Consider the following 70,206-nt stretch of genomic DNA (forward strand, 5'->3'; position numbering starts at 1 on the left):
AGGGGTGGATACAGAAGGAAGGTTTTGACTGTGTTAAATTTGTGATGCCTGTTACATATTTAAGTGGAAATGCCCGCCAGGCAGGTAGACACATGACTTGAATGTGGTGGGGAGGAGATTAAAATTCTATGGACATGAGTGTGTTAGTGGAGGAGCTAACCTAGAGAATGAAGAGGCAGAGAACAGAGCTCTCGGCACCGCAAGGTTAAGACTTCCATGAAAGGAAGAGCTACTTTCAGACTCTACTCTTCTTAGCTTTGATTAGAAAAGCTAAGATAGGAGAAGGAAATGGCAACCCACTCCAATATTCTTGCCTGGAGAATCCCAGAGACAGAGGAGCCTAGTGGGCTGCCGTCTATGGGGTTACACACAGAGTCGGACACGACTGAAGCAACTTAGCAGCAGCAGCATTATTCACAATAATCAAGATATGGAAGCAACCTAAATGTCCACTGAGAGATGAATGCATAAAAAAGATGTGGTATGTCTGTGTACACACACACACGTGTACACACACACACACACGGGCAGGCACACTCACAGACAATGGAATATTACCTAGACCGAAAAAAAAAAAGAATGAAATTTTGCCATTTGTGAATGCATGGATTGACCCAGAGGGCGTTAGGCTAAACGAAATAAATCAGAGAGAAAGTCAAATGCTATACGATTTTACTTATGTGTGGAATCTAAAAAATAAATCAAAACAAAACAAGAAAAAAAAAAAAAAGAAAAGCTAAGATAGTCTTAGATGAAAACATGTTCAAGAAAGAAAGCGCCCAGGAATTCCCTGGGTGTCTAGTGGATACAACTCCGAGCTCCCAATGCAGGGTGTCCAGGTTCAGTCCCTATTTGGGAAACTAGATCCAAATGCCTCAGCTGCAACAAAGGTGGAAGATCCAGTGTGCTAAAACTAAGACCCAGCACAGGCAAAATAAGTAATAAACATTAAAAACAAAACAAAACAAGATCGCACATGCTGTGAAATGTGGCCAAAAAAAAAAAAAAAAAGGCCAAGTAACCCTTGCTTCACCATTAGGAACATAATGTGATTACTGGAAACAAAAGTCACTCTAATTCTTTTCCACCAATGTTTTCTTTCCCATACTTCCTTGTCTCCGATTTTCCAAGCTTTTCTTCTTCAGGCCTCTGATCAACTCACCAAGCCATTCACCACTACTGTCCAGAACTCCATGTATACTCAACCTCAGGCCACTTCTGCCATATATAGTGAACAACTAGGTGTGATGCTCAGGGCTCTGGCCCTCCATGTGTTTCCCTGCCTGGTGTCCTTTAGGGCCAGCTCTGAGCAAGGCTGTGATACAGCAGCAGCCCAGTGTATCATGATAACCTCAGTGTATCGTGCTGACCCATCTCTGGACCAGATTGAGTTGTTCTTAACTTTGACCGACAAAGAAGTTAGGTGGCACCGTGGATAAGAATCCGCTTGCCAATGCAAGGGACAATGGTTCATCCCCTGATCTGGGAAGATCCCACATGCAGCAGAGCAACTAAGCCCAAGAGCCTCAACTACTGAGCCCGATCACCTAGAACCTGTGCTCTGCAACGAGAGAAAGCACCTCGGTGAGAAGCCCCATCACTGCAGTGAAGCCCTGCTCACCACAGCTAGAGAAAGCCTGCACAAAGCACCAAAGACCCAGTGCAGCCAAAAAATAAAAATTAAAGAGAATTTAGAATGTACACCTAAGTAAATAGAATAATATATAAACTCTCATCTGTCCCTCACTCATGCTTAACCATGGCCACTCCCTCCTTAAGCATGGCCTGCCCCATTCTTTCCCCTCGTGATATTTTTAACAAGTTGCATATATTATGTAATTTCACTGTAAATATTTTAGTATGTATCAAGTACATTAATATCAGATATCCAGGGTGTATTCAAAATCAGACCTGAGTTTTTGTTCCTCTGTCAGTTTTTCTTGGATAGTTTCCCGTGAGGTTATAGATATGAGTTGAGGGAAAAAGCGCTGGAGCAAAGGGCGTAGACAATCTGGACCACCACTTGATGTAATTAATTACCAAGTGTCTTTCAGATCCGCTCAGGCCTAATACCAAATCTGCACTTCCCTATTGTACAGCGGATTGTTGCAGTGCCCTCCCCGTCTTACGATGAATGGATCTGATAATGCCCAGCCAAGATGAGCAGCTCTAGATGGATAGGCTCCGTGTCCCATAGTCAGTGCTGGGTCTGTGCTCAAGCCTTATAGCCCACTTGGCAAATGACAAGTCATTCTCTTCCACATTTGGCAGAATTTTGCTCCAGAACCTCAAGTCTGTGTTAACAGTTCTACTGGGGTTTTCTAGAGGCTCTCTACAATATTCTAATCAATATTATGTAAATACCTTTGGATTCATTGTGTTTGTGTGTGTGTGTGATGTGACTTTAGAGATGGGATAGCTTCAGTCATAGTCTGGATGTGCTGTACAGCTCTCTGTCTTGCTTTGAACCCCACTCAAAACTAGTAGCCCTTCAAGTCACCTCATAAATGGTGTGGGGCAAAGTTCCCATGTGTGGAATAGGTTGCCATGAAAATCTTTTACTACTCTTCTTAGTGGTTCAGTTCAGTTCAGTTCAGTCACTCAGTCATGTCCGACTCTTTGAGACCACATGAATTGCAGCACACCAGGCCTCCCTGTCCATCACCAACTCCTGGAGTTCACCCAAACTCGTGTCCATCGGGTCGGTAATGCCATCCAGCCATCTCATCCTCTCTCGTCCCCTTCTCCTCCTGCCCCCAATCTCTTCCAGCATCAGGGTCTTCTCTAATGAGTCAACTCTTTGCATGAGGTGGCCAAAGTATTGGGGTTTCAGCTTTAGCATCAGTTCTTCCAAAGAACACCCAGGGCTGATCTCCTTTAGGATGGACTGGTTGGATCTCCTTGCAGTCCAGGGGACTCTCAAGAGTCTTCTCCAACACCACAGTTCAAAAGCATCAATTCTTCGGTGCTCAGCCTTCTTCACAGTCCAACTCTCACATCCATACATGACCACTGGAAAAACCATAGCCTTGACTAGACGGACCTTTGTTGGCAAAGTAACGTCTCTGCTTTTGAATATGCTATCTAGGTTGGTCGTAGTGGTGAAAGTGAAAATGAAGTCGCTCAGTCGTGTCTGACTCTTTGCGACCCCATGGACTGTAGGCTTCTCCCTCCATGGGATTCTCCAGGCAAGAGTACTGGAGTGGGTTGCCATTTCCTTCTCCAGGGGGATCTTCCCGACCCAGGGATCAAACCCAGGTCTCCTGCATTCCAGGCAGACGCTTTAACCTCTGAGCCACCAGGGAAGCCGAGATACAAAATGCAGCTCTTTGTCCTTTATTACAGAGGAGATGTTCTGGCATGCCTCAGATTATTGGATCCCTTAAAGTTTCTTCAGTGTGTCAGTTTTGGAGGACAGAGGGAATAAAAGTGCCTACCAAACTGAGAAGGCATCTTGAGACTGAAAAATGAAGCAGGCAGCTCCATATATAATCAGCGGATCAGTGGTGATTAAATCAGTGGGAATGGGATTGGGTGGGCAATGATCCAGAAGCATTCACAGCTGTACTCCACACAGCAGAGGGGCCACTGGGGATATTATAGTTAACCTAGGGTATGGGGATAGGTGCTTGGAAACAAGACATGCATTCCTCAGTTAAGATTTGTGAATGGATAAATAGTCTTGTGGACACCAGGAATATGTCAGGGAGAGTTCTTCATCATTGTTTGGGGTCTAACAGAGCATAGAGGCAACTTTGTCCTCATGATTATTAGGCAATATCTATTAGCTACAAAGCCCTTGGTGGCAGAGAAATGGTTTGCTGCACATTACAGTCCTGGGTAGGAGCAATGAAAGGAAAGGAGAAACTCCAAGGGTCCAAGAGGGCATCAGTTTGCTAACAGCTGTACAGCCAGGAACTTGAATCTTCTGGTCTTACTAAACCACTTAGCATCTTTCATGATCAAGTCCAAGTAGTACATCATCAATCCAGTGGACTGGCACGTGTTGGGCGGTGTCAAGACAATTGAATTTCCTGCAGACTGTTGGTTAGAGAGCAGGAGAGTTAATATGATCCTGTGGCGAGATGGAGACGATGTGCTGCTGTCCTTCCCTTATAAAGGCCACTTGCCTTTGCCCATCCTTACCAAGGAGGATGGAGGACACACTTTCCAGACCAACAGTCACATATCGATGCTAGAAGCTGGCTGGTGAAGAGACCACAGTCAGTGTGGCAGCTATGACGGGGGCTACCATGTGGTTAAATTTGTGGCAACTGATTCTCATCTACTCTGCTTGGCTTCTGCAAGAGCGAGACAAATGAGTAATATGTGAACTCTTGTGTATCCATCACTTAATCTCAACAAAACTACCATCCTTTTATCCTTTAAGTATTTGATGATGCTGCTAATCTGCAAGGGAAGAGGGTTGCTTCTGCTGACCTGGAGTGTTCAGATCAACCCAGAGTTTCAGAATTCTCAGGTTCGTGCATCCCCAGATGTCTCCTTCTGGGTCTTTTAGTCTTACCCTTTTCCCTTCAGGGTCCTGACTCCGATGCAGGAGTCCTGTTGATGCTATGCACTCAGTCTCCTTGGCTGCTGTGCTACCCTCAGTTATACCCCATATCTGATTTTTTCACTGTCTGCCCTGCGGCTTAGATGAGAGTCTCCCTAGAGGCTCTCTGACTTGCATGGTATACCTTGAGTTGTTAGTTGGTTGACATGAGCCTCTAATTTTCTGTCTTTGAAGGCTTTCAAAAGAGTGAAAAGCCAGCCAATCCTCGTAATTACTGTTGCCCCCATCCCAAGGGTCATAGCTATCACAAATGCCTAACACTTCACCTTTAACCACATCCTAATCCACCACAGCTGAGGATCTTAGTCATCTTGAAGTGATCATACACCAGGAATTACCAGCAATGGAGTCCTTTTCTCCATCTGACTAAAGAGTGATACAGCTCCAAAATCCCATTCTAGTCTGGAACCAGTTGTTTTAGCCAGTTTCTTCCAAAAGCAAGAATCAAATATTTTCATGCAGGTAGTTTATTTGGGAATTTGATTCAGAGAAAAGGTATGCAGGACAAGTGGAGTGAAAGAGAGAAGAAGGGAAAGATGATATAAAGAGGTGTTATTCAGTTAGCCACCATAGCACGTGACCCTTGCTCAGTTTCACAGGACCTTTTGAGGAGCCTCATGAAATGGATTTCAGAACCACCCACTTAGAGGAAATGCAAAGGGGAAATGGATCTATTGGCTCCTGACCCCCTTTAGACACGGGTGCCCCACTATGGTTAACTCCCTATCTGAATCAGTCTGGGATGCTATAATAGAGTACTATAGTGGTGATCATTTTGTACTGTATAAAAATATTGAGGGAATTCCCTGGTGGTCCAGTGGTTAGGACTTCACGATCTCAGTGCCCTCAGTGCCGAGAGCCCAGGTTCCATCTCTGGTCGGGAGCTAAGACCCTGCAAGCTGTGCAGCATGACCAAACAAAACAAAATAAAAATCAAATCACTATGTTGTTCACCTGAAACTAATATAATATTGTAAGTCAGTTATACTTCAATAAGCAAACAAAAAACAAACCAAAAAAAAAAAGTACCGCAGACTGAATGGCTTATAAATAACCAACATTTAATTCTCATATAAAGAAAGCTAAGCACCAAAGAATTGATGCTTTTGAACTGTGGCATTGGAGAAGACTCTTGAGAGTCCCTTGGACAGCAAGGAGATCGAAGCAGTCAATCATAAAGGAAATCAGTCCTGAATATTCATTGGAAGGGTTGATGCTGAAGCTGAAACTCCAGTACTTTGGCCACCTGATTTGTAGAACTGACTCATTGGAGAAGACCCTGATGCTGGGAAAGATTGAGGGCAGGAGGAGAAGGGGATGACAGAGGATGAGATGGTTGGATGGCATCACAGACTCAATGGACATGAATTTGAGTAAGCTCCAGGAGAGTTGGTGATGGACAGGGAAGCCTGGTGTGCTGCAGTCCATGGGGTCGCAAAGAGTTGGACATGACTGAGAGACTGAACTGAACTGAATTCTCAGTTCTGGGGACTGGATGTCTAAAATCTGGGTGCTGGTGAGGGTCTTCTCCCAACTTCTTGTTTCTTCACATGGTGAAAATAGGGGGAGAGAGCTTGCTGGGGTCCCTTTAGTCAGAGCACTAATCCCATTTCCAAGGAAAGACACTGTCAGGTAGTACCTGCACTAAGCTGGCTGAAGCTTATAGGAAACCATAACCACAGCATTAGCTGAAGCAAGAGGTAAGGGCCAGAGAATTTACAGAACAAGAGCCTGTTACAACAAGTGCTAGTGCCTGTGGGGCACCCTCCTGGCAGTATCTCAGAGGGAACTGCAGGGAGGCATACAGGAGGGGAAGGTGGCTGGTGTGCCCGAGTAGCATTCTTCCTGTGCCCGTCTCCCCTTGGCTTCCCCTTGGTGGGGCTGAGGTTTCACTAACTACCGTTCCTCTTCCTTCTTTCATGACTGTTTCCTAGAGATCCTAGATTTTTGCCATTACTTCCTCTCCAGGTCTTGATTCCTTTTTGGGTTCTTGGGCCTTTCTAATTGCTCCGAGGCCAAGAGAAAGACCTGGAGAAAAATCTCTGAGAGGAGCCTGGGTCCCTCCTCTTCTACACTGGGGGGAATTGATGGATGGAAATCCTGGGACCCTCATAGCCTTCTGGTCTTATCCAGAGCCTCCAGTGCAGAGTGCGTCACTCCCTCTTTGCAAACAAGCCCTCTGCTGTAGGCTTCCTCTGACTCAGGGGTTTGGTCTCCCCATCCCTTTAAAGCTGCTACTAAATGAACCAGAGGTGCCAGGCATGGTTTTCTACTCAATCCTGGCTTTACCACCACTTCCGTCTCTGGGTGAGTGGGGCCAACTCTCGCTTGGCAGGTCCTTCCCTCTGTGTACTGATGCCTGACTCCTGAAGACAGGATGAAAACCTACCAGATGGCAGGGTCCCCTAGGTAAAGACCTCATAAAGCAGGCAGTCAGGTCTAAAGGACCCAGGCAGTAGATACTCTGAGACAGGAGGTGATGCGTGTATCTGATTCAAGGACCACTGTTTGCTGCCCAACTGAACACGTCCTGAAAAAGTCTGAAGATGGGTAAAGTTTTTGGTTTGGATTTTTCATGAAGTGTGACACTGTGAGAAAGAAGTGAAGCCATTCTGTGATCTCAGGTTTGGCTAGTTTGTCCTCTAGGTGAGTTAAACTGTTAACACACCTCCTTAGTGAAGAGGGTAAGCCGTTATGGAGCTGTGTTTCCCTGAGGTTCTGAGACTCTTAGAACTAGAAAGGCCTGAAAGTTCCCCAAAACATCAGCATGCGTCAGAATCAGCCAGAGGGCTTGTCCTGTGCATACTGCGGCCCGTCTCCAGGAGTTTCTGATTGGGCGGGTCTGGGGCAGGGCCTGAGAGCTCGCCCTTCTAACAAGCTCCCTGGTAGAGGCACTAGTGCTGCTGGTCTAGATCAGCGACCTTCGGCTTTGGCTGCCTGTTAAAATTGTCTGGAGAGCTATAAAAGAAAAATACTGGTGCTGGGACTCCACCCAAGCCTATTAAAGTCTCTGTGGGGTGGGGGCAGGCACTAGTATTTTTTCAGAGTTTCTTCCCCAACCCAGGTGATTCAGAGGGACACTGATCCAGTGTCCCTACCAGGCCAGCAGGGTTCACATGAGGAGTGGGAGCTGCCATGTCAGTCCCTCACAGTCAACTGCTGAGCCTTTTCGACTTTCCCGCAGTGGTTCTGATAAGGGTGCTTTCGGCCCCTAACTCTCTGGGCCCATGATTCTCCTGCCAGGAGTTACCCAGCTTCCAGCCCCTCTGCAGGAAGCCCAGTCTCCTCCCAGGGCAGCAGGTCTGGCTGCTAGAAGGCTCTTGTACCTAAACCTGGGTCTGACTCCTATAGCTTTCTCCAAGCCCTTAGTCAATCAATTTCACAGTGAAGACAGGAACCAGTCAACCCCCCTCCCCAGTCTAAGACCCCCATTGTCCAGATAAAGCAGCCCCAGTTCCTTCACCACCCTCCTCTGGTTTTCATCTGAACCTGCCTCTCTGGTTATTGCGCATCTCAGATGTGATGACTCTAACTGAATCCAGAGCTTCAGGTGTGTCCAGAGCTTGGAAAATGAAGTTCAGAAGGGGAGAGTCAGAATCCTGGAGGAGTTCTCTGGGTACACACTCTCCACGACACTCCACCCCACCGGCCCAATTTCTCCCTTCCTGAACTCAGTGCCTTTTCGGGGTTTTCACCTGATAGTTGCAAGCCACTTGGGAGGAATTTAGGGCTTCCCTGATACCTCAGTTGGTAAAGAATCCACCTGCAATGCAGGAGACCCCGGTTCAATTCCTGGATCAGGAAGATCTGGAGTCACAAAGAGTTGGACACACCTGAGCGACTTTCACTTCACTTCACTGGCAGGAGTTTGGTGCAGTCAAATCACCAGTTTCAAGCAGTGACACATCTTATCATTATCTTTCTGGCTGTGTGGCAAGGCTTGTGGGGTCTTAGTTTCCTGACCTGGGATTGAACCTGAGCCATGGCAGTGAAAGCGCCGAGTCCTAACCCCTGGACCACCAGGGAATTCCCAGCAGTGACACATTTTAAAACAATACAATTTAAAAGCACGTTAATGAACTTCACGGTAATGAAAACTCAGGGGTTTTTTTTGTCCTGTGCTTGATGGTTTTTCCTATTGCTGTGTAACCAATGCATAGCGTAGTGCCTGGCACACTGCTGGCTCTCTGCATATTTAAATGGCTAATAAAATGAAATACTTAGATACATATTTATTGAGTGAATAAATAGGAAAGATAATACTGTTTACAAGTTGATCTGACTGAGAACATAAGATAACCCAACCCACTCCAGCATTGCCTGGAAGAATCCCCATGGACAGAGGAACCTGGCAGGCTATAGTCCATGAGGTCGCAAAGAGTAGGACATGAAGCAACTTAGCAAGCAAGAAGACACGATGGTTGAGAGCACACGGACAGCCAGCCAGGGAGCCCAGCCCAGCCAGCGGTGCAGGGCCCCCCTCCTTCCTGTCCGCCACCAATGCCCAGCAGATGATGGTATGGGGCCTTCCCCACTCCAGGGGAGCTAACCTGCTTCTGGCTTGAGTTGGAGAGCTGGAGCTGCAACCCTAGGGTGAAGGTGATGGTGTTATGAGGGAGGCGGGAACCGGTGTGTTCACTTAGCTCCACCACCGGCTGCCCAGCTGTCTCAGGGCAGAGGGCCGGGCAGAGAAAGCAGGAGGCAGAGGAAGCAGTAGGGAAGGGCAGGCCCTCAAGGGTGGAGATCTAGAAAGAACTCCCAATCACCTGGCGGAGTCAAAGTCCTGTCTTCCTTCAGTCAAGCATTTCTGGCCCAGTCCAGAGAAGAGGTGGAGGGATAAATCCCAGTGGGGCTTCTAGCGCTCTATCTGGAGAGCACGCAGCCAGGACCCAAAGGCAGGGAGTCATACCTGAGGTGGGCCTTGAAGGTGAAGTCTTGTTTTAGTAGAAGAAGTAGTGTTCTGCTAACAGCCAGGACTCAAGTACAGAGTCTGGAAAGCAAATCTCAGCCTGGAGGGAGAGACAGGCTGCTTTGGGGAGGGGTCTTCTCAGTTCCCTACTGGAGATGGGCCTCCCACCAGTGGCTCAGATCAAACATCTGGGCACCATCCTTGACTCTGTATTTGGTCAGCTTGGGCTGCATAACAAAAGCCCATAAACTGGGTGCTTCAACAGCGGAACTGTATTTTCTCACAGATATGGAGGCGGGAAGTCTGAGATCAAGGTGCTAGCAGCGTGATCTGTTTCTGCTGAGACATATCTTCCCGGCAGCAGCCTTCTTGCTGTGTCTTCACTCGGCAGAGCGAGCAAGAGTGAAAGACGGCAGAAGGGGCAGGGGGCTGGGGAGCTCTCTGGGGTCTCTTCTCATAAGGGCACTAATCCCGTCACGAGGGGCCACTCTCGTGACCTCATCTCAACCTGACTACCTCCCAAAGGTCCCATCTCCAAATACCATCACCGTGGGGGTTAGCACTTTGACATATGACTTTTAAAAATTAATTATTATTATCATTATTTGGCTGCACTGGGTCTTAGTTGTGGCAAGCTGGCTTCTCTCGAGTTGTGGTGAATGGGCTCAGTAGTTGAGGTGTGTGGGACCTTAGTTCCAAGACCAGGGATCGAACTCACATCCTCTGCATTGCAAGGCAGATTCTTAACCACTGGACCAGCAGGGAAGTCTCAGACATGTGACTCCGAGGGCACACAATTCAGTCCATAGCAACTCCTTTCTCTCTCGTATATCTAGTCCATCATAAACCTTGTCAGTTCTACCTTCCAGATACTTCCAGAACCTGCTACTTTCCACACTGTTACTGCTCCTGTCTGCTCTTGCCTGGATTGTAATAGTAGCCTCGGGACTGGTCATCTGCGACCGCTTAACCCTACAGCCGTGCTCCTTAGGCAGCCAGAGGGATCCTTTAAAATAATACTTCAGGTCATGTTATTTCTCTGCTCTTGACCCCTCAAATTGCTCCCCACTATCTTAATAGTAGGGCCCAAACTCCTCACCAGGGCCTTGAGCCCTCCACCTGCTGGCCCTCATACCCTCCCTGCACTGGCCCCTTGCTCACTGACCTCTAGCCACACTGCCCTCCCTGCTTCTCAACCCAGGGGCAGTGTGCTCGCTCTTCCCTCTGCCTAGGAGTCTATGAGATCCCCTCTCACTTCTTCCATCCCTCTTGAGCCTCCCCCAGTGATCCAGTCTAGTAACCCCCATCACTGTATCCTCTAGCTCAGCTTTGTTTTCTTCAGCAAACCTCTCCTGACATCTAATGTATCTATTTGTGTGTGTTTATAGTGTGTCTCCTCCACTAGGACAGCAGCTCCATGGGGGCAAGGACAGTGTCTATTTGCTTCCCTGGCCTCAGGGTTGAAAGCAGGGCCTGCTTGACCTTGCAACACCTGGCTCAGTAAACAGCTATGAAATGAACGGCTGAATGGTCATGACCTTGCTTTGGTAAGAGCCTCAGATCTCATGTTCTCTCCTGTGTCTCAGGAGCTTGGTATGCTGGCGGGGCTGCAGGAGGGAGTTCGGAGCAGGGAGCCATGTTGCTAGATGTGCAGTAGAGAGGCTGAGTTCTCCTGGGCTCACAGCCCCGTCTGATCACCCCTTCTGCAGCTCCTGTCAAACCTATGGACTCATCTTACCACCTCCACTCTGGCTGCTCCCCCATGCTGTGCCTCACCAGGCCCTGGGCAGAGAAGATGTGCTTCCAACCTTCACAATGTCCTGTCCTGGGTTGTATATGAAGAATATTTCTACTCAACTGCGCCCTCTCCAGAGAAGAGAGGTATTCATCACAAAGTGTCACTCACACTTGGGGATGGGGCTGGCCTAGGAGAGGGAGCAAGGGTCCGATGTCTGGACACCTGAACAGCTCCTGGCAGAGGGAGGTGGTAGGACTTGAGCTTTCTTGGCTGTGGTTTTGGTTGATTTGGTGATGGTGGCGGAATCCTTAGGAGAAATGCGGAAGGGAAGCTGGGACGAGGATGTGGCTTCCCATCTCCCTGCTCCCTTTAACTGCAGTCACCTTCACGTGACCCATTTCTAGAAGCAAGTCCACCGCACCCTGGATTCCCTTCTGGATTTTCTCTCTTCTTTTGGCCTGTACCACACGGCTTGAGAGATCTTGGTTCCCCGACCAGGGATGGAACTCCAGCCCTTGCAGTGAAAGGGCCCAGTCCTAACCACCGGATCACCAGGGAAGCTCTCCCTGCTTTTTCTCTTAAGGGACTCCTCTCAGGCCCTCGAGAGTTAGCTGAACACAATTATATTTTTAAAACTAAGGACTGAGGGCCAGTTTTTCCCATGTCCCTAGCAGTTAGAAAAGTTCTCCTACCACTACGAAGAGGAGGAATGAAGGGAAAGAGAGAAATGCTCTACAGCTTATTGATATGTTTCCTTATGAACAACAGTCAGAACCGTGACTATACTACTGAAGGCATACTACATGTCCCATGATTTGTGGACGTTAATCCTCACAGCAACCCCTGAGTTATTAGTACTATTAATATCTCCATGGAACAAATGAAGAACCTGGGGTTCAAGGCCTGGTAAGCAACTTCTCCAAGATCTCCTTTGGGCAGAGCTGGGATTCAGTCCTCTGTCCCTCTCAATGTGAAGATGCACTCTCACCTTCTGATCTTTGCTGTCTTTCAAAACTTCCTGGTCAGGAACTGACCACAGAACCCCCCGGTAGGATCACAAGAATTGCACCACTGAGGCAGAGCTGCTGTCAGGGCTGGGGAATTGAGACTACATCTCATCTGCCTTGGCATCCTGAGGACAGAGCATGATTCCCCTCCATTTGGTGGTGACAGAACACGGAGGACAATCCTCTAGAATCTAGCACGTAGCAGGAATGCAAACAAAATGTGTTACATGAATGAAAAGCTTTGAAATGAGATCACTTTGAGATCACTGCCTTTTGACCAACTTCTTTCCCAAGGTATTGTCGTTTTCATTTTACAGATGAAGAAACCTTAACAAACACAAGAAATCTAATTTTGGCAGTCTTTTATGCAGAAGCTATTTTGGTGAGCCTCTGGGGACAAAAGGCCATATTTGATTTTTACAAATGGCTTTATGTAAACACAGTAATATTTTTATGGTGCCACGTGGCTGTGGTTTTTGGGAAAAACTGAGCTCTGGGGTTTGTCTACCCCCAGAAAATGGGTGCGAAGGAGTTCCCCAGTATAGCTTCTTTTTCTAGTTCCACACCAGACTGTTAGACAAAAAGGAATCCTCCTGCTCCACCTTAGCTGTGAAATTAGGCCAGATCTCAATGTAAGAATCACTTCTTCTGGGAAGCCTTCCCTGATCACCCCCAGCAAGGCCTGGGTCTTGGTATGACTTGTGTCCCCCACTATCACCCTTGGCAATACTACTGCCTGCTGATTCATCTGCACCTCCCCCCGCCCCACACAGATAGACCTCCCACCCCCACCCAGGGATATATCTCATTTCATTGGATTGCCAACAATTAGCACCATGTCTGGCACATAGCAGGTGCTTAATATATTTGTTGAATGAAGGAAGGCTCCCAAAATCTCCTCTATTCAAGAGTTGCTATGTCACGGGGCCTGCTGGTCCAAAGGCCCTTCCTGAATGTGCTTTTCCTAGCCCCCAGACCTGCTGGTCACTCACTCCAGCCAACAACAGGAGAACGCATCAGAGTGGCTGTCCCCTCCATCCTTTCCTGTCACCAGAGGCACATGTGCCCATGGTATGTTGGAGTCAGCAACCCATTTACCCTCTCTGCTCAGCCAATCGGAACAATAATAACAGTATCTGTTGACTGCCTATGAAAACGCCAGCACTCCTCAGCAATTATTTGTAATTCTCATAACATTTCCACAAAGGGAATATCATTCCTCCTGTAGATAAGGAAACTGGAACTCAAAGAAGGCTCCACAATTGCCAAGGTGATACAGCAAAGATGTGTTGAGAGAATGAAAGAATGAACAGATGAGAGTCTTACTGATTCTGGTGCTTTACTACTTTTCTCTTTTGTTCCCCATAAACACTGGGAAAGGTCGATGGAGAAAAGAAGCCCCCTGGTTTTGAGGATTCCTGAGCCAAGAGAGCAGGGAGTAGGCAGAAGGTGACCCCAGTAGAGAACAGCTCCAAGCAACCCGGAGTTACTCAGTAACCCAAGCCCTGGTCCCCACGAACAGCCTGACCGGGCTGGGCCAGGGCAAGCGGCAGACACCAGTTCCCCTTGGCCACCCTCAAGTGCCCAGCTGATCATAGCTGGAAACTGGAGATGGAAGGTCAAAGCTTGGGCAAACCACCAGGCCAGGCAGGATGGGCGCTAGTGATGGAGCTGGGGCCCCTCAGAGGCGGTCAAGGGTGGAGAGATGGGTGAGAGATGAAGTCTTCCCCCCAATTCCATCAGCATTTCCAGGGCTGGAGAAGGCAGGAGGGAGGGCCAAGTGTTCCAACAGCACTTGGCAATCCCAAAGAAAACCATAGACTGAGACTCTCCATAGTGGTTGGTAGGCCGGGAGAGCCCCCAGGTGTAGGCCTGCCAGGAGAGCCCACAGAGGGGACAGGTGGGCCAGGGGGACCCTCAGAAGGGGAGGACTGTCAGGACCTTGTTCTCTGTTAGACCAGGGGTGATACCAGCTGGTACCCACTAGTTGTGAGAATACCAAGATACTCCTATAAAGGCTGGTGAATAGCAACTGCCCAAAGGTCTCCAAGTGTGCCTTCGAGAAACTGGCCCAGCTATCCTGGCCCTCCCAAAGGGCTCCCTCTAGACCTCCCACAATCCAACACATAAGAGGTGAACACCTGTCAGGGCTGGAAGCACCCAGGACCCAACCGTGTTACACATGTGACTAGAACCTTAGGTCACAGCCCCCAAACCTGGCTCAGGGTTGACACTAAATGAATATTGTGAATGAATGAATGGGCAACAGAGGAAAGGAAAAATCAGAGATTCAGAGGGATTCAGAGACTAAGAGAGACAACAGGTGGGACAGAGATGGAGGAGGCTGGAATCACGGTGGAAGCTTCCAGAAGATGCTGAGAAGACACAGCCCCTACTCCTTTCTCTTTCGAGTTCTGGCGCTTTTGAAAACCTTTCCCCTTAAAGGCCTGTCTAGTCCTTGCCTGTGCAACCCAGGGCAACCCCCTCTTCCAAACAAGGCTCAGGAAGCAGACTGCATCTTTGGGGCAGAAGGCTGGATGTGGGAGGAAACCCCAGATGTTGAATGATCTGAGAGTTGTTATCCAAAGGCAGCTGATCAGACATCTTCTCCCCCGCCCTCTCCCCCTGCCCCACCACCTGCAGAGGAGCAAGAAAACAGCCATCTTGCTGACCAAGTAGTGACACAGAGCCTCGGGGCCAGGGGCCACCAAGGGCCAGAGAGGCTGCTCCGCCTGCTAGAGCAGTGCTATCAGAGGCAGCTACCACCCTCCCACGCCTGCCTGGTTGGGCACGTAGAATCCAACTGTCCTGCAGAGTCCATGCTGAACCCAAGGCTCAGGCCCTGAGGGGAGGTAGGGAGGAGGTGAACTGGGGACGTGGCAGAGGAGAAGCAAGGTTGAGCCCTACTTGGCATCAGCTCTGGGCAGTGACTGGTCCCTATGGGCTTAGGCTACAGCCCATGGGAATGGCAGCTCTTCTTTCAGGCCAGGGTCTGGGACATCTTTGCAAACACCCACAAGCCCATGCCCCCTACCCCTACCTCTGTATAACAACCCCCTCAGGTAGGTGTGGCTAGGCTGTGGGCAGTGGAGACAGAGGACTTCTCCTACCACCAGCCCTACCGTCCTTCAGGTTTTCTTCTTTGAAGCCCTTTGTGGCCTGGGTGTCAGAACCAATAATAATAATCGGAGGACCAAAAGGTCCTCCACCTGTTCAGAGGTCTTCAGGGGCCCAGCACCCACTAGATAGAGGCCACGTTTCTCTGCCTGCTGACACCCAGGCCCAAACTCAGTTTCTGAGCACCCTGAACATGCCCACGGTTTCTGCTTGTGTGGGTCCCTTCTTGAGATTTCTCCTCTCCTTTCTTCACTTGCTCAATTTCCAGGTTGCCCTTCCAGGCTGCCTTCAGGCACCACTTCCCAGGAGGCAATTCTCCAGCCCAGACCCCTTCCTTATCCCTACTGTAGGCTCTGCAACTTATCTTCTGGGCTCCACAGTCTCTGTGATTCCTGGGTCACATATTTACCCCGATGGCAATTCGACTCCCTCCTAAATGTCTCTCTCCTAACTGGACAGTGGCTCCTGGAGGGAGGGGTGATCTGGCTCATCCCCAAAGCCTGGCTCACAGAAAGTGCTCGGTTAACAGCTGTCTCCTCGTTGTTTGTCTACCAGGACACCAGTGAATACACACCCTTAACAAGGGGCTCTTGACTCTTAACTGAGAAGACCTTCCTACCACCTATCTTCCCATCTTTCCAGCTGCTGGGGGCAGCCCAGAACCTCTCATGTCACACTGGGTGTTCAGGGAACCCAGGTTTCAGTGGGCCCCTGCCCAGCCTGCTCCCAGGTTCAGCCTTCTGTCCTAGAAGTGTGGTGGGGTGTAGATGCGAGGAGGCTTCGGAGTGGGGTAAGGAACTCAACTGCGGAGACTCAGACCCCCCTGGCCACATTAATCATCAGTGCCTACAAAGCCGCTTCTTTATCTCCGTTCTCTATTGGTTTTTCAATTGGGGGAAAGATTGAGTAACACTTCAACCCTCTCTTGTATCACCCTGGAGGGGTCCGGTGGGAGAAGTCTGAGCCCATCGAGGTCGCTTATTCTTTGGGAAACATTCTCTAAACTAACATCATGTTTGAGGGGGCGGGTGCCCTCCATTCTTTCTCCCTCCACCCCCACCTGTCCCGCAGCTGTGCCAGAGCAGGGCAGGACACGGGGAGCCTTTCCAGGGTTATTTCCAAGGATCTGTCCCAACAGGAACAGCATCAGGGTCAGCTGGGCCAAAGGAAAAAGGACTTGGGGCTACGAACGCCCCAACCTCTCCCACTCCTCGCCCCGCCTCACGTCTGGGGCCCAGGCCCTCGCCTTCCCCACAACACCCGCTTCCTGGTACTGGGATAGGTAACTGAGCGCGGACAAGAAGGCTCTGGCAGGCCTTCTTGTGATGGGCGGGGCCTAGCTCAGTGGGCGGTCCTGGCTCGCCCCGCCCCCGCCCCGGGAGTGTCTGCTCTCGCCACGCGCCTGGAGCCACAGACGAGTCGGAGACTCGCAGCCTCTGTCCCATGGCCTGGTCTCCCCGTCGCTCCGCGGGCCGGCGACTGCAGCTGCCCCTGCTCTGCCTCCTCCTCCAGGGCGCTACCGCCATCCTCTTTGCGGTCTTTGTCCGCTACAACCGTGAAACCGATGCTGCCCTCTGGCACTGGGGCAACCACAGTAACGCGGACAATGAATTTTACTTTCGCTACCCAAGTGAGTGCGGGTGAGGGCGCGCGGGGAGCTAAGACCCGGTTTCCCTGGTGTCTTGGGAGGGAGCCCAGATCTACCCCTAGGTGGGCTACCCTCTTGCTTTGAGATGAAGGTGCCCCAGATTTATAATAATATCCTTTCACTAGTGTCTGCCACGTTCCAGGTATTATGCCAAGGGCGGCACAAGCATTTTCTCCTTTAGTCTGTGAAGTAGACAAAGGTGAAGAAACTGAGCTGGTTCAGGGTCTTGCTGTTAGAAGTGAGCGAGCTGGGATTTGAACCCAAATCTGAAGCTCCAGCTTTACCTGCTCTCTCGTTGGCCTAGCTGGGCTTTGCCTAGAGACTTTGTCTTTTCTCAGGCCTCCACCCTGAACACAAGGAGAAAAAGAAATCCTCTGGGCAGGGGAGGTAGGGGGTGGGGCGGGGGAGACAGTGATGCAGGTAATATCGTCCTGATGCAGTGATGTCGTCCCCTTGTGAAGGCAGCCGAGGCCAGTGGGCTCAGATGGTTCTTCCCCAGACCCCCAAAGCTGGCTCTTCCAGAGTCATAGAAAAAATGATGTAAGGAGCCACCAGCCAATCACAGAGTAGCCGCCCCACAGCCCTGAGGAGGAGGCAAGGCAGTGTTATTAACCCATTTCACAGAGAAGGAAGCTGAGGCTCAAAGGGGCTGTGATTTATTCAGGATTACCTAGTAAGTGAGTGACAGAGCTGGAACTAGGACTTGGTCACCCTAAGCTCTTAGCACTGCAGCTTACCTGCCTGCTGACAAGGCCCAGGAAGGGGAAGTTTAAGCCCCTCCTTCATGTTGAGGACAGAGCCTCTCCCTCAAGTTTGGGGGACCAGCCTTGTGAGTCAGGCCCTGGGCAGCTAGGACCAGTGGCACCAAATCTCCCAGGGTTTGTTACAAATGTTTGAGCAGGTCTCTAAGCTCAGTTTTCCCCAGCTGAGCAATGAGAAGAAAGGTGCCTCCGTTTGAAGGATATACATTCAAACAAGGCCCAGAATGTGGGTGTCTCCTATAAAAATCCCAGCTTTTATTACCTTCCTTTCTGTGCGCAGAGCTGGTGGCAGCTGTCCTCACCTGACTCTCTTCCGGCCCCAACCCCAACACAATGAAGCTCATAGTGCTGAGAATCAAGAGGGTGAAGTGGAGGCTCGGTTTTGTTCAGTCGCTTCATCGTGTCCAGCTCTTTATGACCCCATGGAATGCAGCACGCCAGGCTCCCCTGTCCTTCACCATCTCCCGGAGTTTGCTCAAATTCATGTCCTTTGAGTCGGTGATGCCATCTAACCATCTCATCCTCTGTCGTTCCCTTTTCCTCCTGCCCTCAATCTTTCTCGGCATCAGGGTGTTTTCCAGTGAGTCAGCTCTTTGCATCAGGTGGCCAAAGTGTTGGTTGAGGCTTGGTCCTAGGCAGAGAGGGCTACAGATCCTCCTTCCCCAAATTTCATCCCAATTCTAGCTGCATAAGTGAGTCATGGATGCTGAGATCAAAGCCACAGAGCTGGGATGGGAGGCTCTTGGGGTCATGCATTTGTCCAGAGAGATGGGGAGTTGGAGGGGGAACAGTCCCTGGACTGAGAGTTGTAAGCTCTTGCTCTAGAGTCTGACCTGGCTGCCTGTCATGACCCCCTATTTGCTTCTCCCATGGGCCTCAATCAAGGCCTTCAAGCCCTGCTTGCTTCAAAGGCCTCCTTGACCGTCCTTGCCCCTGCGTTGCATGATAAACTCTGCTGAATGCACAGCTTTCTGTCCCTGGATTGCAGTAGGAGGAACAGCAGGGGGAATCCTACCTCTTTCTGCACTAGTTTTTTGTCCCTGTGGACTTGGGACCCTGGGGGTGGGTTGGAAAGGAGGGAGGTATGAGGTCCCTTGAGCCTGAGGCTTTGATGCGCCGAGTCTTCACCGTCCCTGTGTCCAGGAGAAGTGGTCAGGGCCAGAGGGTGGTGTGGCCACTGCCCTTTGATTTGGGAGATAAAAGGGAGTTTTGCCGCTGTTGTTAAGCAGTGGGACTAGCCAACGCCAAGGGCATGGCTGCTCTGAGTGTCTGCCTGTTATCTCTGCAGGAAGGGCCTTCAGAGCCCAGCTGGTTCGCTCCTCCCCGAGGTGGAGAGAGAACCAGAGCGGTAATGTGCAAGATGACACAGCATGTCAGCCTGCCTAGAACCCGGCCTCTTGACTCCCCATCTTCAGCACTTCCCCCACATTACAAGCCTCTTATTCCACGAGATAAGCCATGGAAAATAAGAGGGGGAAAGTCTAAGTGTGCAGGGGACGCGGAAGCAAAGATGAGAAAGGGTTCTAAGAAAAAATATGGACAGGTTCTTTTTTGTCTGTCTCTGAGACCTTACTTGCCAGAAGAGGGGTTTAGGACAGATGGAAACAGGATCTTCCTGAGGCGGGGATAGGGGTTAGTGTGACCAGGACCAGAGTGGTTTGTGACTCTTAGGAGAATACAGCCTGATCTGCCCTCTTAAAGGCAGGTGGAGGTGGAGTGGTGGGGACAGATGGCCTCCCCAGCTCACCACTCCCTTTTTCCTGCTTCTCATATTTTATATCCCCACTTTACAGATGAGGAAACTGAGGCTTAGAGAGGTTAAGTGACTTGTCCAAGGTCACACAGTGAGACGTGTAGGGGTCTGGGTGTGTGTGTGTGTGTGTGTGGGCATGCATGTGCTGGAATTTAAAGCCAGCTCTGTGAGATGCTAAAGCCCCAGCTGTCACTGTTCCCTTGTCCTACAGTCTGACTTTGTTCAGGAATCATCTGGTGGGGTTGGAGAGAGGCAGTAAGGGAAGGAGGGAGGGTGATAGGTGGCCCTGGAGGGCTTTTATCTTCTCTCCAGCCAAAAGTGCATGGGTTTGGAGGGGTTGGGGATGTGATGGGAAACAGGCTCCATGCTGCTGGACCCAGGGATCCCCTGAAGGGAATGTTGAGGGGTCATCATATCTATCCCCCTGTCTCCAGCTGGAATAGCTCCTTACCCTCCACAGCTCACAGAGAATGTCTGTGTGGTACATTCCATGGAATGGAACGAAGAAAGGAGATTTCTTGGTGTTTAGATTCCAGGTGAAAAGCCACCGGATTGAGTTTTGATTCCAAACAAACCCCAGGTGGGAGATGTAAATATTATTGCTATTTAAGACAAGTTCTGGAGCGGTTTGGGCATGGAGCCCTGTGACACAGCCCCCTGTGTTGTCTTGCTGTCCTTGGGCAAACGAACAGACATGGCTTCCCCTTTACTGTTTGCACAAGGAGAGAGCAAGTCAGGTGGGGAGGCTGAAAGAACTAAGGCTGCATACTGGTATCTAAACAACACCTCTCTTTTTCTGTTGGGTTTTAAGATCTGAAAGGGAAGAGCGATCTGGGCAACTGAGGAGTGGGCAGGGCTGGAGAAGGGGCACAGTGGTGGGGACATCTAATGGGGCCAATGGACCTTCACCCCCTTGGCTGCGGGGGCTGCGTGTACCCAACCCTCTGCAGGGGCTGGCAAACTCCTTTCCTATCAGCCCACACTCAGCACACACACACACACACACACACACAGATTTGCTTCTCTCAAAGTTATTGATTGCATTCTAAAGTTCAGTAGTACATATTTGGCTTGTTGATGGTTCTCATTTATTTGTTTGCCCGTGCTGGGTCTTAGATGTGGCCCTCAGGATCTTTAGTAGCCACATGTGGGATCTAGTTCCCCAACCAGGGATTGAACCCAGGCCCTCTGCATTGGGAGCAGAGCGTCTCAGCCACTGGACCATCAGGGAAATCCCTTGTTGTTGCTTCTTTACCTTTGAACAAAAAAGGTGATAGTGATTTTTTTTTTCTTTGTGATCTGCCTCTTTCTACTTGAATTCATTTACAACAACAACATGTGAATAAGGAAAGAAAAGCAGAGAAGAACGCAAATACTGAACACTGTGAAGGTCTATAGCTGATAGAGCTGAAATTCCAGTGTAGCTTTGAGCTACAGGCAGCCAAGAAAAAGGGGAAATATGGACAGTTACAGGTTCTCATCAGAATAAAGGAAGCCTCACATACGTGATTCTTTGATTCCTTTGATGTCTGTCTTCCAGCAACAGCTACATTCCCAGAGTCTGATGCATGACTGCTTAGGTTTTTTTGTTTGTTTATTTATTTTTAGTTCTATGACTTCTTAGTAAACATCTAACACATGAGTGAAGGAAAGCAGATCAGTTCCTTGTTCCTTAGGGGAGATGACATTTCCTAGGGCTAAGTTCCAGGAGAAATTTCCCACATGGAGCTATGAAAGGAGAGTTTAGGGTCATGGTTGGTGGATCCTGTTTCTCAATAAGTTATTTACAACAGATGCAATAATGCACTCAAATGTTCCTCTAGTGCTTCTCAACTAGAGCCAAGGATAGCACAGCATTACTGATACATAGACCCAAGACAAAGGAAACAGGACGAGATGCACGGGCTGCATATCACCGAGGTTGTGTTTCTAGCCCTGTTTACAAGTAGATGGTGGGAGGGGTGCAAAACAAAATAATACAAAGCAAATTGTTGTATATATCTCACTTTCAATATGGCTGTTTATTATTTTAGATTTTTGTACACAGAATGGAAAGCAAACAGAAAAGACCCCAAGTGTCCCTCCCCAGAAACCCCACTGACACTTAAAAAATTCAAGTGATTCATCTATAAAATTAAGATATCCAAAGTATAGAAAGAAGCAAACTATAGGGTAAAATCTTTCCCATAAATCTTCTTTTCCATAAGTGGCCATATTGCAAATCTCCAGGGGTTGTTATTTGCACCAGAGTTGTATGGCTCAGCAGCCCTCCCCCTCCCTTCAATTCCTTTTTTCCCTGAGAGAACCTCTTAACAAAGTTATTAAAGTTATTTTATACAGTTCTACAAAGTTAACAATTATTTTATCAATTAATTTGTAAAATTTAAAACCCTAAAACTGGAGAGGCATAGATTCTGAAGTATGAGGAATGGAGGTTAGATATCAAGATGAACTTCCAGCACAAAGGCCAGAAGGGGAAGAGAATTTCCATCACAGAGGGCAGGGGCTGCTGCAGGAAATCACACAGGAAATGTGGGGCTTTTCACTGGTCGTAATGACCCAGGGATTGAGCAGGTGAGTGGGGTAGAGAGGAGAGCAGAAGGCTCTACTCTCTTGCTCTGACCTGGGGACAACAGGGATGGTGGGGGTCCCACTGCTGGGCAGCTCTGCACCGGTGGGCTGGGAGGCCTGGCCACGCCTCGGGGAATTCTATAGGCTTGGCTCCAGCCTCCAGGCGGCATGGCTGGTGAGAGCTGGGGGGTGTGGCCGGATTGCTGACTGGTAGCCGGGTGGTGGCCTGAGTAGTCCCAAATTCCCCCCTCACAGGCTTCCAGGATGTGCATGCTATGATCTTCGTGGGTTTCGGCTTCCTCATGGTCTTCCTGCAGCGCTACGGCTTCAGCAGCGTGGGCTTCACCTTCCTCCTGGCCGCCTTTGCCCTGCAGTGGTCCACGCTCATCCAGGGTTTCTTCCACTCCTTCCGTGGCGGCTACATCCTTGTAGGCATGGAGAGGTGGGCAGCAGTGGCCTCCCTGGCTCCCCTAGGTCTACCTGAGAGGCCCCTGCCCAAGGGACCCAGCTCAAGCCTGGTCTTTCAAGTCTGCCCCCTGACCTAGATTTTTGACCCATCAGTCGATTTCTTTTAGGTACCCTGCCTGTTCCTGTTGTCTGATTTCTTCTCCCATCCTTGACCCACACCTCCCCTTAGGCCCCTTATTATTCAAGAGCTGTTGGGAGAGTAGATAGCATCGTGGAAAAGGGCAGTGCTCGCTGTTGATTCAAAATCTGGTTCTTCCCTTGTCCTGGGCTTTGTTTGCCAAATCCCAGAATCTCCACAAAAAAGGGAGGTGATCCCTTCCCACTTCCCAGGGAAGAATTTAGCCTGGTGCGTTCATTGCCCCCTCCCCGCCCATCCCCCCCCGCCCCGGGCTGCCCTTGTTTCCAGGCCCCCTCACCCTCCCCATCCGAACCCCCCAGCATGATCAATGCTGACTTCTCTGCTGCGGCCGTGCTTATCTCCTTTGGGGCCATACTGGGCAAGACTGGGCCGGTTCAGCTGCTGCTCATGGCCCTGCTGGAGGTGGTGCTGTTTGGCCTCAACGAGTTTGTCCTCCTTAGTCTCCTGGAGGTGAGTCTGGATGGGGATGGGGTGAGGAGTGGACATGGCCAGGCCCTGAGCATGGGGTAGGCATGGGGTAGGACTGGGGCCAGGGGCTGCCCCTCCAGCTCAGCCCCACCTCCCCAGGTGAAGGACGCAGGAGGCTCCATGACCATCCACACGTTCGGTGCTTACTTTGGGCTGATCCTCTCCCGGGTCCTCTATAGGCCCCACCTGGAGAAGAGCAAGCATCGCCAGGGCTCCACCTACCATTCGGACCTCTTTGCCATGATTGGTGAGGCCTCCCGAGGTGTGGTGGGTAAGGGGCTGGTTCATATCCAGGACTGGTCTTGTGGTGCCACCTATAAGTCTTGGGGTTCTGGCAGGGAACTCCCTTCCAACTCGGACTCTTCCATCAGAGCCTGAGGACCGTTGCTTATCATTTTTGGTAGTTTTATGACAGGTTCTTAGAACTCAGAGCTCATGGATCTCAGGGCTCCTTCCCAGAAAATGTTCATGAAGGCGTTAGTCGCTCAGTCTTGTGACCCTGTGGACTGTAGCCTGCCGGGCTCCTTTGTCCATGGGATTCTCCAGGCAAGAATACTAGAGTGGGTTGCCCTACCCTCTTCCAGGGGATCTTCCTGACCCAGGGATCGAACCCAGGTCTCCTGCATTGCAGGCGGATTCTTTACTGTCTGAGCCACCAGGGATGCCCAAGATCCATCCCAGGGGCCTTTCTAAATCCAAGTCTGATGGTACCTATATCTGTTTAAAGGCCTTCAGGGCCCCCCTACCCACATACCAGACTCCTCAGTCAGGCATACTGGCCCCGGCAGTAATTTGCTTCCCTTCCCCTCCCCACTCCTCACCTCTTTCTCCCCCTCTCTCTCCATCCAGACTCAGCTTCTCCCCATCTCTATCCTCTAGGCCTGTTCCCTTGGTGCTGCCTCCCACCTCCTGAGGACACTTCCTCCCAGGAGATTTCCTGGAAGCCCCAGCACTCTCAGGAGAGAAGGGGAGGTCACAGGTCACCCCTGGGAGGAGTAGGGTCTGGCCTGCAAGCACCCTCATCACCACCTATTTCTTCTAAGCCTGCATCTCTGCTCCTGTCCATTCACTGATGAGTCAGGAAAGGAAATTGATATTTTACCTTTTTGAAGGTAGTATTGAGTAGTTACTGAAGTGCCCATTCTTACTTTAAAAAGAGACTTGCCTTGTGTTTCTTGCTCACATCTGGGTGTGTTGTGAAACAGAGCACATGGAACCGTAGGCCAGCTGAGGCCTCCTTGCCCTTTGATAAGTTTGGTTTGAAGTCCAAAGGCTTCCCAAAGATTTCTGTGTTTTCCTGGGAGGCTTACATTCTCAGATTTCCTCTGCCTCCCAGCTCCTGCTGGACAGGAAAATGGGTCTCTTCCTTGATTCCTCTCAAAACTCTTCTCAGAAGACACATGTGTATGTGTGGTAGATTTCACTGCAGACTGTGAAGATGCAGAAGTTACATCGCAACCCAAGGACCACTCAGGACTAAGGGGCACTTCCTCAAGCCTCTCTGCCATGCTGGCCCTGCCCCACAGGGCCCCCAGCCCCCCTCCTCCCTTGCCCCACCTTTCCCTCCAGGACTGACCTGGGAACCTCACAGGGCAGCAAGGCCTGTGGAGCTCCCAGTTCCTGCCGAGATGCACAGGCCCAGCCCATCAGTGCTCACGCCAGGGCCCACCCTCTCCAGGTGGCAGTTGAGGTTATAAAACAAATGATTTTCCTGTTATAGATATCAAGTACCAGATTCGTGCCTGACATGTGGTGCCCTTTGCCTTTTTTTTCTTTCCTTTTCTGATACTTAAAAAAAAAAAAAACAACCCGTGGTTTTCAATCAAGTAACTAACGCCCTCTCATGCCAGTACCCTTCAATGGTACCAGTTGTTAGACATTTAGTACCAGTTAGGCCATGGAAGACAGTTGAGAGTCCCTTGGACAACAAGGAGACCAAACCAGGCAATCCTAAAGGAAATCAACCCTGAATATTCATTGGAAGGACTGAAGCTGAAGCTGCAATGCTTTGGCCACCTGATGTGAAGAACTGACTCACTGGAAAAGACCTTGATGCTGGGAAAGATTGAAGGTGGGAGGAGAAGGGGACAACAGAGGATGAGATGGTTGGATGGCATCAGCAACTCGATGGACATGAATTTGAGCAAGCTCCAGGTGATGGTGAAGGACAGGGAAGCCTGGTGTGCTGCAGTCCACAGGGTCGCAAAGAGTCGGACACAACTGAGCTACTGAACAACAACAATGAGGCCATGGTTGGATTTCCCTGGTGGCTCAGCTGGTAAAAAATCCAGCTGCAATGCAGGAGACCTGTGTTTGATGCCTGGAAGATCTCCTGGAGAAAGAAATAGCTAACCACTCTAGTCGGAGAAGGCAATGGCACCCCACTCCAGTACTCTTGCCTGGAAAATCCCATGGATGGAGGAGCCTGGTAGGCTGCAGTCCATGGGGTCGCGAAGAGTCAGACACGATTGAGCGACTTCACTTTCACTTTTCACTTTCATGCATTGGAGAAGGAAATGGCAACCCACTCCGGTGTTCTTGCCTGGAGAATCCCAGGGACAGGGGAGCCTGGTGGGCTGCCGTCTATGGGGTCGCACAGAGTCCGACACGACTGAAGCGACTTAGCAGCAGCAGCAGCAGCAACCACTCTAGTACTCTTGCCTGAAGAATCCCTTGGACAGAGGAGCCTGGCGGGCTACAGTCCATGTGGTCGCAGAGTCAGACATGACTGAGCGACTGACACTAACTAAAGTAACAGGGCGTGGTTAGGGACTTGGTATGCATCATCTCATTTAGTCCTCACTTCCTGAGGTATGTGTCACTATGCCCACTTTACAGATGAGGAAACTGAGGCTGATGAGGGTAGGTGACTTGACTGCAGTTACACAACTTGTACCTTGTGAGGGAGTCACTTACTGCCTCTCCTTCTGCCTGCCTGCCCACCGTTTAGGGACCGTCTTCCTGTGGATCTTCTGGCCTAGTTTCAACTCTGCACCCACCGCCCTGGGGGATGGGCAGCATCGGACTGCTCTCAACACATACTACTCCTTGGCCGCCAGTACCCTCAGCACCTTCGCCTTGTCAGCCCTTGTTGGGGGGGATGGGCGGCTGGACATGGTATGGGGAAGGGTGTGGGGAGAGGCAGAGGGGTGGGCCGGGAGGCCAGGGAGAGATCTGAGACCCTGCAAGGTTGATCCTCCAGAGGAACAGGTAAGGGAAGAGGCACAGGGGACTGCATCTACGCTGGAGGCGTTGGGGCCAGTGCAGGAGGTGAGGCTAGGACCGCATGTGAGGTTGAGGATTAGACGGTGGAGAAGCAGCAGGTGGCACTCTGGTGGGTGGGCTTGGGGTGGGTGTGGCTGTGATGATCAGAAAGGGCCTCCAGAGCCTTGCTCTTCTGTGCTCCCTTAGGTCCACGTGCAGAACGCAGCGCTTGCCGGAGGGGTTGTAGTAGGGACATCAGCTGAAATGATGCTGACACCCTTTGGGGCTCTGGCAGCTGGCTTCCTGGCTGGGGCCATCTCCACACTGGGGTACAAGTTTGTCACGGTACATAAGCCCCTGGGCCCTGAGCAGGGCAGGGTGTCTTCACACCCTTCCTCCTCTCCAGCAGGCCTGGCTGAGGGGGCACACGAGACTCATGATTGGTGTCCTGTCTCCAGCCCATCCTTGAGTCCAAACTCAAAGTCCAAGACACATGCGGTGTGCACAACCTCCATGGGATGCCGGGGGTCCTGGGAGCCCTCCTGGGCAGCCTTGTGGCTGGGCTGGCCACCAGTGAAGCTTATGGAGATGGGTGAGTTCTCCCCACCCTCACCCCACCCCCAATCCTCAATGGAATCATTATCCCCCCGGAACTAACTCCCTCAGTCTCTGCCTCCTTTTGTGGACCACCACCACCACCAAAAAAAGAGCTGTCTGTTCTCTTACCTTGGAAGCTGAAGAAACTGGGGTGAACAAGACTGGGGACTGGCTTCTTGGTCCTCCGTCAGGTGCAGCAGAAGGTCGTTGAATAAATGATTTCAACAGTGTCATTATTAAAGGGTCAAGGAAGAGACACTGACCCTTAGGATAGATTTGTGCACATCAGGGCTCAGAGGAGAGGGGAGGCAAAAGTGACCCTCAAGCTGAGCCTTGAAAGGTGTGAGGGTGTTGCTGACATAGTGGGGATGGGAGGGTGTTCCCCTCCAATGGGCTCAGTTGGAGCAAAGGCCTGGAGGTGACTCAGCCTGGCAGGCTCCCCAGGGCCCTTTCGGCTGCTGCAGAAAGCGGGGCAGGGCACCGATGCGCTGGCCAGCCCTGGCTCCGTGCTCCAGCCGTCTCCCCACTCCCTCCTCTCCCTGAAGCCTGGAGAGTGTGTTTCCACTCATCGCCGAGGGCCAGCGCAGTGCCACGTCTCAGGCCATGCACCAGCTCTTCGCGCTGTTTGTCACACTGACATTTGCCTCTGTGGGTGGGGGCCTTGGAGGTGAGTGACCTTGGCTGGGATCGGGAGTTGGCAGGAGGAGCTCCAGGGAGGGCAGAAGACGGGGGCGGCGGGGGTGGGGGAGCGGGTGTTCTCCGGAGGAAGGGCCTTCGGATCGATCCCATTCCCCTGACATTCATTTACTCTGTTGAACACCTACATCGTGCCAGGTGCAGGGTGGGGTTACGGTGTTCAGGGGTAACTTCCTCCAGGTAAGGAGGACCAAGCAGGTACTTTCTCCCTTCTGGCCGCAAAGGAAGGTGGGAAGCCTGCTGACCAGTCCCTCTCCTCCGCGGCTTGGCGCGCTGCTCCCTCTTCCCACTAGAGGGCAGCCCAACCTCAGGCCGAGGCCTGGGGCGCCACCTCTCTGGGGCTGGGGCTGGCGCTGGGGTAGGGGCCCGGACGGAAGAGGCCTGGCTGGCTCATCAATAGACTAGGGCACAAAAACCTTCCACAGAGGCAGCCTGCCCACTGATGCCAGGCCAAACAGTCCCTCCTGATGTCTGGCCTTCAAAATTAAACATACGCTTCGGTATCCCCATCTTCCTGCTCTCACCTTGAGATCTTATCCTTAAATAAGAGTTCATTCATTCATTTAATACTTATTTACTCAAGAAACACTTTCTGCGTGCCTCTTGGAGAGGAGCCCACAGAAAGCTTACGAGCTGCGGTTCATGACAGACTCACTATTGGGTCCGTTCCCGCGGTGCACACTTTCGTATGTCACTTCTCTGAACCTTGGTCCCCTTCTTTGTAATTCAGGGATCCTATTCACCTTGCAGGGCTGCTGTGATCACTCCGGGAGGCAGTGCTTTGTCACGAATTTTGCACAGGGCCTAGCAGAAGTGGCGCTTGATAAATACTGTGATTTGCCTGTGCCAGGCATCACACTGACCTCATGACTCCCAGCTCCTCTGTGCCCTGTGGTACTGGGTAGCAACCTCCTCTATGGGGGCAGCAAAAAGCCTCACACAGTGTCCCCTACCGCCACCAGGGCTCCTGCTGAGACTGCCCATCCTGGACTCCCCACCCGACTCCCAGTGCTACGAGGACCAGATTTACTGGGAGGTGAGCTGTCCCCACCCCTCAGGCCCTCAGGGCCCTCTCACCCTCAGATGCCCCCTTCCCTGCCTCGCCTCCTCTGGTCCAACCTGTCTCTTTCCCTCCTCCCCGGCTCCTGCTCCTCTGGGGTTCACCCTTCAGCTGTGGTCTCTGTCCTCGAGAACTGACCCTTCACCTGCTCCTCCATCCCTGCCCTCCAGGTGCCTGGGGAACATGAGCATTTAGCCCAAGGATCACAGGAAATAGAGACTCAGGCCTAACTTGCTTCCAGCCCTTGGAAGGATGCTCTCCTTTTAGAAGCGGATGACTGCCTACCCTGGGGAAGCTCCTCATTATTAGCTTCCATCACCTCTGCTGCAGGAAAGAAGACAGGAGCTCCTTTCCATAAGGAGCCTTGGGGGAGGGGCAGTGGAAGGCTGGGGAGATGGTGGAGGAGCCAGGTGGCTATACCTGGTCATGATGAGGAGAGAGCCTCACACACCCCCACCCCACCACCCCACGCCCTACAAGTGAGGCACTTGAGGGACTGCTGAGTCACTGGACCAGCATCACTTAGTTGCTGTGAAGCCTGAGCCAGGGCCTGGCTCTCTGAGGATGATAAATACCATGGTCACCAAGGACTCTGACTCCTTTGTTTTTGTGCATTGAGAATTTGGGGAGTTTCTCACACCATCTAACTCAGAATATTAGAACCTCAGGTGAAAAAAGACCTGATTGGTGACAACATCCTGCCTCCTCAAGTCTAAGGAAATTCCCCTAGGATGCTGTCTTCTATGAGGGCAATGCGCAGACTGCGCTTTCTTGCTTCCAGAGACAGGGAGCTCATTCCCCTCCAGCAAGTGTATGTTTGTTACAAGACAGCTCAGTCTGCTAGAGAGCTCTTCCTATCCTAGAATGAATGCCACTCTGACCCTCAACTTGGCTGACCTCTGAACAGTAGGAAGAGAGCCCCGGGAGGCTTAAGAGTAGCATAAGGAATTCTTTTGCCACTAACTCCTCAGAAGCTGGAAGCAGCCAGCCTCCAGGCACCAACTTAGGTCCCTGTCCAGAGTCTGAGGAGTGGGGACAATTCAGAGCTGCTGTAGGGAATGGGGAAGGCAGGCCCAGGGCTTGCGTCGGCCTGACACCATCAGACCACCAGAGGGCGCTCCAGTCCCAGCAGAGGAAGATGGGGCCTTCATGCTCCAGCATCCTCTACCAAGAATGGAAGTCCTTCCTGCATCCTCAGGCCTTCCTGCCTGCTTCAGCTCTGGTCCTCACTATTGCTACCACAAGACTTCTGAGCGCCCAGTCTCCATCGCATGTCAGGCGGTGCTAGGGCTTCCAGATCTTTCATTCGACTAGGAATCCATCCTTCCAGTAGACCAGAGCTCTTTTCCCAAACCTGAAGTGCTGGGAGCCCCTCTGCCCTCTCCTGCCGCTCCCCAGGCTTCGGACAGGAGTGAACAAGACTACAGACCTCTTCCTCAAGACCAAACCCCAGGAGGGATTTCTGGGGCCTAGTCCTGGGATAGGCGCAAAAGGTGTTCCCACGAGGCTTCATCCTCACTGTAGTTAGAGGGACTGAGCTGGGCTGGAGAAAGCGGACAGCACAGAGCTGAGGAACAAGGAGGGCTGTTGAGGGACAAGTGCCCCATGGGACCCTCCTCTTTGTGGCCCAAACAGACTTGGTGTATCCCTCCCCTTGAGTTCCCCTCCTTCCTCCACAGCCTCCCCTGCCCCGTTGCTGGCTGGGATCGGTATGTTGGAGGGAGATCCTTGTGCTGAGGCAGAAGGATGACTGCTGAGATTGCAGAAAGGTATCCTGTCCTGTGAGCCCCAGGAGGGTGGGAGTCTGGACAAGCAGAGGCCCATCCCCCATTCCATCCTGCAGAGCCTTCCCTCTAGCCCTGGAAAGATCCAGGTACAGTCAGCTGACCTGTTCTGCCCCCAAGCTCCCCGAGCAGTCCTCTGAGATCTGAAAGACTTACAGGAAAGGAGAGAGTTTGAGGATAAGACCCTCCCTGCCCTGCCTGGGTGGGTAAAGCTCCGATACATGAGTATTCATTTACACATACCACTGGCATTTTCCCACCTGATCTTTTCCTGCTCACTCCTGTTCTTTTCTGACCATAACCAAATCTCCAGGCTTGACTAAATGGGACTGCTCCAGCCCAGGCTGGTCACTGCTCCCATCTTAATCCAGGGAGTCTTCCTGAAGAAGTGACAATTGAACCATCCCTGGGAGAGGACAGTTACCAGCTTCTAAGGGAGGAAAGGCTGCAGGTCCCAGGGTGGCCCACCAAGAGGTCCTTGAGAAAGGAGGGACAGGGTGGTAGCTGCCCAGCAGGTGATGGCCCTGAAAATCCTATGGCCAAGCAGTTGAGGCTCCATTACTCCCTCAAAGCTGCTCACAGCCCAAGACACTGCTGAGATCTACAAGATCCAGAACCCTGGCTTCAGGGCTCAGGGGACTCTGTCCAGGGCTGAACTCTTCAAAACCAGGCCCTTGTTCTTTCCTCTTCTCCCTCCCATAGCTTTTCCTCTGGTGCCCAGCACCCTGGAGGGCAGTCCATAGGTCGTTCAGTCCGAGTGATGGACTAAGCCATCACCGTTTGCAGTTTGGGTACCGTCACTGCTTTCAGGCAGATAGCTCGGAGGGCAAGAAATGTCCTAGCTCCTGGGCTACCCTAGGAGCCTGTCTGCTGCCCTGCGACTGAGCCCCTCCCCCATCTTTCCTGTAGCCCCTAGCTCAGCACCATCCATCCCCCCCACACAGTGGCCCATCCATTCAGGCTGGGTCAACAGGGTGACAATGAGCAGGTCAAGGAGATGGCGGGGACAGGGGCCAAGGGGGCTCCTTCCTCACCTCTTCAGGACAAAGAGGCCTCTGCCCCTCAGGGACAGCCCCTCTGATCACCACCATTATTACTCTCAATGCAAGACAATCAGACACTTGCCCACTCATGAACTCTTGTCTGTCCAGCCCCAGTGCCCAAGTTCTGGGGACAATGACGGACGAGGACCCCGAGCCCCTGCTTGCCTCCCAGGGCCCCACTGATGGGGAAGACCAGCTGCACCAGAGGTCAGTGTCAAGCCAGCAGGGTCAGAACCCTTAGGGAAGGGTTTCTGGAGTTGGTCGCTGTTCTGGAGTATGTGTGAGCGACAACAGGGCTTCCTGGCTAGACATCTGGCAGAGAGGCCCAAGGTTCCCCACGGACCTCGGGGTGCTTCTGTGCCTGTGTGGGCGGACCGCCCCACCACCCCCACTGCCCCAGGCCAGAAGCTCCGAGCTGCTCTTGTGACCTCTGGAGGACCCCGCCCTCCGAACCTGCGCAGCCTGGGAAAGGCCTGAGATGCCCCGCTATTGGGATTCAAATCACGGCGCACGGTGGCCCCAGCTCGAGGAGGAATTAGACACGGCGTGGGTGTCCGAAGTAGGGGGTGGTGGTGGTCCCGGGACAGACTAACTGGGCAGCCGTGCTCCCCCCACCTCACCCCGATATTTCTCTCCCACCGTCAGGATCTCCCCCACCCGCCGCCGCCCGACTCCGGGCGCCCCGTCTCCTTTGTCTGGCCCTCCCGCCCACTCCCAGCCGGGTCCGCCGCGCCGCCCCGCGCGCCGCGGCCCGTGCGCCCGCCGCCGCCGCCTCCCGGGAACAATGCGGGCCAATGTCTCCGGGCGGGCGAGCGGGCTATGCAAATGCCCAACGGCCTGTGAGAATCCCCCTCTGCCGCCGCCGCGTCTTCCACCGCCTGAAAGGGGCTGGCGGCCAGGCCCGGGTGGGGGAGGCGGCCCCTGCATAGGGATGAGCTATCGTCCCGGAGCGCCCGCCCGGGACAGAGTGCCATTGTCTCGGTGAGGCTGTCTGTTCGCCCATCGGAGCCGGCCAGCTCCAGGAGGAAGGCAGAAGACGACCAAAATCAGGCCTTGGAGCAAGGGAGGGGTGGTCACCCGTTCCCTCCACTCCTACTCCTCTCCCCAAAGAGCCTTAACTTTAGGGTCAGACCGTGGTGGGCCCTCAACTTGGCTACGCCCGCTCACTAGCTTGATGGCCTGCACAAACCAGTTCATTTCTCTGAGGCCCTGTATCCTGAAGGTTAAACCTAGCCTAGAGTTTCTGCTCTTCCCATCCTCCTTCCCTGTTAACTGCCCTCCCCATCTCCATCATTTTTTCACGTGGCATTGATCTGGGTTGTCTCTGGAGCCAGTTTCCTTCTAGAACCTTGAGGGAAATACTCATGTTTTCCCCAGAACAGGTTACTGGACAGGGTGAGCCCTAGGCCGAGTCCAGGCTGCCTTCCTGCTTCCTTCTGCTGCTACCAGTTAAGAAGGCCCACCTTTTATGGGAGAAATGCCAGCCATGCAGGCCTGAAGCTTCTCCAGTGACTAGGGGTTCAGCGATGAGGGTGCCACACAAAGTTCCCTCCCACAAGTGAAAGAAGTGTGTTCCTCTCCCCGCAGCCCAGGAGCCTGTGTCCATCTAACACATTGCACTGTTTGGCACTGGAGGAATAACAGTGGGCAAGAGACTCTGTGCTTGGAGCAGAGTCCATTTTAGTTGGGAACTTAGCCCTGGCTCTTGGGTGTTTGCAGGCTGAGCTCCAGTAAATGGACTTTCAACTCTGCAAGGTGCAGGACCTGATTTCACCTTTCCTAAATTCCCGCACAGGCTCAGGATCGACACCCTATCTCTCTCTAAGGTGAGAGCTATTTCAGAAATGGTGCCTGGGCCCTTCAAGCAGTGATGCTTCTGGGACTCATGAGGTTTGAGGTGGCAAAATCAACGGGAGCAACAGCAAAATGAGAACTGACCAGGGAAGTTCAGGTTCTCAGTCCCAGTAAGGCAGGTTTCCCTGGTGGCTCAAACGGTAAAGAATCTGCCCACTGTGCCGGAGACTCGGGTTTGATGCCCAGGTCAAAGAAGATCCTGGAGAAGGGAATGGTAACCCACTCCAGTATACTTGCCTGGAGAATTCCATGGACAGAGGAGCCCAGTGGACTGCAGTCTGCGGGGTCGCAAAGAGTCAGACATGACTGAGCAACTAACATATGCTCACAAGGCAGGAGAAAACTGAGAGGAAGAGGAAGAAGACGCAGGTAGGGCAGGGGTCTTGTGGGAAGCAGAGGTTACAGGGCTGCCTCAGGGGCCTGCTCATTCCTGGTTTGTCTTCTGTCTTCCTGGCCTCTGTGAGGAGCCAGGCACAACACGAATGGCAACTCCTTTCTGGGGAGGCAGCGGCGGGGTGCAGGCAGTGGAGCCTGGCCTCCTGGGGGAGCATTTGGGAGACTATTAGATAAGAGGGGAGTTTGAGGCAGGGTCAAGGGATGTGGGCTGGGAGCTGAGGCATTTCAATGTACTAGGGAAGCAGTCAAGAGTTCTGTCCACCTCTGCTCTCCATCTTTGAAAGTGGTGGTGATTTAGTTGCTAAATTGTGTCTGGCTCTTTTGTGACCCCAGGGGGTGTAGCCCGCCAGGCTCCTCCGTCCTTGGGATTTTCCAGGCAAGAATACAGGAATGGGTTGCCGTTTCCTTCTCTAGGGGATTGTCCCTGATTCAGGGATTGAACCTAGGCCTCCTACACTGCAGGCAGTCTCCTGCACAGCAGGCAGATTCCTTACTGACTGAACCGCTAGGGAAGCCCTTGGAAGTAGGCTCCCTTGCAACTCTTCACTGGGTCTCTGCTCCAACCTGGAACCCTTCAGAGCATTCTGACTTGGGGCTGCCCAGACTCTGAGGATCCCCAGATGCCACCTCTGAAAGAAGCCAAACCAAGTCCTCACTTGTCTCCACATCTGGCTAGAGCCTCCCCTTGCTGGACCCCAGAACACATCCTCCCCCCCTCGACCCTCCCTCTTCTCTCCCATTTGCAGGTGGTCCCAGGCTTGCCCAGAGATTCTCTGCCCTGAAGGTGGCGCTCTCTCTCTTCAGCCTGCATTTCCAGGGCTCCCTGGGACTGTTCTGGATGGTCTTCGGAAAGGTCCCTGGGCAGGATCCAAGCAGACCCCGCTTGGCTCTGAGGCTGAGAGAGGAAGTGGGCTTTGTTGTGCCAGGACATAGGCTGGATTCTTAAGTTTGTTTTTCCTCCCCTGCTCTTCTCAGTAAGAGAGCCCTCAGCTAGAGAAGCTGCCCCCACCACCCCCACCCCAGTGTCCCCTCCTTACTCAGCTTAGCACCATCCATCTCCCCAGAGCAAGGAATGCGGCTCCTGGACACTGTGGGGCTTGTTCCCAATCCCCTTCTAGCTCATTTCACTCGGGCTTTTACAGGCTCGCCTCCATCCCACAGTCTGCTGTCTGGGATCTGGCTCTGAAGGCACAGAGAGAGGACTCCCCTCCTCCCCGCAATTCCTCATGCTTCATTTTGTCCCAACACCATCTGAGGAGGCTGCGCCATGGGGGGTCAAGGAACCCTGGTGTGGAAGCCTGTGGGAGGCAGGGTCCCCCTCCTTCCCATCTCTGCAGCCACTGCGGTAGCTGCACTCCACAGCTGCACGGTATCTGCAAGCTAAACAGGGTCTGTAAGCCATCCATCCCATCCATCCCCCCACTCGTGTTCCTGTCCACGCCCCGCAAGCCTCAATTATTGGTGGAATTAGAACCGGGCTTCTTGTTGGCAGTTGCTAATTAAGATCATTTATAAACGCGACTATTAATGCTGAAGTGGGCTGCAGCCACCAACATCTCTCACCCGCACCATTGGCGAGGTGCAGGCTCTGGGATTGCTCCCGCCTGACTCCATCTTGGGAAGGACTGTTCCCTTTCAGTACCTACCCCACCTGGCTTCAGGCCTTCAAGGCAAGGGTCAGTGGGCACAGAGGGTTCGGAGGGGGTTTAGCTGAGCCTTCCAGAGAAATGGAGCTGTGACTGTGTGGTGGGGGTGGAGGGGGAGGTGTGCTATGTGAGTCACATGATGCTAGCTAGCGTCTTTCTTCCCCAGAATGTTTGAGGCTGGGTCAGGATGGAGTTCATGAAGACTCTAGGGAGAGCTTGGATGCACCCCTCTGATGTGCACCTCTGCCCTCCTGCAACCCAAATACCAGCTTTGCCTTAAGCCAAGTAACATAGAATTTAATTTCTCCTCCTGTGGTTGGGGGACCATTTCATTGAGACATTCCCTATAAAAGGGGATGGCGCGTCTTAGTGGAACATTTCCCTCATAGCTGCTGAGTACTACCAGGTGCCAGGCCTTAGGAATCTGCTCAGAAATAAATAACCCATTCCAGGGAACTGTCCCAAATCCCTCCAGGCTGGATGAGGTCTGCCTCTGTAGACCCCCTCACCCCTTTCACATTTCAGCCAGCCTCACGATTTGTTGTAACAAGCTGTTCATTTTCACCTGCTCAGTCTCACTAGGGGCTTCCCGGGTAGCACTAGCTACCGCTTGTGCTTGCCAGTGCAGGAGACATAAGAGACACAGGTTCAATCCCTGGGCTGGACAAATCCCCTGGAGTAGGGCCTCTCAAACCGCTCCAGTATTCTTTCCTGGAGAATCCCCTGGATAGAGGAGCTTGGTGGGCTATAGTCCATAGCGTTGCAGAGTCAGACACAACTGAAGACTGAAGGGACTTGACATGCACGCAAGCACCCCCACTGGACCGTGCGTTGCTCAAAGACAGCGGCTATACGTTGCTCCCTGCAAACAGTAAAAAACTTTATTGACGCAGCCTTTCTGCCTCTCTCCCTCCTCTCTGACCTTCAGCCTTGGGCTTCCAGAGCAGGATGTGTCACATGGAACCCTTGGCCCATTTTGCCTCCACTGGACCCCATCAGCCATGACTTGGAGAAGGAGGTAGGTGGCCCAGCAGGCAGGGCTAGGCCCCTCAGGGGCCTTCCAGGGAAGCCCGTCAGCTCTCAGCAGGCGTGTCTGGGCTTCTCCTCCAGCGCCCCCATCCACTCATGTCCAGAGAAGTGACCCAAAGCGGCCCAGGAGAGCTTGGGAAGGGACCCTCCCCCACACACCTGCTCTTCCCCATTCTTCTCCCCTCAGACTTCAATGTCTTGACTTTTTCCTGCAGCTTTTGAAGGAAGAATCCACCAAGACTTTAGTCTCCCCTCGACCCAGGAAGAAAGGAGAGAGAGAGAAAAAAAAGTCCTGAAAACAAAACCGCTACAACAACCTTAAAGTAGGAGAGATTGGTTGGAAGGCTTTTAATCCCTTAATCCCTCTCAGATGGGCCTTGAGACGCTAATGATTTTCCTAATTATTCCCTCCCATTTTCCCATAGCTCTGTAAGGACTCTCGAGAGGAGTGAAATTCCGAGTGAGCCGGTGTGGGGTGAATGGTAGGCCCAGTTTCCCCCAAACGAAGCCCAGAGTCCAGGCGGCTGGAGAGGTGGGGGAAGGGCCAGGAGTGTTCCAGCTGGGGGCTAGGGCGTCCCTGCCACCGACAACTGACACCCGTGTGCAGGGCGGGCCTGGGACAAAGGGGCTGTCGGGGGCTGCCTGAGAGGCCAGGTGTGGGGCTGGGGTCCCCTCAGTGTGAATGGCCCATTATGCTGCCTAGAGGATGGGAGAGGGGGGATCTCTTTGTGTTCCCCCCGGGAAAGGCCTCTTTGGGTGATAATCACCCTGGGAGAGAGGTGGAGGTGATGGTAAGTTTCTTTAAAGGGGGCCAAGCCTCTCAGAGAACAGTTGGCCATCAGCCTTTGGCCCTCTTCTTGTTTCCAGCAGCCTGGGATCCTGTGGCCCATCCATGGGGGTGGGGGTGAGGGATAGGCCAGCAAATATGGCCCAGCTCTGGGCCCAAGCTCCCTCCCCATCACTGTGACCTGCCAGGCTAAGTTCAGGGGTAACCTTCTGCAGGAAACCACCCCCAGAGCCCCTTCCCAACCTGGGCTTCCCAGGGGGTCAGTGTGAAGAAACTGCCTACCAATGCAGGAGACACAGGTTCAGTCTCTGGGTGGGGAAGGTGGCACCCCACTCCAGTGTTCTTGCCTGGAAAATCGCATGGACAGAGGAGCCTGGTGGGCCACAGTCCAAGGGGTCTCAAAGAGTCAGACGCGGCTGAGCAGAGACTGAACCCGGGCTCCCTGCCCTGGGAGCCTAGACCCACTGGACCACCAGGGAAGTCCTGCGTTGCTCTATTTTTAAAAACATTCATGGAGATTCTCATCCCATCTCTACAAGCTCCCTGTGGGGTGAAGACACAAGCTTCATTTCACAGATGACGAAACCGAGGTTCAGAGCAGTGAGGGGACTCCTGTAGGTGACGCAGTAGGAGAGGCAGGGCTGAGACTGGAGCCTGAGCTTCGAATCCTGGGCACAGGACTTTTGCACTTGCTCCCTCTGCCTAGAATGCTCACCTCCCAAATGGCCACGTGGCTGTCTTCCTCATCTCCTTTGGTCTTTGCTCAAATCACATCCTCCATGACAGGAGAAGGCTGGCATTTGCTTCAAAGTGACATGGGAGGCAGGAGAGAGTAGATGGAGGTGCAGATGATACAAGATTGGCAGTTGTGGAAGCTGAATGAAGGGCAGGTGGGGGTTCATTAGACTAGTCTGTTGAGTTTTGCATCTATTTAACTTTTTCCACAAGAAAAGGCTGAACAAAATCTGGCCTTCCAGAAGCACCTTATTTAAGTTGAATTCACCGCCTTGACTCCAGTCCTTATGCCCCCTTTTCCTTTCTGGTTTTCTCCGGAGCATTCATCACCGTCTCTATGTATTTTGTTTATTATTATTTTTTTTGATTCGTGTTGGTCTTGCACACTAGCCTCATGAAGCCAGAGGTCCTGGGGTCTGTTGGTGCAGGCTGGTACCCTGGCATGCAGAGCAGCACTTGGCACTTAGAGGCGCGAAGTCCATATTAGGAAGAGCCCGGATGACCTGGGTTGCAGCTGAAGGCTCTTGACCAAGCCACATTGAAACAGAGCAACGGCAGACTATTGGCGTGGGTTTCTGGCCTGTGGGGTCCTTCAGCACCTGGAGCCACAGCCGGAGGGTCCTTCCCAGTGCCCCCCAGCCCAGGCTAAGCCCCTAAGTGTCCCATTATGCACCATTCACTTCTCACTTTGTCGAGCCCGTCCGCAGCCGCTGCGTCCTTTTGTCAGAGGGGCCTGGGAGTGCAAGGGGCTATTACCATGAGGCCTCATTATTCCCAGCCAGAGCAATAATGAGGAGTCCCTTCCCCAGGCTAGCACAATCTGTAGGGTCCCTCCCATTTAATAACTATAATAACAGCCAGCATTTATGAGCCCCTGCTTCATGCCCCGCTGCGTGCCAAGCACTTTACATACATTATCTCATTTAATCCCTCCAACAGCTCTGGCAATCAGCTACTATTTGTATCCCCATTTTTCAGATAAGAACGCCAAGACCGGTGCCCAGAGCCCCGTTATCCTTAGCTCAGCCATACAGGGGGAGGAAGGGCAGGGATACACTCATGTTCCAGGTGGAACATGGAGGTGCAGAGAGGGGAGGTGGCCTGGGAGAGAGCACATGGCAGAGTATCGGGGCCCACAGCTAGGACCGGGCAGCAAGAGTCCCTCGGGCATGCACAGAGGAGGTGAGCAGCAGTCCCCAGAGCGCTCCGGGCCAGAGCAGCCAAGCCTTCACTGTGTGTTCACACGGGCAGCAGCTAGCTCCAGCACTTGGCCTGTGCAGAGCTAGTGAGACTCCAGGGGCTCTGCCCATGAGGCCCACCCGGTAGTGAGGAGCACTTCCGCTCTCTGGGCCAACACTGAAATGCTCTTAGAGGGCCAGGGGGTGTGCAGGACAGAGTGACCAGGCCCCGGGGGGTGGCAGGAACCTGGTGGGAGGAAGGCGAGGATGAGAAAAGGAACTGAAACTCCACTCTTTCCTCTCCAGTGAGGAGCCTCAGGGGTTCTCTTATGCTCTGGCCTTTGCGGTTAAACACAGTCCTTCCCAGGCTTCCCTGGTGGTTCAGACGGTAAAGAATCTGCCTGCAATGCAGGAGACCTGTGTTGTGATCTACCCATCGATCCCTCGACTGGGAAAATCCCTTGGAGAAGGGAATGGCAACCCACTCTAGTATTCTTGCCTGGAGAATTCCATGAACAGAGGAGCCTGGTGGGCTACAGTCCATGGGGTCACGGAGAACTGGACACAACTGAGCGACTAAAGCACGCACACGTGCACTGTCCTTCCCAAGCCTTTAAAAAAAGAGGGAATAATTATTATTTTAAATTGGATTTATTTCTGAATAAGCCATTTCTTCATCTTAAAGGCACAAAACTTTAGAGACCGGAGAGGGTAAACTCTCAGGGGATCCAGGGTTTGCAGGGGAAGAGGAGGATCTCTCAGAAGGGCGGAGATGGAGCAGCAGGAACGGCTTTCCAAGTAGAGGGAACATCATATGTGAAAGCTTGGCTCTGTGACACCTGGTGTGTCCTAACGTGCTTTCTGCAGAAGAGGAAGGAGGGTCTGCACCACTTCAGGCAGGCTGGACTCCCAGAGTCAGGGGTCTTTGGGCTGCACTCTGCATGCTCTTGCCCCTCAGCCTGAAGTCTCAGAGGCTAGAGAGGGTTTATCCCTCTGTCCCTTCCCAGAAAGGAGCCACCCCTGGTCAGTGGGACCCCTGACTTCTGCTTAGCTAGGGGGCTGAGCCCTGCTCGAGTCGTGTGGGGCAGACCTATCTCACCAGGGTTGTGAGGGTGAAATCCATTCATAGGGTGTTTTGTACAATGCTTGACACAGCACGAATGCTATTCATGTTCATGTTGTTTAACTGTTCCAAGGACACCCAAACTATTCCCTGTCTCAATGTTCCCTCTCTGTAGTGACCTAAGTATCTTCTGCACTCACTCCTGGCTCCCAAATTCTCCAGGCCGCCCGGAATGCCACGGAGCCACCACCTTCCCCTTGGCTTCTCAGGGAGAGCAGTAGGGGAGCCTCTGCAGGCATGTGACCTGGAAGCTGAGGTGTTCAAAGTGGAGAGAAAGATTTCCCCTCCTGGACCCTCAGCTCCGCCTCTTCTCACTCACTCTCCTTGAAGAAAAAAACACCCCCACTCATTACCAAGCCTCGGCAGCCAGGCCCTGGCTAAAGCCCCGGCTAAAGGCAGCAATTAGATCGTTAGCACCAGCCCCAACCCACCTGCTTGGAGTCCCTCAAACACATTTTAATTATAATCCCTTAATCTCCCTCAGATGGCGAGGCCCAAACAGCCCCTTCCCTCACTCTCTTCCCCCAATTAAGGGGTCCTCTCAGCAGAGAGCCCCTCTCCCAGCTAAAGGCCTCCCTGCCTGGGAGCAGCCACCCCCTGGGCTCTGTCACCCTCTGTATGGGAAGGGGCCCCAGCTGGCTGGCCGGTCGGCCTGACGTTCCCGTGGGTGTAGCTGAGCCCCTCCCTCGGTTGTGGGCCTCCCTCCTGCCTGGGCACACGCTGAGGTGCCCAGGACCACCTGCCTTTCCCTTGGTCTCCTCTTGACCTGGTTTCTTTGTGTCCTCCGCTCCCTGGCCCTTTTACAGTGACGTCTGTTTTTCCACCCACCATCCATGCCACCCTGTCCGGGCCAGCTGTCTCCTTGGCAATTCTGTCCATGAGCCACCAGGTTCTATCCCGGGGGAACTGAGGCCAGGGGCCTAACAGTGTCTCCTGGTGTGAGACCTCTAGTGACCTCTCACTGACCTCAGCAGAGTGCTGCCTTGCCCTCCTGCCTCTCATGCCCTTCGGGGCTCTGGGACCCTCTGCTGCACAGGGGCTGGCAGAACATTGGGCGGCTGCTGTCCCTGAGCTTCGAGCAGGGCAGAGGCAGGGGGAGGGACAAGATGACCCAGCATGTGTCCCTGTCTGAAGTTGAGCCTGGATGAAGCGCTTTCCTGGGAAAGTTCTGTCACTAATTGACTTGCAAATGCCTTGTTTGTCCCCAGATTCATAATTAGTGCTAAGGATTTCTAGGGCCCCATCCTGGAGGGATCTTTTTTTGGGGGCAGCATGTTCCTCTCCCCTCTCTGAGGTCGGCTGGGCTGGGGGTGGGTAGAGCCGGGCACCGGTGCCCAGCTGCCGTCCAGCGTTCCCACGGCTCTGGTGCCAGCGTGTGAAAGGCGAGGTGTGGGGGGCGCGGGGGCCGGGGCTCCCCGCCATCTTTCAGCCGGGACCGGGGCCAAAGCCCTGAGGCTCCAGGAAACGGCAGAGCTGGGGAGCGGGCAGGGGCAGTGGGTGGGGGCCGGCTGGCACCCCCAGGAAGAAGAGCCCAGCCGGTGCCTGGGCTGGCATTGGCCGAGCCTCCAGCACGATGAATGGGCCAACAAGGGGCCTCTCTTCCCCACGGCTTCCCCACAAAGGCCTTGGCTACACCATTGGATGTGGGGGGCCAGGGGCCACAGGAGGAAGAGGAGAGGCTATTCTCAAAGACAACCCCGATGCCCAGCCTCTGCATTCCCAGGAAGGGGGCCCTGGGCTGGGGGCCCAGTGCCTTGGGTTCAGGCCCAGCTTGGACTTCAATCTGCTGAGTGAGGAGGGCGACCCTCCCAATCTCTGTGGGCCTCGGTTTCCCCCACAGTGTTATTCCTGGCGTCCTTCCCTGCCCTGCTGTTCCTCTCCTGCTTTATGCCCACTCAGTTACCCCCCACAGCCCCATCCAACCTTCTACTGAAGTTCCCAGCCCTCTGCAGCCCTTCTGTGGGCCTGAGACCCAGCCAGACCTCCCCTTCAGTCAGGCGCAGGCTCCCAGCCCCCAGGGCCCTTCAGTTGCCCTCAGGTTAGGAGGAGCTGCTGGCCAGGAAGGACCCGGAAGATCCTAAAGGCTGTGGCTGTCTGCTATGGAGTCGAACAGCCCAGGGCCTCTTGCAAAGTGTGTGGCCCAGAGGTGTCGGTCTGTCTGGGCCACATCTGTGAGCGGCCTCACAGGGTTATCACCAGGAACCGTGAGACTGTGAGTGGAAGACGCTCCCTGGGGGATCTGGCACAAAGTGGAGGCTCAGTCGAAGTTCTTTTGTCTCCTGCCTCTCTCGCAGAGTTTGCTTCCATCTGCCTATGTTTCTGGGTGACTGAGATGTTCTTTCACAGTCCACCGCCATCTTTTTTTTTTTGGCCTGGCTCTCTCAGCAGCCCCTCTATATCCACCACTTCCTCTTCAGTTCCCTGCCCAGGGCTGGCCACTTTCCGTTGGTAAGTTCTTCCTGAAGTCTAACGTTCTATTGCAGGTTGCTCCCCCCCTCCCTAGGCCTGGCTTCTTCCCAGGCTGCCGGGCAGCTGGGGGCCTGGGGGAAGGCGGTAGAGGTGGGCTCTATGGTAACCCTGAGAAGAGAATGCCCTCTTTCCTCATCTGCATATAGACGGTCTCAGGTCTCATTTGCATACAGACAGGCCTCATCTGCATATGCTCAGTGGGACTCTGAAGCACATTCCTCAGTGTCCCCGGGGACCCTCCCACCCTGTCTTGGCATCCCTGTTGAGGGAGGGACCCCTCCCCACCCTTTCTGCCCCTGTCTGTGTCTGGGTCTTTCTGTTTCCAAAAGGCATCCTACCCTCTGTGGCTCCTCTCCCACCTTCTGTCCCCAGTGCCTGCTTCCCATTCCTGTGCTCAGACTAGTCTTTCCTCCCACCTCCTCGTGCCTGCCCCGGCTTCTTCACCAGGAGCCTCCCTTCTAAGCCAGGAGCCAGGCCACTGGTGGAAGCAGAGGGCTGGCCCCGGTCAGGCACTGGCTGCCTCGCCCTCCCCAGGGCCCTCAACATCTGGAGGTTAAGAAAGCCCTAGAATGTTGATGTGTAGGCTCCAGGGTCCAAACAAATGCAGGAGGAGGGGGAGGCCAGACTTCGTGCTGATCCCAGGCCAGACCTTGTCTCCCTTCACCCCTCCTCGCGGGACTGACCGCCAGGACTGCAGTGGGTCCTTGCAAGGCTGGGCAGTCAGGAGGATCCCTAAAGGAGGTCTGGGAACCTCAGAAGCACTTGGCCTGGCCTGATGAGCCCAGGCTCTGCCCCTTATATATGCCACATGGGGTATGAATGGAACTGCCTTTCGGAGCTGCAGCCCTCCTTGACCCTGTCCTTGTGGGGGACTCTGGGGCTCCTTGGAATGCAGCCTAGAGGAGCCTGGAATTCTCCTGACAGGCCTCCACCATGCTGAGGACCCTGGACAATCCTCTCTCTGGCCTCGGCTTCCTCTGCAAGTTGAGGAGCTGGGCTAGACCGGGTGCCTCTTAATGCAATATTTCTTCCTGAAAACCATACCTAGGTGCCTAGCCGGCATTGTGTGTGCAATTTCAGCAGATGCAAAGATCCCCTGAGTTTCATCTTGACCCCAGGCTAGGAGCCCTGGTCTAGAGGAGCTAAAAGTGCCGTGATCAGGGCTTAAATGAAAGAGGAGGGCGTGTAGACATATGTGCTTGAACACACAGAGTATCTCAGGGAGGACGCAGGCACCAGCGGCTGCCTTTTGGGAGAGGAGGTGGGTGGCTGTGAACAGGGAGGGGAAAGAGGCATACTTTCCCTTTGTGCTGTTGAAATTGGACCATGTGTGTTATCTTAAGTCTTTTTATTTAGAAAAATTCCAGGATTCAAGCTATCGTTTCATGAAGGGATTGTTAGATGGGAGGAAGGACTTTTTTAGATGGGAGTGGTATAATGCCTAAAAGGAGCTTGCACTCTGGACTCTGCCAGCACTTTCCAGGGGGCTTGTCTCTGGGGGAGCATGTTTTTTACAGGTGTGTCATGGGGGAAATGAGACCAAGAGCACAGGTCCTTCTTGCCTTGTCTCCCCCACTCCCTCAGGTTCCCTCCCAGGTATTGCTGGGAAGTCCTACCTGCTGTCTAACCTGAATCCTTCTTGTTAGGCACATTCATCCCATTCTGTCTCCACTCAGGGTGGACAGAGAGGAAGCAGGAGTGGGTGACCCCGTGAAGCAGGGGTGCTGTTTCTCTCTGGTCTGTTCAAACCCTGGAGAACATTTCTAGGGATGTGTCCCATCGCGGCCAAGACAGAGGGCCATCCGGTGACCTCCCACACAGGCGCTCCAGGGGAGCATCCCCATCCTCTCCTTCTCTTGGTTCTTGGGATGGTACCTAGGGGCCTCCTTGGCCGGGCGCATCAGCCCACTGCTCGGAGCTGGAACTAACCAGGTCATGGACGGTGTTCCCAGAAGCCTGGGGCGGCCCAGAGGGGTGGCAGGAGCCCACCTGCGCCCCGCCCACCCTGCACAGGTGGAAGTTCTGAGTGAGGCTCCCCCATTTTGTTGCCGTGGCATCCTCTATAGCACTAGTCTCTCAGGGCAGCGATCCCCAACCTTTTTAACACCAGGGACCGGTTTTATTAGAGACAGTTTTTCCATGGGCCTGAGTGGGTGGATGGTTTTGAGATGATTCAAGAGCATTACATTTATTTTTGTGTGCTTTATTTCTATTATGATTACATCAGCTCCACTTCAGACCATCAGGCCTTAGATCCCAGAGGTAGGGGACCTGTGTCTCAGAGGGAGGCTGGCACTACTCTCCTCTCATCCAGCCCCTCCCCTGCCCAGGTACATCCACTGCCACCAGTAATGTTGCTCAGTATTCAAGAGTCTTTATTAGACATGAGATGGCACTTCCATCTCAGAGAAATCATAGCTCAGAAGACACAGGAGAAACCAGGATGGGCTGGGCTGGGCAGCTTGCAGACACAGGAGCAAAGGGGAGGCAAAGCTGAGGTGGCTCCAGGTGCCAATGGGCTGCCCAGGCTGGAGGCTATGGCCTCTCCACTTCTATCCTGCACACAGGCTTCTTGAAGGAGCCACTCAACTTGCTAGAATTTAGCCTCATCTTTCAATGAATCAGGAAGGTTTCTCACAGGGCACCCAAGCCAAGTGGATGAAGTAGGTTCTTCTTTTTGGTCTGAAAAGAAAAAAAAAAGAAGGCCAAGATTGAAAAAGGTTCTTTTGGGATGGAAACATTAGCAGGAGATGGAGGGCAACTGTCCAGTGGCCAGGAGGGGTGAAAGACCAGGGAGGGCTCCATGGAAACGGGGGCCACCATCACAGTGAGTCTAGGCATCTCTTCTAGGTGCTCTGTCCAGGGCCACGGTAGGGGAGTGGGAGAGGAATGCCCAGGGCAGGAATTCTGATCCCCAGCAGGGGAGGGGCTAGGTGGGAGCCCAGGGGACTTGCTTCAGGAAGATGGGAAGCGTATTTCCCTGGTCAGGGACTAACCTGAGAAGATTTTGTTGACTTCTACAGCTCCTGTGGCTTCTTCCCCAGCCACATCTTCAACCTGCAAGGACTGTTTTAGCATTCCTCAGACTTCACTCCTGCACCTGAGGAGTGGCCTCCCTCCCCTGAGAACTTGCAGAGACGTCCCCCTGCCCATTCGGTCCTCTCCTCCTTTCTGTCCCACTGCTTGTGTTTGGCACATGCTCTGCAGGAAGCTGGCACAGGGGACGGAGACAGCATATGCTCTGGAATCCCCCAAGCCCCATTTGATGCCCAACCCAGCTTCCTAGTCCTCTGACTTAGGGCTCCGATTATGCCTTTGTTAAGTGGGGACAGTATCAGCAATTTTTCAGGACCATTGGGTGATCAACTGAGACAATGGCTAAGAAAGGGCTTACACACGCAAGAGGTTGCCAAAATCAAAGCCAGTTCCTTCCTTCCTGGGTGGTGGGAAGCTGTACCTAGGAAAGAATAAAATCAAGAAGGGTTACTCAGAAATCTGGTGCTGGGAAGGATTGAGGGCAGGAGGAGAAAGAGATGACAGAGGATGAGATGGTTGACTGACTCGATGGAGATGAGTTTGAGTGAAGGACAGGGAAGCCTGGTCCATGAGGTCGCAAAGTATCAGACACAACTAAGCGACTGAACTGAGAAATCAGGCATCAGAAGCACAGTTGTGGGCACAGCATTCCTTTCCTATCCCAGTTGGAATTGGGAGCCCCCCAAAATTCACCTCATGTGAACTTTCCAAGGGCTTTAAAGTCTGAGAAGAGAATTTCGGAAAGAGGAGGGTATCTGGGCCACACCCCTGCATTGCCCAGCTCTGCTCAGATCAGTGTCACCTTCCTCCCACCTAGACTTGCAATTCTTGCCTCCCTACCCCACCTCCCCCTTCCCCTGCCCTGCCCCCTGGCCTGCCCACCTTTGCCAGGCCCCCAACCTTGATGTGTCAGAGGGGTGGGGATGGGAGGGCTGCCTCACCCATCATACTGGAAGCTCCCTAAAGGTAAAGACTCAATCTCCCTCAAACCTGGGCTCCTTGAGGCCTGTGTCCCTGACCCCTCTTGGTCCTCTGCCCAGCCTGGGCTGGCTCCCAGGGGCCCTGAGGTAAGCCAGCTGCTCCTCAGTGTCCCCGCTAAGTCCCTTCTCAGCTCCCTTTGGTCTTCCTTGCTCCAGATCCTCAGCCTGTCACTGGAGGTGACAAACCAGGCTGGCTGGATTTGGGGGAACGACAGAGGAGACTCGTGTCTGTTGCGGCCTGGGAAGGGGTGGTAGATGAAGCTCAGTGTGGGGCCCTCCCCTGGGTAGGGGGAAGGGGTCCAGACGGAACAGTCTCCGCCTGTTACACCCTCCCAGCTCCAGACAGAGGGAGAATCTCCTAGCAACCGTACAGTAGGGGGCTGGGAAGAGGGTGGGGGCTGGGAAAGTGGGGCGGGGAACAATATCATAAATTATCCCTAGGCCCTCCCCATCAGCCCACCCTTCCTCAGTTGAGAGAGGCCTCCTTTCTCTCTCCACCTGCTCCTCGTTCATGATTCCCCTGCAAAGCTGGGCCCTGTTCGATGCCCCTTAGAGGTGCCCCTCTAACTCAAGGTGACCATTTTCGGCCTCTGCTTGAGCTCCAGAGGGAGAGAAGTCTCACCATTCCAGGATCTCTTGGGGACCTTGTTGGATGGAACCTCCCCTATGACTGGATGGAGGAGCCTGGGAGACTATTACTTTCCAATGGCCTCCTGCTCCTACTTCTTTTTTAGGTGGGGAGGGGGACAAGGAAGGGAAATTACAAAGCATTTTGTGACACTCACTCTACTTCTCTAAACAAAAGTTTTAGACTTGGGACCTCCAAGTCTTTAAGGGGCACCTGAGCCTCTCCCCAATCTATTCAAGCCTCAGTTCTCCTATCCCAACAGCCGGAGCCTGGGAAGCTCAATAATGTGGCTGAAACTGGGGGATGCTTCCTTCCTTACCTCTCAAATCAGCCATGTCAAGCCATAGGTCAAAGAACTGGTGCTCCAGCAGTATAGATCTTGGTTAGACATTGGAAACGACTTTCCAAGGCAGGAATAAGCAAGATCATGGAAATTCCTGGTTGGAGAGAGGAGAAGTCTGTCACAGAAACAGGAACCTGAGTGGTACTCTCTTAAATTTTACCTCATTAACCTCACATATTAAATAACACATAGGGAGTATTTAGCAGAGCCTGACATACAGTAAGCCTCCTTTTTTCTTTATTAAAAAAAATCATACATTAATATGAATTTTTATTGGGTGGATATCAGGAGGAAGGATAAATCCCCTGAGAACTATCTCCCATCCTCCAGGAACCCCATGGGAAAATCCGGATATGAGATCGTGCCCCGAGTACAAGATGGCAGCCAATTGCCATGGTAACAGCAGAGAAGGAGCCTGGTTGGTTGCGGGGGCAGCGCCGGGAAGCCAGCTGGTGCCGGATGGACAAGCCCGGCAGAAGGTAGCCCCAGCTGGGTGACGCTCATGCCCCCTGTGCCCAGGGCTCTCCCTCCATATGCCAGCCTCAGCCTGGCCCTTCCCTCCAGGCTGAAAGACTCCAGTGCTATCTGTGGGGGATGATGCCGAAATCATTGCCTGTCCTGACTCTCGCTTGTGTACAAGGGATGACTGCTCAGAGACAAAAGGCCCTCCTGTTCAAAGTCTCCCTGGCCCACAGGCCAAGAGATCTAAACCGGTCTGAATTTAGCGCATTCCTGACGCTGGTAAGGAACTGCAACAGGGACTTGGGAGGGTCCCAAGTGGTGGGGCTTGGAGGTACCATTTCGTACACATACAGTGTGCGCGTGGCGGGGGCGGGCCACAGTGTCTGGCTAATGTTCCCTCTGGTGAACTCTGAGATGAGGAGGCAGAGCAGGTCGGGGCCACGTGGGGAAATCGGGCTTCACTCTGCCCTCCCTCTCTTCCCAGAAGTGCTGGACAGTGTCCACACAGGGCCAGCGGGAAATTCTTCCTGAGAAGGATGAAAGAAGCTGTGGCTATGGAGTCCATTTTGCTGCTTAGTTAAAAACAAATGCCTCCCAAGCCAGTCTCAGCAAGATGCTGGCCCGCCTGAGACCAGAGAGAACCAGCCAGTCCACAGAGCCTGGCCATGCCTCCCAGACAGGCCAGAGTCCCTTTGCTCGTCTCCCCAGCAATCCACTCCCTCATTTCCAAACTTTGGAGGCCTTCCTTGATTGTCCTCACCTGTCTACAGTGGCCCCTTTAACTCTGCGTCCCTCATTTCCTCAGTGTCATTCAGAAGGGGCACTGGACATCTGCACACAGTCTTGTAAAACACTTTCATCCACACTGATCCATTTGACCCTCAGGATAACTATGGAAGGAAGCTAGGATCTAAGATATTAGGTTACTTGCCTAAGGTCACGCAGCTTGTAGGGCTTCCCGGTGGTTCAGTGGTAAAGAATCTGCCTGCCGATATAGGAGAAGCAGGAGAGGCAAGTTCAATCCCTGGATCAGGAAGGTTCCTGGAGAAGGGAATGGCAACCTCCTTCAGTATTCTTGCCTGGAGAATTCCACAGACAGAGGAACCTGGCAGGCTATAGTCTATGGGATTGCAAAGAGTCGGACCCCACTGAGTGGCTGAGCATGCACGCACACAGTAAGGGAGGGAAGACAGGATTTCTCTCTTGACCAGCCTGTCTCCAGAGTCAAAGTCCAAAACCTCCTTTTGCTGTTCTTCCTGCGGATGGAGCCCCTCCACCAAATCTGTGAGCAACCTATAAACTGAGGTGTGTCTTCTATCATTTTACCACTTCCAGAGCTCCCAGTCCAAACTTTTATTAGCTAGGAGAGCGTACACAATGGGGGTTGGAGGTAGGGGAGGTCTGACCCGCACTGATGACTAGTCTATGTGACGCTGAGGCCAGGCAAGGAGAGAAAAACCCCTGGGTTTGGAGACTGAAGGGACCTTAGACTCCTTTTGAGCTCTGGTCAGACTTGAATTTCTACCCTCCCAACACAGCTGTCTCTAGAGGAGTAGCTTCATACAGAGCTGGAGGGGACTCTGCCGAGAAGAAGAAAGAGGGTCTGTGTGGGGCCAGCCTCACACTGTGGGAGGGCGTGTACAGTTGGAGAAGGCAGGCTGGACAGGCCTTGCAGTCACACCTGGAAAGACATGGAAAGGGAGTCGGGCAGGGCCTTGGTGTGCAGAGGAGCCTGTCCTGGGAATGGCCTCCCTGGCCAAGTCTTGGCTTCTATTTCTTCTAGGACTTGATTAAAGCTTGAAGCCACCCCTTATCCTCCCACTCCTCCAACCCCATTCCCGCCCACCCCCAATGGGCACTGAGAGCTAAGCCCCCTCCCCTGACAGGGCCACTTCCACAGCCACTCACAGAGAGGCCTTTGTGCAGAGGCTGGGCCTGGGGGAGGGGCAGTAGGCAGCACCCCCTGCCATGCCCATTCCACCCTAGTGGCCCGCAGCGGCCCCATCCTTTCCTCAGTGTCTCTCCAGCCTCTCACCCCTTCTCTGTAAAGAATCTCCTCAGAGCCTTGGCCCACCCCAGATCCTCCCTTGCGCTCTCCATCACTCTCTCCTCCAGGAAGTTTCCAAGACCAAACCTCTGTTCTACACTCCAGTCCCCAGGGGCCCATCCCCAGCCCTGACTTCAGGGCACTCACGGTGCTGGGGACCAACCTTGGCTTCTCTGCATCTCCTGCCGGGGAGCTTCCTGAGCCTGCAGGTGTGTGTGGCTGAGAGGAGTGAGGGTGACTCTAGATGGGGGAGAGGCAGAGACCCTTCTTCAGGTGACACTCCTTTCATCATCCTCCGTTTGTTCAGTACCAGCCAAGAGGCAGTTAAATATCTGGTTGGTGCCGGGCTCAGTGGGCGGCTAGATTTGGGCATCCCCTCGCATGCTGCGGGTGGTTATGTGCTGCCCCTCAGCCATATTCTACACCCGGCATCTCTGAAGCTGTCAGCTAACTTCCCAGTACCCCTATCAAATCCAATTGCCTTGGTGAAACCCATGAGTCTCCTAATAACTGGATTTCTGACTCCATTTCCCATGTTCTCCCAGTCCAGACTCCCTCTGATGGACACTATGGTTACCTGATATGACCCACTCTTCCATACCTCCTTGCCTTTACATATGCTATCCACTCCCTACTAGGCACTTACTCCAACTCCTTAGACTGTTAGCCCCCTGCTTACCTTTGATCACATTTATCCCTTTTATTTGATTACTTATCTTTTGGCGCCCTCCAGGACGCCTTCCTCAACTCCCCTAAGGTATCCCAGGGCTTCAGCCCCTATGCTGTCCCCATGCAAAGGTCTTCCGGACCACAGCCTTCATACTATCTTGTAATCACTCGTATCTGCCTCCCCACTAGGTGTCTAGGCCCTCAAAGCAGCTTTGTATTCCACCTTCCTCTTCAACATAGCCCTTGGCACACAGTAGGCACCCAATAAATGCCTGTTGAATGAAGGAGCTTGACAGGTAAGGGAAAAGAAAGCATGGATATGAGAAGCACTACAAAGGACGAAGGGATGGGTTCTGATGTGAATGATCTGGGTGAAGGGGAAGGAAGAGGGCAAATCCCAGGATAATGCTCAGGGTTTGTACCTGAGGACCTAGAAATTTAACGATGCTCTTGATAGAGGTAGGGAAGCAGGAATGTGGGGCAAGTCTTGAAGCACAATACTGCGTGAATAAACATCTGAATGCCCTCTCTATGTCTGAGGTATGGCCATCTCAGGAGTTTTGGAGGGAGGCTGTACTTATATACCACTGCAGAAACTAAAGGATGAGACGGTTGGATGGCATCATCGACTCAATGGACACGAGTTTGAGCAAACTCCGGGAGTTAGTGAAGGATAGGGAAGCCTGGTGTGCTGCAGTCCATGGGGTCACAAAGAGTCAGACATGATTGAGCGGCTGAAGAACTTTCCCAGGTTTCCTTGCAACCAGGGCCTGGTCATCTGATCCAGGATTAGCCAATCAGATGCACCACTCCAGTCTGATCTAGGAGCCTAGTGGCAGGACCACAGGTGGTAGTAAGGGTACAAATCTTGACTTTAAAGAAATGAGTGTTAATAATTCCAAATGATGGTTGAAATGATAAAAAGTAAAAGGATGTGAGTGGAAAGGAAAAATAAACTGAGCAAAACCTTGGGAAACACTTCTGGCTGGAGACTTGATCTACGCAGAGGACTGAAGGACTAGAACCCGGAACACATATCAGGGATACAAGAGAAGAGCCAAAGGTGGAAGGAGAAGACCTCAGTATGAAATGTACCCCAGAGGTCACCAGGTTAACAAGGGCCACGGGGTCCAGCTGAGGAGCCTATGTGAGTGGCTGGAGGAGGTACAGGTGTGACCAGGCGTGAAGGTGGAAGCCAGACTGACGGGCGGAGGACAGAAGAAGAAACCCCATCTCAAGTACCCAGCAGCCCTGCACAGACCCCTCAGGCTGACAGAGTGTCCTGCCTGCCCCCATCTTTGCCCCTTGCCCCTCCTGCTGATACCCCTAGTTCTGATTCCTCCAGCTTTTTTTTTTTTTTTAAACTATTCATAGTCCTCCAAGTCCACGGACACTCATTAGTGGTCTGGAACTAAACTCAGCACAGAGACCTCTCTACCACCCCTGCTCCTGTGTGAGGCTCACGTCTCCTCTGGGCTGCCGTCCCTCATCTCGCCTTCCTTCCTTCTCTCCCCATCCTCTTTTCCCAGTTCCACTAGGAGGAAGATGCAACAACGTTCCTGGTCAGCCAGAAAGTCCTTCTTGTGGTCTCACCTCCCCGCATGCCCTCCAGCCGGGGCTGGCTCTCAGCCCACACCTGTCAGAGGCGGCCATTTTATAGGTTCCGGCTACCTAAGATGGTGGCCTCCCTCTTCCGTTCCCACAGCCTTGCTTCCTACCCCTGCCCCTTTCTTTCTGAAGCCTGAGCCCAACAAGGTGGGGGGCCAGGCTGGGGAGCCAAGGCCGGAGGAAGCAAGACAAAAAAAGGACAGAAAAGCCGGCCCCTTGGCATCTCTTTTTGGCATTTGAGTCCAGCTCAGGGAGGGAGAGCAGAAAGGAAGAAAGAAAGTAGTGTGAGTTTTTATTTCGGTCTTCTTCCTGTCACCTCCCCCTTCCCAACACACATACTTTGATGAAAACAAAATCTCTCCCCTTTTCTCTCTTCTCCGGCCCCCCTCCCCTTTTCTCCTGGCTCCTACCAAGAGCCTCCTGGAATGCAAATGAGTTGTATTATGCAAATATATGCAAATAAGGCTTAACGAGCGGAAGGAGGGGCAGAATGCCTAATGAGTAATGGCGGAGGGTGCAGATGGAAGGTGGCAGGAGTGACCCCCTCTTCTCCGTTCCCACAGCCTGGGGGCTCGCTGGGAATAGTGAGGTGTCCTTCGCTTCTGGGAAAGAGAAGAAGGTCAAGGTCAAGGCCCTGTCGCTTCAGCTGAGAAGGCCTAGGATGGCCTTGGCTGTAGGTGAGGGACGGCAGAGCTTGGAGGGAGAGAGGGTCAGGTACAAGGGACTCTCTTACACAACTTTGCCCAGAGACTCTGGATATATCAGCCTCCCTGCCTAGATGGTCCACTGATGGCTGAACCTTCAGCTGAAAAGAGGGTGATGCTTATGCACACCAAGGCTTGTGCATCAGAAAGGAGGATTCCCAAGGGAAGATTCCCAACCAGACCCAGGTTCTTCCTGGGAGTGGGGGGTGCAAGCTGTCTCTCTTTGTGCTTTGGAAGGTGGGGGTTGGGGTGGTTGCCATGGCAACATAGCATGGAACACCCACCTTCCCAACATCCAGCCCCAGAGGACCTAGAGAGTTCGGGGGGATAATGGATTGACACCCCCTGATGCCCCCACCACCTGGCACTGCCAGCCGGAGATGGCGGCATCAAATCCTAGAGAGAATGGCCCCTTTGTTTCTAGGCTTTCAGTGCTGGGGGGGCAGGACTGGGCACACAGAAGGGCCTTTCCCAGGCCGCGTTCCAGTCTGTGTGACTCTTGCTGGCCTCTGGAGACTCCTTGTGGCCATCCACTGCCCTTTCTGCCCTGGCAGATGGTTGCCTCCTTGCCTTTCCTCCCATGGGCTTATCAGCTACTGCTAGGTATGCCTTCCCCTGTGCTTCTCCCTGAGGCCTCCCTTTCAAGCCTTCTCAGACAGAGGAAACAGTCAATTCCAGCTCTTCCTGGCTTGTGTGGACACCTCATATGCCCGGACATGCATCCTGTTCTTTTTTGTATGGGGACAATCGGTGAACTTTCCCTGCCTGCAGTAGGCCTGCTCTACCCATCTCAAGCAGGGAGAGTCCTTAAAGAGGTATCAGATACAATAAACAGGGCCAGGATGGATACCAGGAGCCTGGCCTGTCCAAAGCCAAATCCAAAACCAGGATTTTGGCCTTTCCACTAACCAGCTGAGTGACCTTGGTCATATCTCTTCCATTCTCTTGGGAATCTGTAAAACAAGGGATATAGAGTTGATGCCATCTAAGGCTCTACCTGATCCACACACTCTGCTTCTTAAATGTTGTTATTGTTTCACTGCTCAGTTGTATCTGACTCTTTTGCAACCCCATGGACTATAGCCCACCAGGCTCCTCTGTCCAGGGGATTTCCCAGGCAAGAATACTGGGGTGGGTTGCCATTTCCTCCTCCAGAGGATCTTCCTGAGCCAGGGATCCAACCAGAGTCTCCAGTGTCTCCTGCACTGGCAGGTGGGTTCTTTACCTCTGAGCCACTGGGGGAGCCTGAATCTTATATGACCTTAGCTTAAATTCTTCCAGAAATTTAACCCTCAAACCTCTTGCTGCTGGAGCCCTCTCATTCAGACTCTCCGAAATGGACAAACCCTATTTCCTGGAGATGGAATGACAGCTGCCATCAGCCTCTTCCTCTCCCTGAGACTTAACAACTGCCTGCAAACAACTCCCAAAGATTAAAATTCTAGTCTTTGATATATAACCGTGCAGACAGGATTCCCCTCCTAACCCCTGCAAAGGGGGTCAGCACAGCCACCTCATTCATCGCCTGGGAGCTGTCCGTGGTGCTGGATACGGCTCTGGTGCTCTTGTGGCGGAAAGAGGGCAGGAGAGTGGTGGAACACCCATTCACCCCAGGTGAAAACTAAAGGGAAGAGAAGAAGCAGAAACATTTGGAAACAGTAAGGAGGGGGGCAGATGTATTTCTGAAGAAATACTTCTGTATCTCCTCTCTGAAGATCTCCAAATAGCCAGTACTCCTTTAGGGGAGGAAGAGATCAAGAGTCAATGAAACTCTGAACCTCACACTCCTTCATCCCTAATGCTGTAAGTGTCCCGGATTAGCTCAGTCCTCATCTGGATCCTACTCAGAAATCCACAGGGAGATGGAGTCATAGTTCCTGCCCTTATGGTATAGTTCAGGTTGAAGCAGTTGATGGATTACAGACCTCTAAATTCCATCCTAAATTCTAAGGCGCCTACAAGGAATTCAGTAATAAAAATGAAGAAGATATACAATCTGCCTGATAGTATTGTATTATAGCTATTAGGAGCTTGATGGGGTGGGTAGAAAGATAGACAAGATAGGAAAGGGCATGTGTGTGCCTGCTTGCATGTGTATGTGTGTGTATGTGTGTGAGCATGTATTTCCCAGGCAGAGTGATAAGACTATATCAGTGGTTCTTAACCCTAACTGCACATTTAGAAATACCAAGGGAGCTTTTAAATGATATTGATGCCTAGGCCTTATTCTCAGGCACTCTGGGATGTGCTGGACCCAAATATCAGTAACTTTTTAAAAGCTTCCTAGGTGATTTTAGTGCATAACCAAGTTGAGAATCACTGGTCTGGAAGAAAGTAAATGTGAAAATTTTCAGGGGTTAAGCCTGATCACCTGGAGGAAGAGGGCAAGCCTAGGGCCCCTGAAGAAGGGAATGAATAAGGAGGAGAAGGACAAGCTCGTGTAACCTCCCCTTGCCTAGGAGTTCTCAGTGGCCTCAAGCCTGACCTGGAGACCGACTCAGGTGTTGGGCCTGTCCCTTCCCTGCTGTGAGAGCTCACACCACCCAAGTCAATGAGATACACTTCCCCCCACCCTGGTTCCTTGCACAGAGACAGGGAATGGGTGCAATAACCCCAGGGCATGCTGTTCCCCTTCACCCAGAAGGTCCCCAGGGAGGCAGTTGTGGAAGGTAAACAGCAACAATGGTCTCTTTCAGTGTCCAGATTCCAACCCTTCAGTCCAATTAGCAGACACAGCAAACAGCAATTCAGCTGCCTTCAGCCGCTGTCATAACAAACTCAGAGCAGCCTTAATGGGGGGATTAGGGCAGGAGGAGGGGGGTGTCACTCTGAGCCCTGGGAGAGCCTGGGTGGCAAAGAAGGGTTCCCCTTTTCTCTAACTCTCTCCTATCTAAATACGCTCCTGCCCAGCCTTACCTTCCATAGCCCTACTCCTCATTCTCCTCAGAGCTCCGAGAATGTTTTTTATAGTTTTGCCTATTCTTTCCTCCCAGTGATTTTAAAGCATTACCCGAAACTCATTTAACAACTAGGGAAGTTGGCACACCCTGCCCTGGATGAGACAGTGCTATAACTACTCAAGATCTCTGAGGTCTCAGTAGCAAAGGAAGGGAGAAAGAAAGTCAAATATCCCCAGAATACCCGAGTGGAAAGGAGGTGAAAAAAATAAACATCGGGATTCCCACTCCCAAGCCTTGGGAAGTCCAGAGCTCTAGAAGGACTTCCAGATGTGGAAGAATGCAGAGGGGCCTGTGCTCTCTGGTGAGGTATCAACCTTGGGAATCAGGAGTAGGTGGTTGAGAAGGTGGGGGGTGGGGCTGGGAGGCCAAAGGACAGAAAACATTCCTTCTGTGAGTCACTGAGCAATGAAGAAAAGTCTGCATGCTCTTTAGTTCATTAATTACACCCACTATCTAACTGGTCCTTTAATTTAATAAACTGTTTTTAGTAACTCTAGAAGCTTAGTCGAATAAATTTGGAGTTGTCATTTATACAAGCCATATCTCTCTACCTACATAAGTCAGTTTACCAATCCTAAGTACTCTTACCAATACATGGTAAGATTTATTAAGGAGAAAAAAAAACAAAGGTCATTCTGCCATGTGGACGCCAGCCTCTTTCCTTAACAGACTTCCCAGAGTCTGCTCCTCTTCCCCCAGGCTTCAGACACTGCTTCCTCGGGTCCCAAGAGTCCCTCCTTGATTTCAAAGCTAGAAGAGGAGGGGGAACTTCCTTAAATTTAAATCTTCGGAGATCCTCAGCATAGAATATGCCAAAAAGCTGTCCTTTCTGCATTCTGACATCAATCATATGCTTTCAAACAGTTGCTCCAACCTGTAGCATTTATCACCTCTGCAGTCAAAGAATTACCCACTACCTGTGGGTATCGTAATGTATAAGACCTTTATTTATAGAGAATTCTCCATTTGTTCCATATAACAACCCCGAGGATACAAACTCTTACCCCCAGTGAACAAATATCTGATCAGAAGCTGGTAAATAATGGCACCTAAACCTAGACCGTGTTCAGTCACATTTGCTCATTCTCTTTCTCTCCCTAGACTTCTGACTATGATGATTTCTATTATTGCAAGGATCTTTCAACTAAACCCTTTTGATGCCTAGACCTATGAAAAAGTTGCCCCAGGGTGAGGGTGTGAATGAAAATGCAAAACTTGAGACAAATATTTAGAAGAAAATTGCCTTTGAACTCCTGGACTCAGAATTCAATAGGAGAGGGTATTGGGATAAAGGACTGAGGAGAGAAATGGGTAAAGAAACCAGTTTAGAATTTGTTTTCCAGTAGGAATAGGTGGATATAGCAAGATGTGAACAGACCTAAAAATTACTGGACACAGAAATGTAATGATACAAAAGAGAAATTTCAACCCTGCCTCCACACATCCCCATTCTACCAGTTTTCCTACTGGGTTTAGCTGAAGAAGGTGCTAATGGTATAAAGGTTGGGGAAGGCAGAAGGGGGACTCTGTGGTGTCACTGTGACGGCGACATTTGGTAAACCCCTCCATATTTCAGAGTGTCTCTTCCTCTCCTGGATTTATAGCTGTAAGTAGCCAGGAATTCCTAATCTCACATCAGAGCTTCCTACCCATCATGGATCACACACATTCAATCTCACACCAGCTCACACATCACTCAGTTTCTCACGCTCATAAGCAGACACAAACATTGTCACCCACCATTCTCTTGGCAACCCCATCTATACACCCACACATGCGGCCGATGCAAACCCCCACCCCCCACAACTCTTCTGGCTTCTATTTGCCCTTTCCACTGAGGAGCTTGTTTTGTAGGATGTAAACCCTCAACCCACCACTTCCCACAGGCCCTCTATTCTTTGGAGATTCTGTGGTCAAATGTGCTAATAGAATATGACAATAATAATATAAACCCAAATTGTGTGGCTAATAATATAGGTTCTGAGTCTCATGTGGATGAGCCTTAGTAGATCCAGAATACATGTTGCCAGCCAGCTATAAGAAAAGTTAAAAAAAAAAAAAAGGCAACCCCTGTTCACAACCGGGCCTTGCATCTCTCAGTGGGCTTTCCTTCTCCCCTGGTGCAAGGATTCCCTGACTCTCACCCCCATCTCAGTCTAATCCACCTCGACTCTCAGTCCTTCCCTTAGGCAAGTGTAGAGAAGTAGAGAAGGAGAAAAGTATTGGATTTGAAACCACTGAGTGACATTAGCAATTCATTTGAGTCTGTGGCTCCTGTTTGTAAAATGCGGTTAGTAACAGCTACCTCACAGGGCTGGAGGATCAAAGAAAGGCTTGCAGGCAGAGTGCTCTTAGGAGAAATACGGTGTGGCGAGTTAGGGATTATTAGTGCCTGCCCCAATCCCACTCCCTTTCTCCCTAATCCTGTCTCCAGTTGTCCCCCCCCCCAAAAAAAGGTAGATTTCAAAAGAGCTGAAATAGACAAAAAGTCTGCTAATCTCCCTTTCCTTCAAACCTCGGAAGACATATGTACTCTGGACTCTCTGAGGCCCAATTGTTTTAGTTTGGATTCCCCAATATTCCTGCCACATAATATATAATAGAATCATAATCTTCTAGCTATAAAATCAGCTCCTGGGAGGAAATTTTAAATTTACAAGGAAACAGGAGTCAGTACAAGGTCGTTTGCCCAGTTCTTCTGCTCCCTTTAGACTCCTTAGGGCCTTGCCCTGTGTTCTGAAATGCGGGGTGGGGTGGAGGGGGGCATGGTGGGGGTTTGTTGGGATGGGAACAGATAATAAATGCACAGGGAGCTACTTCTAGTTTTGCTGCCTGTTACTTTTATTCTCCCTAGTGACTAGACCATCCTCCACTCAACTGCACCTAAAACACTCTTTTGCTTAAAATATTTAGGTCAGGCCAGATAAATGGATTCTTTTAGGAAAGGCCCTGATTAATCTCTCTAATTCTTTGCTTTCTCCCAGCAGCATAAATACCAAGCTACAAATTCCTTTGTGTTTGAGCTCCTTGAGGCCATTTGCTCTTGGAGATGATTTCCAAGACAGTGAGGATGGGGTGGGAAGGTAGTGTGTCCTGAAAGACCCCATCACAACCCCTTTGGTCAGTGAAGACAAAGCTGGCATGAGAAGCTTTGCAAAACATCAAATTCAGGTCCTGAGTGGGAAGGAGGAAAGAATATGAAAACAAGGGGGCTGAGAAATACTTTGCACTCCGTTGCCCACAACCCAGCCTGGGCAAAAAGGCTCCCTATGAGCAACCCAACCTGGACCCCTAGTACTTCCAGCCTCCCTCCGCGTATCTCCTGCTTTGCCACTCTCAGCACCCGACCAAGCTGAATAGACCGATAGGGCTTTAGGGAGCAGATCAAAGCCAAGACTGGCATTCTTAGGTGACCTCCCCCAAACTCTCCGGCCCCAGCAATAGCTGTGAATAGCCTGCGGGAAGCTGTTTCCCAGCGCCCGCGGTAAAGGCCTGGGCCAGGAACCCCAGGCACTGTCCAGAATAACCCCAAAACGAGATTTCAAGAGATCTCTCCCTTGGAGCAGCGTTCCCGGGCGCTGACTGCCAGAAACGGCCCGGTCTCGGGAGGTAACCATCACGCCCTTTCTGCTACCCCGCAACTAGGCGGTGGAAAGCATTGCATCGCGCCTGGCGAAAGTGAAACAGGACTGCGACTCCTACCTGCGCGGACCGAAGTGGAAAGACGCCCCGACCGGTGCGGTCTTGAGGCCCGAGGGCCGCCGGGTCCTCTTCTCGCCTCCCACAGCCCGTGGGTCCTCACGGCTTTAGCCCCTCCCTTAGGCCTCCCGTCCGCCCGTGCCGCCAGCTTTCCAGGGGCCCCTCTGCGCAGTGTATGGGGTTATTTTTACTTTCGGTTATCTAGCTTTATGAAGACTCCACACCACTCATACAGCTAGATAACCAAAGATAACAACCAACCCCGCCTCCTGGCTGCAGTCGCCGCCTCTTCCACGCAGCCGCCTGGCTGCCGCTGCCCACGCCTGTATCGCCGCAGCCTCCTGGTCGCCCGCCGGTGGAGGTTGGGGAAAGGGTACACTGGGAGAGGGGGAGGACAGAGAGAGAAGCAGAGTCCAAGACAGAAAAAGACTCAGAGACGCTGCGGTACAGACACGACGGAGACCGAGAAAGGCGTGGAAAGATGCGACGGCCGATGGCGTCGAAGTCCGGGAATCGCCCCCGGATCTCAGAAGCTTGCGATGCCTGGTTTCCCGCTCCCCATTCGAGCCAGAAGCCAGAGTGCCGCTGGTCCCTGGGAGGAGGGACTCGCAGGCTTTTCGTGCCACCCGGGAAGACTTCAGGGACCGAGGCAGAGGCCTCGCAAACCTCACGGTGTCTACACTGCCCCCTCCTCTGGAAGATCCAGCCGCATCCGATAGCCTGAGCCTTGGCTTTCAGCGAAGCCCAAGCCTCCGCGTGGGGTCGTAGCGGGGAACAGCGGAGCCGACTCCACCACATCTCCCAACTCCCAAGGGCGGTGGAAGCGAAGTGGAGCTCACGCCACGGGGTCGGGGGGAGGCGGGAGAAAAAGCTGGATCCTAGCCACCGACTAAAAAGGGCAACGGGCAGCGAAATCCTTGGGGTAAAACCCCGGAGGCGTCCCACTAGGAAACAGGGAAATCCCGGCAACCCAAAGAGAGAGGGAAATGGGGGCGGGGAGGCAAGCCGGAGACTCCCTAGCGAGTGTCTCTAGGAGAGAAGGACAGGGAGAGACACCATGCGGGAAGGGATCCGATAGCGCACCCATGAGATGGGGAAGGAGGAAGAAAACGGAGGGCGGGCTGGGAAGGTGAGCCGAGTCCCTGGGCTCACAGGACCCCCAGAGAAATGGCTTTGTACAAAGAGATCCAGAAATCACCCAGGGCTGTGAAAATGGCCGGGGGTCCGAAGCCAGAGGAAGTGCTGTAGGTTGGTGGGGGTTCCAATCAGGAATCGGAATCAAGGAGGTTCCGGGAGCCCCGAGGAGGGTGTGGGGCTCGGCCAGCCCCAGTTGGCGGAGGCCCGGGCACGGAGGCGCCGGATTCCAAGGCGCTAACCCACCTCGTGTCCCAAGCCGCCCAGGCCACTTACATCGAGCCCAGTGTGCCCATCCGTGCTCTCCCTCGAGGTCCTCCCGGCACGTTCCCGCCCACGGAACGCCATGGCCCTGGGTTCGAGGTGCCAGGGCTCAGCGGGCGCCGGGGTGGAGGCGCCCGCCGGGATCTCAGCCTCCGCCGAGCTAAGGCGAGCAGGGCAGAGCTCACCTCCCTAGCTCCCTCCCAGCCTCTGCCGCTGCTCTGGCCCGGGCGCGCTCCGGCTCCGGACTTTTCATTCATCCTTTCGTGCTCCCTCCCCAGACCAGCCTCTGATTGGCTTCGCCGAGTCTGACGTCACCGCCTCGTTCTCCCACCGGCTCCGCCCCTCCCCCTTCCCGGGTTGAGCCGGAGCGCGCAATTGGGGCGCCCTTCCCCCCGGAGAACGGTGAAGGGGGTGGAACTACTATGTCTGTGTGCTGATTCTCAGCCTTTTGCTGCCTCACACATTCCCGAGACCTGCCTGCCATCTCCAATCCATTGCCATTTGTGGTTTTGATCTCCAACCTCACTCTGTAGGTTCTACGTTTTCCATTTTGACCCAAGGTATATTGCACCAGGTCCAGGGTTCAAAGATGGGAAAAGAGATCGGGTGATATCTCCTCAAAAAGAACCAGATTACTGGAGACTCAACCTCTGCCGGCCTTCTCGCATCAGGATATCCTTTGTGCTTCTAAGATTCTGACCCATTCCAGACTGTAATCTTAATCTTTTAGGATGGACAGGAACCTCCCTTATTGGTTTTCAACCCAAAACAGCGAGGAAAAGATCCTGGAAGTTTGGGACTCCTACTGGGAGATGCAGGGTGTGAGCGAGCCTCGACCTCCTTTTTCACCGTGCAGAAATGAGAATATCTCAGGAACTTGTTCTCAGCACCAAAGTTCCAGGTAGGGTAGGCTGGGAAATCCCAGCTGACATTAATCTGGGCAACACACAGAGATTTGACTCAGCCCTGGAGGCCCTCCCTAGCGCTTTCTCTTCCTCCCCTCATCCTGTGCGCCTCCAATCGCGAGCCTGGCACCCTCACCCCGGGTTCCATCTCCAGGTGTCTGGAGAGCCGGAGTCACAGGGAGAAAAATCATTCTCAGACAAGGTTTTCCGACCTGGATCCCCAGCTGGCCTAGAGAATCAGAAAACGGCACACACCGGTCTGCAGGCAGGGTCAGGACTCTCAGATCCGTGGAGCTCTCTTCGATCGAGCTGCGAACTCCCATTTGAGCCGCCGTGCCTGACAGGTCGCGAGTTACCCTATCACTCCACCACCCTCCTCTGGGCTCCTTTTCTAAAAACAAACAAACAAACCCTAAGACTTGGATAACTGAAGCCAGTCCCTCTGCCTAATCTGGGCTGGCTCCTTTCTACAGGGATCCTACAGCAACCGAAGTGCCCCCCAGGGGACCCAGGATTCTCCATCAGACCCAGCCAGGTTGTTTTATCCGTGCGGAGTGGGGCGGGGGTGGGGGGGGGCCCTCTGCATAGTCTAGGACAAAGCCCAGCCCGAATGCTATTTGCCTTGGTTAGTTGTGGGTTTCATTTGGTGCTCCCCTTAAAGACTGGAAAGTCTGAATAACTGCTGCATGGTTGTGAGGCAGGGTGTGTGTGTGCGTGTGCGGGGTGGGGGGACTTTGGAATAAGACAAAGGCCAGGGACTTGTGTTTCCCCACCAGAGTGACAGTAGGAAGCTGAAGTTGTTGGCCTGATTTCCCAGGTTACAGGACACTAACGGTGGGGCTGTGCTTGGCCCCCTCTGTCTGCCTCCATAGCGTCTCAAGGGCCTTACCCAAGGGAAAGTCTTTCTAGAAATGGCCACACTATCAATTCTTTACCGTCCTAGAACTGAAAGCACACCAGTCAATGGTGGGGTACAGTTGCAGAAAGGCGAACCCTCCCCACTCTCAGAGATAGACCTACCCAATGGATGTGCTGCTAAATGTATCCCCTAAATGCATCCTCCATGCCAGGCCCCAGAGAAACAATAGGCCTCTTTGTACCTACAAACCTCCTCAAGTATTTCTCAGTCGACCACCTCACACCCCTTTACAGGATACCTAACATCCTCTAGACATTCTAGCAATCCTAAATAGGGACTGCACTTCTTCAAACACACCACCAACTTCCCCTACAAGTATTTCCCCACCTCCCCTCCCACAAGATCTTTTAAAAGCACTTCAAATAAACCCTTTCTGCCCCTCCACCTTCCCCTTACCCACTGCCTGGAGGCTTGGGCCAGCAAGTAGGAAAGAGGCTGTGTTGCTAGCTAGCACTCTCCCTTTTCTTCTCTGTCCCTAATTTCCAACCAAGTCCCCTGCCTCTATGAAGCCCAAGCTTAGCTCCACAATTCCTTACCCAGGGCTGGACCATCCAGACAGCCTAGCAAGAAATAGTTGGGATCAGCAGGAGCCACATTTTTGTCAGAGAGGAGGACAGAAAGGGTTTTTCTGCCCAACAGAGACCGCACCCCCCCAACTTATTACCCAAATTCAACTCAACTGGATTTCCTAAAAAACCAAGTTCAGGAAAGCAATGGGTACAAATCTAATTTTCTCCAAATAGCTAGATAAAGAGCTAACTACCCTTGTGTCTTACTGTGGCTTTGGCTCTTCCAGAGTACCTCAGTCTAAACAGAGTGTCCAAATATGAGAGGAGGGGCGTGGCACAAAAGAAAACAGAGATTATTCTACATTGTCCTGGTACTATCTACTTGGAATCCCCCTCTATGCCTAGATTTCTGATGAAGTAATGTTTTGTTTAGTTTTGTCTGGGTAGACTTGACAACCTGATCTCCCACAGTGCCTGCTCAGAAATGATGATGAGTGGGGCATCTGCCTTTATTCTAATGGAGACAGAGCTACAAGCCGTGAAAGAAGGAGAGAACTCTCCACCATCATGTTAACTGGGGTTGGTTTGTATACCAAGCCATGCTGCTCCAGTTTCAAAAAAAGATGCTACTTTGAGGGTAGCAAAAGAGACAGTCCGTCAAGGTCAGAGGTGGTTTCATACATATTCAGCTCTATGGTATCTAACACTATGCCTAAAAGATAGTGGGTGCCTGATGAATAGCTGATGAATTGATAGAAGAATGTGTGTCCCTGTGCGTGCGGCTGCAAGTCTGAGTTTGCCTTCCTGTGGACTGAGCCCATCGTGGGTGGAGAAGGAAGGTATTGACAAAATGTGTGTCCTATGGGGTCTGTGTCTGGGTTTGAGAGGGGAGTAGGGGGAGTTGTATGTTAGTGACTATTTGGCAGCTCCTTTGACCAGAGGAGCCCCTTCTACTATGAAGAACTGGATACAGCAGACCTGGGAGAAGCCAACAGCTGGGGCAGAATGGGTGCATTGTGTCCCCCTTGCTCTTGGCCCACCAGCCTCAGTCCCTCTAGGAAGGCCTCAGTTGGAGCAGAGCTCTCTGCTTCCAGCACACAGCACATTCTGCCGCAGCGGTCTTAGAGCAATGGTCTACAGACCCCACCCAAGTCCTTCCAGGGAAATTCTGGTGGACTGAGGAGAGAGCACACCAACCCCCTGGTGCTGATCTGAGTCTCTAAGTGTCTCAGTTAGCCAAGGAGCATACATGCTTTGCCAGTGCCTGTCCCTGCCCCCACCTCTACAGCCCCGAGGCCCACCCATTGTCTGTGTCCCTGAAGAGGCCCATGTATAGGAAAACACGGCCTGAATTATGCCCTGTGCATGCAGCTTTTGGATGAATCTTTCTAGTTTGAGTCCCAGAATATATTTTGGCATCATGCCACTCTCTTGAAAATACTCAGGTAATTAAATAAAAAGCACATTTGTTCTTTGTTTCAATTATCAGGTTAATTTGCCTTGAAGATACAGATGAAAGCTGCATTTGGAAGAGGTTGAGTTCAGATATTTATTTCTGTCTTCGTGGTTCATTATTGTGAACATTATCATACATTATTCTTTTGCTACAGAATATTTGCATTTTCTATGGGATTGCACCAGATAAAAGCAAGAATTGGCAGTAAAAAAAAAAAAAAAATGGGGAAGCTGCCAAAAAAAAAAAAAATACAACCTCTATATAGGCAGATGAGTTTAAAGGGAATGGAGATACAATCTGGACGATTTCTCCCCAGAGATACCACCCTTCTCTTCCCACAAAGTGTGTTTCCTCCTGTTCAGAGGCCAGCCTGAGAATTCCTCAGGGCTGTCTAAGCACTGCCTCCCCCGATGGCTCTCAGTTCTCTCCTTCAACTCAACACACCGCTCACTTGCTTGAGAGCCTTATGGAGTCAGGACGGTGACAAAGGTGGTCAGCCATAAGCAAATGGTCTCCTCGAGGGCAAAGCATGAATGTGTAAGGGTCTGTGTACGCATACATGCATGCGCATACATGCAAGCCTATCAACTAAGACAAACACAGTGACATAGCTGCAGATATTCGCAGCGGTGCCACCCCCCAGTTCCCACACACCCTGCACACACACCCACGCACAGCTGTTTCAGCTCTCCAGGTGCCCCTTCAGCACCACCCACACCCTCTCCTTTCTCACCTCTATCATCCAGGTCTCATCCATAACTTTGCTCCTCTGCAATTCACTGCCTCCCAGCCCCACCCGCCCTGGGTCGATGGGCCTCCATCTCTTCCCTCAGGAGCCTCTGAGAGACGGGCAAAGGGTCCCCAGAATCCTCAGGGCCTCTCCTCTCTCTCATGGAATGGGGCTCACCGGGTAGCCTTCATTCTTAAGTCACCATGTTCCATCCCCATTATCAACGACTATCCAGGTCTTCCTACAATTAGAATAGACCCAAATCAGGGCCTGAAAGCTAGAAGAGAGCAGGCAGGGGGTTGAGAGGTATAAGGAATGGGGGAAAACCCAGGTGACTGCACAGCCAGCTTCTTTCTCCACCCCACTCCCCAACACCACCATCAGAAACAAACAAATAAGAAAATAAGTACCCCCAAAGCCAAAGGTGGACACCTACGATGACACCAGAAACAAACGAGGCTGCCTCTTCTCCGATGCTCCGCTCCTGTCGAGGAGGAGAATGCAAAGGTTAAAGTCTTTTTTGTGGCTCCAATCCTCTCCCTAACACCCTTGTCTCCCTGACACTCTTTCACCAACAGGGCTCTGGGCTGCACAGGGAAGCAGCTGGAAGAGAAAAGCCTAGATGGGCAGGGAAGGCAGGACCCCTGCCTGAGCTCTCTGGCTCCATCTTGCCTAGATACCTCTAAGCCAGGCCCATCCTCACAACCTCCCTCTAACTCCCTCCGAAATCACTGGGCCCAGGGATCTGAACTGAGCCTGTGAATATGTTGTGGCCCTTCTGATTGAACCTAGAGGAGTAATCCCCTGCCCAGTGGCTACCATCTCCTCCCAGATTCCTGCTGCTCATGGTACACCATGACAAAGCATGCTCAGGATGGAAAGAAGGATCTGGGGTCAGACGTATATTTTTGTCTATCTAGGTGTAACTGCATTGGAAACTCTAAAGTTCTAGGTGCTTAAGACACTGTCGATCGCATTCTGTCTCCAGCTTTCTTTTCTCTTCTCATCATTACCTACCTATCATCTATCCATGCATATCACTAAAGATCCATAAAGACATATCCTGTAGCTACCAATTTTCTCCCTTTCTTCTCCGTCTCTCTCTCACATATACAAAAGCTGTGAACACAAAGCAGTTGTTTTTTTTTTTTTTTAATTTAATGTTGGGTATGAAACCCCGTCTCAATATTTTCTAGTCTTACTTTCTAAGTATTTTGCTTTCAGCCTAAATTATGATTTTGGAGAATGACACGTATACCACAGGTAACCCAGGTCCTAAAATACTACGAGAAGTATATTGCGTGTGTGTGTTGTGATAAATTAGTGAATCCTTCTACCTCAAACTCAATTTTACAACTAATTCTTCTTTTTTTTTTTTTTTTAAAGTCAGGAAGATAACATACCTAAATGCAGAGGAAATCAGAAAACAAGGAAGGCTGGGGGGCAGGTTTAGGACTTAAATCAAATCTTGATTTCTAGGGGGGGTGTTTTGAATATGCCTCTCTCCCCTCTTCTAACATCCATGAATACCCACTTAATGCCCAGCTTCAGCTCTGCCAGCCCATCCATTTCATAAAGGGACATCTCAGTCTGAAAATATCTTCAAACCAAAGTGGGGGCCAACCCCAACTTTATCTTATTGCTAGACAATAAGCACAAGGGCAATTGAGGAGCCTCTGGCTCCTCTCCCGACCCTGTTCACAAAGAGTCATGGGGTCCCTGGAACACTTGTGTCTCTTCTTGCTGACCTGTGCCCCACACCCCACTCTACCCCCTCACACACACACAGTGTACAGGGGGATGTGGGGACAAGGACCACACCCCAGGAGGCATGGGATATGTGTGCGCTTGTTCTGTGGTGGGTAGCCTCGGCCTCTCCCAGACAGCTGGCCTCTGGGGAACCAGAAATAACCTGCTGGCCTCCAGCCTCTGCCACCCCACGAGGGTCCCAGCCTGCATCCCAGAAAGCACCGCGCGGGTGGGGGCTCGAGATAAGAATAGTGCCTCTTTCCTGTCTCCTCTGACCCTTCTCAAAACACAAGAAATTAAAAAGCCACCATCAGATGGGTCTCCTGAGGCTGGGGCAGGGTTCTCTCCCCTTTTTGAACCTAAGCATCTGCCCCAAAACCTCGCTTGCCTGTAAGCTCCCCTCAGCCCCTTTCCCACCTCCCAGCTCATGAGAAAAGCAAGGAGAGGGGGAAATAAAATTAATCTATATTCTACAAGTGTTTCTTTTTTCCCCCTAATTCTGGTCTCCTCCCTTTTAGAGATATGGCTCCTTCCCCAACCCCCAGTGACCCCAGTCCCTCAGACTTTGTCTGCCCCTAAAACCTGAAGTCTCTGGGGGCAGAGAGGAGTAGAGCCAGAGAAAGCAAAGAAGGTCAGGAGCCTGAATACAGCACTGTTTTCTCTCTTCCCTCACATCTCCACTACAACCTTCCTTCCTGCCTCTCCTCTTGTGCAAGCATTAAGATGTTGGCCCTGTCTGGTGGGGAGAAGGGAGGGGCAGATTAATAGGATCAGTAGCACCGTGACCCTAAAGCCCCCCTGAATCCCATTGACAAACTTAGTGAGCTGTCTCCGGGCTGGCGGGGAGGAGGGAGACCAAGAGGCGCTCTGGGGCAGCTGGGCAGGGCCCTGCCTCAGCTCACCTCGATAGATAGATGGGGAAGCGGGAGATGAAATCCCACTCTGCTAGCTACTCCTACACACCACATCACACACACACACACACACACACACACACACACACACGCCTCTTCCCTTTTGGTCACCCCCTCAATCTTTCCTCAGCCTTTCTGTGATTCCTGCACCCGCCTCCATTAGCCAGTGGGCAAAGTAGGAGGGTAGGATGCCCTAACTGATTTTAGAGGATCCCTTCCCACCCCCAGCGCGGATGTCTGAGGGGCTAGGACCCTTCCAGATGAATGGCCACTTACCGGCTTCTGGGAGGAGGCGCGCTGGCTCGGTGGCCCCTGCCGCTGGCCTGCCTCTTTCTCCGGCTCCTAGCCTCTTGTGGAGTGGAGGATGCGGCTCCGATGACGTAGCATCTGTCTATCCATTCAGGAATTTCGCTTGCCTCCCTCTTTCTTTCTCGTGCTGCTCTCCCTGGAAAGGCAGCAAACAGGGGGTACTGCCCCTGTCTAGAGACACCCCCCAGGATAACAGCCCACTCTGATGAAGCCCCTCCTTCTCACATCTCATGCCTGTCAGGGAAGGGGTCTTTGTCATCTCCACTCTTTCCCATCTCCTCCTACTGTCTTTTCTAACCTGAGGCAGGAAGAAGGGGCTAAGGAAAGCTATTGTTCCTCCAGGACCCCTCGTTCCCAAAGGAAGCAAGAGAAAGGGTGTGACGGGGATACCCCATTCCCAGCCTCCTTCCAGTTCTAATTCACCTTCGAACTTGAGAGCGTGATTAAATGATGTGTGTCTCGGGTGGGGAGTGGAGTTGATAAAGAGTGATAGAAAGAGCACACAGTTTGTCATTTGGAGGGTCAAAGTATTCCAGTCTCCCTTTCCCAAACCTCCCCCAGCTCCCTGTCCTTGTCAGCTCGAAGAATCACAAATCCAGACCTTAGCTGTGAAGGAGAAAGTGGCAATCCGAAGATGAAGGCTGAGAGCTTGAGGGGGGAACGAGGTGGAGCAGGGTGGTGAAAGCCAGCACTTGGAAGTCTAGACAGGAGCAGAGGAGGGGTGGGACCACAGATTCAAAGTAGGAGATAAATTATCTTGTTCTAAGAAGAGGAGAGCGATTTGGGGGTTGGTTTCCAGGGCTGGGGTCCCGATACTTGGTGGAAGCTGGGGCCCAGAATGGTACAATGGTCGGGTCTCTTTTCTCTCTCTCACCCCCACCTTCAGCCCCTCCCTTTTCCTCCCTCCCACTCTTCCTGGCCTGCATGGGAACTCAGTCTGAGCTCGACGTGACAGACAGCAGGCCTGCATGCTAATGAAGTTTGTCTCAAGTTCATTGTCAAAGCCCCCCCTTCCCCAAGGCCCCCTCCCCTCTTCTCTTATACACAAATCTCCCTCCAACTTTTGTCCCACAGACCTGGAGGCCACTTGAGTCTCGGCTGGCTCCCCTCTCTCACCCTCCCCCACTGCTTTCAGTCTCCCCTCTCCTCACCACCTCCCTCAGCTGGGGCTGGGGGGTGGGGGGCGCCTCCCTTCTCCCTGGTGCCTTCCCAGCCACCTTCTGGCCTGGCCATCCCTAAGCTCTGAAAGAGGGATTCTGAGGGCAAAGGTCAGAGTTTATAGACCCGGTCCTCCTCTCCCCACCCCAAGGTAGGGAGACTTTGTGGAGGTGGGAGAAGATACCAGACAGCCCCCACTCAAGGCTCCCTGCCCCGGTTCTCAGCCCTGTCCTGGCCCAGTCCCCCCATTCCAGCCTCAGCTTCCCCCGC

The 70,206-nt window shown here is 52.4% G+C and overlaps 1 protein-coding gene and 1 long non-coding RNA gene across 2 annotated transcripts; one reads left to right on the top strand and one right to left on the bottom strand.

The window, feature by feature from the left end:
- The first annotated feature begins 16,696 nt into the window (after positions 1-16,696).
- RHBG (Rh family B glycoprotein) lies at positions 16,697-29,299 on the top strand. The gene is made up of 10 exons (XM_069576642.1): positions 16,697-16,974; positions 22,333-22,519; positions 22,984-23,134; positions 23,252-23,399; positions 26,103-26,269; positions 26,564-26,701; positions 26,815-26,948; positions 27,499-27,620; positions 28,612-28,685; positions 28,880-29,299. The coding sequence occupies exons 1-10, from the start codon at positions 16,788-16,790 to the stop codon at positions 28,937-28,939; spliced, it is 1,368 nt and encodes a 455-aa protein (XP_069432743.1). The 5' UTR covers positions 16,697-16,787; the 3' UTR covers positions 28,940-29,299.
- Positions 29,300-45,107: 15,808 nt separating this feature from the next.
- On the bottom strand, positions 45,108-45,964 carry LOC138429903 (uncharacterized). Its single transcript, XR_011252923.1, has 2 exons — positions 45,750-45,964; positions 45,108-45,435 (listed from the first exon to the last, which is right to left on the bottom strand). It is a non-coding gene; the product is annotated as an uncharacterized lncRNA (long non-coding RNA).
- Between the last annotated feature and the right edge of the window lie 24,242 nt (positions 45,965-70,206).

The sequence above is a fragment of the Ovis canadensis genome, chromosome 1 (genome assembly GCF_042477335.2).
Source record: "Ovis canadensis isolate MfBH-ARS-UI-01 breed Bighorn chromosome 1, ARS-UI_OviCan_v2, whole genome shotgun sequence".
Taxonomy (NCBI): domain Eukaryota; kingdom Metazoa; phylum Chordata; class Mammalia; order Artiodactyla; family Bovidae; genus Ovis; species Ovis canadensis.

Coding starts and splice junctions, on each gene's coding strand:
- RHBG (XM_069576642.1), top strand. CDS start 16,788: ATGGCCTGGTCTCCCCGTCGCTCCGCGGGCCGGCGACTGCAGCTGCCC. Junction 16,975..22,332: donor ATTTTACTTTCGCTACCCAA/GTGAGTGCGGGT, acceptor CCCCCCTCACAG/GCTTCCAGGATGTGCATGCT. Junction 26,702..26,814: donor TGGGGTACAAGTTTGTCACG/GTACATAAGCCC, acceptor TCCTGTCTCCAG/CCCATCCTTGAGTCCAAACT.